At 45.4% G+C, this 72,089-nt stretch overlaps 2 protein-coding genes across 2 annotated transcripts; one reads left to right on the top strand and one right to left on the bottom strand.

The window, feature by feature from the left end:
* The first annotated feature begins 34,397 nt into the window (after positions 1 to 34,397).
* On the top strand, positions 34,398 to 35,652 carry LOC144105612 (uncharacterized). Its single transcript, XM_077638735.1, has 2 exons — positions 34,398 to 34,550; positions 34,756 to 35,652. Exons 1-2 carry the CDS (start codon positions 34,398 to 34,400, stop codon positions 35,650 to 35,652), a joined length of 1,050 nt encoding a protein of 349 aa, XP_077494861.1.
* A 5,094-nt stretch (positions 35,653 to 40,746) lies between these two features.
* Positions 40,747 to 46,606, bottom strand: LOC144103281 (kelch domain-containing protein 3-like). Its single transcript, XM_077636043.1, has 2 exons — positions 45,596 to 46,606; positions 40,747 to 40,821 (listed from the first exon to the last, which is right to left on the bottom strand). The coding sequence occupies exons 1-2, from the start codon at positions 46,604 to 46,606 to the stop codon at positions 40,747 to 40,749; spliced, it is 1,086 nt and encodes a 361-aa protein (XP_077492169.1).
* Between the last annotated feature and the right edge of the window lie 25,483 nt (positions 46,607 to 72,089).

Raw genomic sequence — 72,089 nt, 5'->3', positions numbered from 1 at the left:
GGTGAAGAATTACGTCTTGGAGAAGAAAATCGGCGACATCGGTAGCGCAGCTGGTGGGCAAAGCACGCGTGATGGCGTACCGAGTCGTATAATCAGTTGCGACAGCGATCCACTTGTTACCGGAGAGGGACGTGGGAAAAGGGCCAAGAAGGTCGAGGCCAACACGGTGAAAAGGTTCTGGAGGTACGTCGATGGGTTTCAGGAGACAGGCAAAGTGGAGGGCCTTTTCCGGCGTTGACACAGGTCGCAAGCGGCAACGTAACGCTTGACGGAACGATACAGACCAGGCCAAAAGAAGTGGTGCCGCACTCGAGCGTACGTGCGGGACACGCCAAGGTGGCCGGCTGTCGGCAGATCGTGCAATTCCTGAAGGACAGAAGAACGTAGATGTTGGAGTATGACGAGGAGCAGCGGAGGACCGTCGGAGCGTAGGTTGCGGCGATACAAAATGCCATTCTGGAGCACATAAAGGTGCAGAGACGGAGATCGGTTTGCAGAGCGGAGGCCATCAAAGATAGGTTGTAAAGATGAGTCGTTGCGCTGTTCGTTGGCGATATCGGTGAAAGCAGTGATAGCTAAGAGGCAGGGTAGGGTCTCAGCGTCTTCGAGGTCAGGTGGCTCCACAGGGTATCGGGATAAACAGTCAGCATCCTGGTGGTGACGACGGACTTGTACACGACAGAGTATGAATACTCTTGAAGGCGCAAAGCTCAGCGACCAAGGCGACCGGTGGGATCTTTTAGTGAAGACAGCCAACAGAGAGCGTGGTGATCAGTGACGACAGTGAATGAGCGGCTGAACAGGCACGGGCGGAATTTAGCGACAGGCCAGACAAGGGCGAGACACTCGCGCTCAGTAATGGAGTAATTTTGCTCTGCGGCGGAAAGTAGGCGGCTGGCATAAGCGATGACGCGATCTTGGCCCTGTTGACGTTTGGCTAGCACTGCACCGATCCCATATCCGGAGGCGTCGTTGCGAATCTCTGTGGGAGACGACGGGTCAAAATGGGCTAAGGTGGGCGGAGAGGTTAGCAAATGAACGAGGGAGGAAAATGAGTTTTCTTGAGCAGGGCCCCAGAGAAAGGGAGTGTCGTTCTTAAGAAGGTCGGTGAGGGGGGCGAGCGATGCCGGCGAAATCTTTGATAAAACGTCGAAAATACGAGCACAAGCCGACAAAGCTGCGCACATCTTTCGACGACCTAGGAAGAGGAAACTCCTTCACGGCTTGAATTTTGACTGGATCTGGGCGCACACCAGAAGCATCAACCAGGTGTCCGAGAATAGTGAGTTGGCGGCGACCGAATTTGCATTTCGATGAGTTCAGCTGGAGTCCGGCGTTACGAAACACTGTCAAAATACTGGAGAGGCGTTCGAGGTGCGTGGCAAAAGTAGGCGAGAAAACCACAACATCGTCTAGGTAGCAGAGGCAGGTAGACCACTTAAAGCCGCGAAGAAGGGAGTCCATCATTCGTTCAAAGGTAGCCGGCGCGTTACAGAGTCCGAATGGCATGACTTTAAATTGGTATAAGCCATCAGGCGTCACGAAGGCGGTCTTTTCACGGTCCTTTTCATCTACGGCGATTTGCTAGTACCCCTATAGAAGATCAATTGAAGAGAAATATTTGGCGCCGTGGAGGCAATCTAATGCATCATCGATCCTCGGGGAGGATATACGTCCTTTTTTTGTGATGCGGTTTAGGTGCCGGTAATCAAAGCAGAAGCGCCAGCTGCCGTCCTTCTTTTTTACCAGGACAACTGGAGAAGCCCAAGGGCTTGACGAGGGCTCGATGATGTCTTTTGCGAGCATCTTATCAACCTCTTCATTTGTGACGGTGCGTTCAGCGCTGGACACGTGGTACGGACGTCTGTGGAGAGGAGCGGCATCACCGGTGTTTATCCGATGCGTCACCACAGAGGTACGAGTCAAAACGCGGGCATCAAAGTCGAAGATGTCGCGAAAAGATGATAAGAGGCACCTAAGATCGTGAGTTTGCATCGCTGGTAGGTCAGAACAGATCATGTCGGCGTAGTCATCCGTTGGATTCTCTGGTGATGTTGCCGCAGGCAACAGGCATTGATGAGTGGAAGGTAAGCAGCTGTCCACCACTGATATGACACATTCGGCAGCAGGGCTCAGCGTGGCGAGTGAGATGCCTTGCGGGAGCGGTTGGATAGACGAGCCAAAGTTCAGAACCGGAAGGTACGCACGGTTTGCTGACATTGTAACGACAGTGTGCGCAAGCGCAATACTTCGCGTGAGGGCAACGTCAAGGTCCGGAGTGACTACGTAGGGGCCATCAGGGACAGGGGGAACAGATGAGAAAGAAATGTAAGTTGCGGCTTGAGGCGGTAGACGGACAAAGTCGAGAGCACAAAGACGAGGTACAACTGGGGACGGCGACTCAGCAGAAAGAGGAAGGTCAAGCTGGACAACACTGGTGGCGCAGTTGATGAGGGCTGAATGCTCAGACAGGAAGTCGAGGCGAAGAATGACGTCATGAGGGCACTGGTCCAGAACAGAGAATAGAACGGATGTATGGCGGCAGGATATGGTCACACGGGCTGTGCATAGTCCAACCACAGGAGGCGTTCCGCCGTCGGCAACGCGGAGAACGGCTGTGGGTGCAGGGGTCAGTACCTTTCTGAGGCGGCGTCGTAGGGTGGAACTCATGACGGACACGTGCGCGCCCGTGTCGATCAGGGCTCTCACAGGGACTCCATCGACATGAATAGCGAGCAAATTTTGGTGTGCGCGAAGGGCTAAGCGAGGACTTTGGGACTGGGGATGTACTGCAGCATCACCTCCAGACACTGCAGCGTCTTGTTTTCCGCTTGCGAGCGTCCGTAGGGGCCAGGAGAGGAGCGACGGCGTAGGGGCGAACGAGACTGCCGACGCAGGGTGGACAGGGAGCGACTGGAGCGGGAAATCTGGCCGTCAACGGTAGCACTCTGCTGGGCTGGAGGGGGCGTGAAGTGGCGGGGCTGGTCATCGTTGCGGTGAGAGCTTAGATGACTGTATGTGCTACGACGAGACCAATAATTGCGACAGTGACGGGAGATGTGGCCAATGCGGTGGCAGAGGAAACAAATGGGTCTGTCGTCGGGTGTCCGCCAGTCGTTAGGGTTAGGGCGACGTGGAGCGAAGTAGGAAGGTAGTTCAGGAGCAATCGCAGTGATGTCGAGTGGTGATGAAGGACGCACAGGGCTGACGGGCTGGAGACCAAGGTTTGCAAGCTCTTGACGGACGACGGCTTGTACCATCGAGATGGTGGGCAAGTGGTTGTCACATCACGTAGAGGCAGGGAGGCAGGGGACATAGCTTCGAGTTCGCGTCGAATGATGCGGGTGACATTTTCTGGAGGCGCAGGAGTTTGCCTGTGCAGCAGGTCTTCACTTGAGGAAGTCGCAGCCGTGTTGGGGAGGCGTGTGTACGGCTGACTAATACGTCTGCTTTTAGCTTCCTCGAAGCGGCGACATTCCTTAATAATGCCGTCGACTGTAGTGCAGTTCTTGCAGACGAGCAGGTTGAAGGCGTCGTCGGCGATCCCCTTCAACACGTGACCCACTTTGTCAGATTCGGGCATGTTATTGTCAACTTTGTGGCAGAGGGCCAACACGTCCTGAATGTAGGAAACATAGGATTCCGTAGACGTTTGAGCTCTGGACGCAAGCTCCCTCTTAGCGGCGAGTGTTCGGCCGAGCGGCCATCCAAACAGCTCGCGCAGTTTCTGCTTGCAGACGTCCCAGCTGGTCAAATCATCTTCGTGAGTCTCGTACCAGACGCGGGCGGTGTCTTTTAGATAGAAGATGACATTCGCGAGCATAAGAGTCGGATTCCAGCGGTTGTACGTACTCACGCGTTCATACATGTTGATCCAGTCGTCCACGTCAACGTTGTCGGTGCCAGAAAATGTTCCAGGGTCACGAGGGGAAGAAAGAACGAGCGATGGCATTGCCGATTGTGATGTTTGCTGGGAGGCGTCTTGGGTCATGGTGAGCGAAGTCAGCTGGCGGCCGCTGCGGAGCTCTGTCTTCGGTAGGCGTAGAGGAAAGCCGCACGTTTCGGCTAGCGCCGGAGCCATGTATGGTTTGTGTATTTTTTTACAGAAGTGCCGTATACTCAGCGGAGTCAGATTAAAAACTTTTCTTTGCCGCCACCGCTGGTCTCGTTTTGTTTCCGCGATGTACGGCAGTACGCTGCAAGGTGACTGGGACGTCGTGTGTATGCATGGCGCCACGATCGTGCAACGCAGGCATCCAGGAGGAAGTGGAGAGAGCGGTCCGATGCACTTTGTATCCAGCGTTCTTACCCTGTTCCTTACAGTACTACTTCGTAACGGCATGGACGTAACGGGGCTCGTTGTTATATCTCAAAATTGAAGTTCGATTGGGCTTTGTTCATGATTACAAAGCATATTCGAACCTGATTATTGTGATTAACTAACTAGCACCGTTCCGCCTATATAGTTAGCAGTTCTAGTAGCCCTGTAAAAAAGAGCAAAAATGCAATATTAAAAACGGATCGCTGTCATCACCTCCTCCTAGATGCCGGCGTTGCAAAATCGGCGCCTGCCTAAACACGACACCGCAGCCACCGCTCAGCGTATCGCCGCGGTTGAAACCTCCCATTGCAAACCGGAAGTGCATCGTATTTTTTGGTGTAAAAATTTACACCCAATCTGCTCCCTTCGCCAACCGTAAGTCCTCCGTATTTTTTGGTGCTGAAATCTACCCCAAGTCTAACGGTGTATATCGAACCTCGATTTGAGAGGACGCTAGAGGATAAGCCAAAAACACCCATCTGGGTTGATTTGTGTTTAGTGTATACTGCGTTATAAATAAGGAACTTTGAAGACTTGAAACTTCGAGCCACGTTTTCATTAATCCAGCATAATATACGAGAGCAATTCTTCATTACTCGCTATCACAAAGGAGAATTCTCCTACAATGCCGGGATTTTTTGCCCTCGGCAGAGAGGAATGGTCAACTGTAGCGAGCACGGACTGACATCCTACTTGTCTCGCGAGACAGCTCTGGGTGGGCGTTTGACCGCAGCCACTGCGCCAGAGCAGGGAGAGCGGCATTCCTGCCCTGCCTCGCCGTTTTTCGCTGTGCATTTTCGTACCCTCTGATGGTTTTGAAGGAGAAGAGTGAAGCCAATTATACGAAAATTCACAACTTAAGCAGCTGGAGTCCAGGTTAACAAAAAGGTAGAAAGAAGCGCTGGGGTAGATAGAACGCACAAAACGTAAAACGATGCGCGTTGGAATTTAAACAATAGGAAAAAAAGCCAAACAATTACCTAAGCTGGGCAATAAGACAAAAGTAATTCAATTCCAGACAGTTAAAACGGTGGAGGTATTGGAAGTAATTTTTTTTCACTCTTTGCACCTGTGCTCATTATTGGAGCCAACGAGCAAGAAGCCGTCTGGCGGCTGAGTCCCCGCGCTCAAAGCTAAAAAAATGGCCATAGTCAGCTTTCTTATTCGCCCTGAACAAACTGAGGAGAGCGAAACTACATAAAGGCTCTTGAAACAGAGTGTGCAGGCTGGCACCATCAGGATACCCTCAAGATTTCTCTTCTGTCGCACAAAAAAATATAAAAAAGTACGGATTAATGCATAGAAGGTAGGAGCGTCCCCTTTGAAGCGGGGGGATCGCAGTTGCCACTTTACTCACCTTTTTTCTCCTTTATTTTGGTTTAACTACCGTTGTAAGTTAACAAAATTCGCCATTTTCTTTAAATACGTCTTCCTACACTTTTAACCTTATGTCACCTCTCTGCTTTTGAGCACTCAATCCACCAATCGCTTTTTGTTAATTTCCACCGCAGATTTATTTACATGACTATTGTTATCGCTAAACCCGAGGGCCACAAGAAGAGTGACTGTGCCTGCATCGACATCGGGATGGATACCATCAGATTTTAGCATGAGGTGTTCTATTTCTACAGATTTACCTCACACAGAGCAAGTGTCATCTTCGTTTAATTTTTAGAGCTGCGCGCTCTAAGACATCCTAGCTTCAAAGATTAGTGCACTGCTTCTTGAGCTATCATAAAACGCTTCCTTCCTGATCTGCTGTTTCCAGTATCTGTATAGTTCTACGCTATGTTTCTTTGCCATTGAAATTATTAAATTCTTACCTTCCGCATTTCCGACCTCTCGTTTAATGCTCTTTCTTTTTCCGTCCTCGTGTATGGCATACTTACTGGTCAGCTTCCTAGCTCTTTTCCGCCCCTGTGTGTCAACGCTCTTTCTGTATAGGTATTTAAATACCTTAGTTGCCCACCTGTTACCGTCCAATTTCCTCTGGCGTTCTTCGTATAGTATGTTATTCTGGGCTTCCCATGCTTCGACCGATGCTCAGCCCATATCCCCTTGTACTTCCTCGCTTGTGGTTTTCCCGTGGGCACCTATTGCTAATTTTCCAACAGCTCTCTGATTTACTTCTAATCTCGACTGAACTTCTGCCCTTAAGGACAGAACCGCATTCACAAAGGTAACCTCCTGCACCATTATTCCTTCCATTATTCCAGTATTACGTACAAAAAAGCCACGCCTCACGGCAAGTGCGACAACGAAACCAAAAGGCATCCGTATTTCCATAACGGCAGGAAATTTCGTCTCATCTTCACAAAGCTAGATAAAGAGGGACAGATGACATTTTCAAAAAGCCTGTCATAAAATCACCTTTCTTTCCTAAAATTTAAACGGCAAAGAGAAAAAATAAACACTAATTGAGCCCACCGGCACCAAAATAATTAATCAAATGCGCGGAAGACGTGGTCTCTTTCAAATCCCTATCTTATGGCAAAGCGTACAGCGAACAAAAAAGCTAAGCATAAACAAAAGGTCAGAGGAACTTGGTATCGTTTGTAGAGGGTCACCACTGATGAACATGGCTGTTCACTGGAGTGAATCGACATTGCTCTTCTTTGTTCGAAGAGAAAAATAGATTTGGAAAAAACCAGAAAAAGGCGATGCGCGAAATAATTGAACCCGCTAAGATTTCGAATCTCTGAGGTGAATGCATCTGCACGCGCTCTCTCCCTTTTAGCTAAAAAAGATTGCGTTTCCTACATAAGTTATCTGACTTTACTTTCGATTTTGTCTCCTGTTCACAAGTTCCTTCATTCCTTTTTTTGTATTGTCACGTTCCTAATGTACACCCTTTTATATCAGTAAAGGTGTTTTCTGTTTCCCTCTTGAGGGGACAGCTGGCGGATGACTGGAGGGTGGACCGCGTTTTTCCTATATTCAAAAAAGGGGATCGCTTAAAATTACGAAATTATCGCCCGATTTCTTTGACCTCACAATGCTGCAAACTCCTAAGAACATTGTGGCCAACTGTATCAAGGACTTCCTGGCTGCAAACAATGTGCTCACGGAGCTCCAACATGGCTTCAGGAAGGGTTATTCCACTGTAACACAGCTGGTATCAGTGATTCATTGTTTTGCTTTATCCCTTGACAATAATGGCCAAATGAATGTACTATTTTTAGACTTCACTAAAGCGTTCGATAAGGTTCCTCACGAAAAATAATAAGTAAACTTAAAATTATTGGCATACCTGATATTTCTGTAAACTGGATTATTGCGTACCTGACTAAACGGACTCAATACGTCACAATAGGTGAACATAGCTCGGCCACTCTTCCAGTCACGTCAGGGGTACCGCAAGGTAGAGTTTTGGGTCTCCGACTCTTCCTACTGTACATTAACGACATCGTTAATGTCATATCTCCAGGTGTGAAAATTAGGCTTTTTGCCGATGATTGTTTCCTGTATAAAGAAATAACCTCTCCACATGACCAGACTGTCCTTGAGACAGACTTAAACTGGATATTGAATTGGTGCAACGAATGGGGGATGTTTTTGAACGCTGAAAAATCTGTATGCCTTCGTGTCACTCGTAAAGAAAACCCACTTATTTTTCCTTATACATTAGGTTCTTCTCCACTATGTGATGCTATCAACTACAAATATTTGGGTGTTACCTTGACACCAACATTGTCGTGGAACACACGTATGAATAATATTTGTTCTTCTGCTTTCCGCAAACTGTGCTTTTTGAGGCACAAACTAAAAAACGCCTCTACTAATTTGAAATTACTCTGTTACTTTACATTTGTTCGACCAAAGCTCGAGTATGCATGTATTTCACGGGATCCTCACACTAAGGCAAATATCAGTCACTTGAAAGAATACAAAGGAAAGCTGTTAGGTTTATTTTTAATAAATTCGCACGGCTTCACTCTCCCTCTAAAATTACGGCAGACAATTGTATACCCACTCTTAAATCACGTCGGAACCAGTTAAGACCTGAATTCCTTTCCCTCCTTCTTAACAACAAACTTCAAATGAATAAATCACCTTATTTAACGCCTTCATTAACGCGCCACACAAGACATCATCATCCTGACTCACTCACACCCTGTTATGTTCGAACTGATACGTTTAAATTTTCCTTTTTTCTTCGGACAGTATCGGACTGAAACCATAGTTTGCTGACTGCAGTGTGACTAAAAATTGTATAAATGTGTACTTGTTTGTTCCTGTTTTGTTCATTATTATCTGTATATATACTAATGCCCCTTTGCTTGGACCGAAGGGTCTGCAGTATGTAATAAATAAATAAATAAATAAATAAATAAATAAATAAATAAATAAATAAATTATTTAGGTCCAAGCTAAACATCCTCTTGTTTATTGCAAAAGCACTACATCACGAGGTTTGACCTGCTAACCGATGTTGGGTGAAGCTTAACCTAGATGGTGACCTCGACCCATGCAGAGAAAAAATACATTCCCACGTGTCGGTGTCGAATCCGCGGCACCGCAAGCAGATGAGCTTCGCTAGCCACTGCAACGAGTATGCTTGGCTGCACGAGGATACAGTATGCTCTCACCACAGCCGATCAGGCCGTGTGTTAAACTGCAACATACTTTCGCACTGTGCACTGCATATCTTCGTGTTAATGAACTTCCATCTGAGGCGCGCACAGATCAGAGCTGCTTCACCTCTATCAGAGGTTGATCTGAGTTAAACATCGCCGCCACACGTGCGGACGACCCAGCAGAGCAAAATCATGAGCCTATCAGGATAAACACAAGCCTTCGAACGTCTGCTAGGTTTAACTATGTTGAAACACCTCCACTTTTTTAACTACTTTTATTATGACTTTATTATATGCTTTCAATTTTCTCACGTTTCGATTAACGAGCTCGTCGCCTTCTCGCTTTTCTTCCAGTAAACCGAATTCCACCCACTTAGATTTTCTGCTCCCTGCGGACGTGTTTCATCCGGACGTCAATGGTCTTCTCGATGGTGCAGGCTTCTTGCAAGAATTTCCCGACTGTTTATGGGGGCTTGGGGATGAGCCTGACAAAGAGTTGTTCTTTTAAGCCTCGCATTAAGAAATGAACTTTCTTTTGCTCGGTCATCTCGGGGTCGGTGCGGCGAAAAAGGCGCTTCATTTCTTCGACGTAACCGCGGACGGGCTCGCTCGGAAGCTGGATCCTTGACTCGAGGACGCGTTCGGCTCTTTCCTCACGAGACTGGTGAATACCTTCAAAAGTTCCTCCTTGAATTGCTCACATGTCTTTAGGGACGACTCGTGGTTTTCGTACCACGTACGTGCTGAGCCCTCCGGTGAGAAAAATACGAGTCCAATTTTTGCCGTATCCTCCCACTTGTTTAATGATGTCACGCGTTAAGAGTGGTCTAACCATTCTTCGAGGTCTTCGCCTAGGGATCCAATGAAATTTGATGGCCCCCACGGCTGTTGCAGTATGATCGCGGTGTCGACACCTTTGGCGAGGTTGTGGTGCTCGTAGCACCGTCCTTTCATTGTCGGGTGCGGTCGGGCAGGGTCCCGAACTTAGATTGCTCAAGCTGGAGATGTCGGCTGGTTCGGTGAACTGGGGGCTCGTCCTCCGATGTGAAGCTAAGAGAGCTGGCGTCGACACTTGAAGGGGGCGTCCGGAACATGGAAGGCTACCCAGCATCTTCACCAGATGTAACGAAGTGGTGACTGCTATCAGAGCAGCAGAACGGAAGCTAAAATGCCGTCTAAACAAAAATTCAGGGGGCCACTTCGTTGATCTAAAGTGCGGTGAGGCGAAAGTTTTTAGCGCGGTGTTGCTGCTTTTGTCACTGATGTGTGGTTAAGATGTTGATTAAGTACACAATTGTTTGTGAATCTTAAATGCTGGAGACACTGGAGGACGTTTGGGAGGCATTCGTCTGATTCGATGCCTTTCCGCCAACACTCTTCATCGTCCTAGACAAGGAGAACTACATATGCGTTGGCAGGAAGTAGCGTAGTCAATGGCACGCTCGGCTGCGGAACGGAAGGATGGTGGTCCGAATCCCATCGTGCGCAAAGATTTTTTTCTTATCGAGTTGCTTGAGGCTGCTGAAGAGCGTAACGGACGGACGGAAAGGGTCGTGGCAGCGAGTATGACTAATTAAAGGCTTTCGCTTTACAACCCTTTATTTGCGTCCACAGTGGACTGAAACACTCGGCGGCGGCGTAGCAACAAGCGTGTTCGGCGGTCGTCCAACAGAATGCTCGCCGCTCTCGGCCGTGCTCAATTTCAAGCTGAGAGCGAACTTTCGAGATAAAGCGTGCAAAGTTACTAGAACATTCTGGAACAATGTAAAATCAGCTCTGCCTGGCTGCGATCAAACTAGATAAATCTGGTCGCGTCTTCCATCGCAACCGAGGCGACAAAGCGGCGTGTCAGTCGCTTTGAAAATAATGAACAAACACTGCAAAAGGCCCACGACGATATATATATATATATATATATATATATATATATATATATATATATATATATATATATATATATATATATATATATATATATATATATATATATATATATTATATATATATATTGCAAAGGCGCAAATAAATGAATAAATTATAAATGTGGGCAGTGACATTCTTGGTTAGCACACCGCTTCTCAGTAGTCGAGCGTTCGTGAGCGCCAAATGGAACTTCGTCAGCTTCGTCTTCGACCGGCTTTCTCTGCTTCAGCCGCACTGGCCGCTGGGGCATCGAACCCCGAATGTCTGTCTTACAATACCCCCAGGGTGAAAAGCCGTCATCCTGGCGGCCTAAGGGCACGAGATGATAGCGGGGTCGTAGTACGGTTTCAGGCGGTCGAAGTGGATAATTTCACGTCCACGGCGGTGATGATCAGGCGAAGGCTTGAGGGGCTGGACGAGATAATTAACTGGAGATGTCTGCTGAACTACGCGATAGGGGCCGTGGTATTCGCTCAGCAGTTTTGTATATTGGCCCGGGCTGGAGAACGACAACAAAAGCCAAACTAAGGATTGAGAAAGGTAATCCGGTGGCAGACAGGAACAAGTGGCACGGGCACTTTTCTGATGGTACTGGTCGTGGGAAGTAAAGGAATAGGCTAGTTGACAGCATTCTTCGGCATGCGCAGCGGCTTGAGAGATTTTTGCAAATTGGGAAGAATCATGGCGGTAAGGAAGTATGGGAAGATAGCTCCCGGCCGTAGAGAATAAAATATGGGGAAACACCAGTGGATTGCCTGTGTTGCAGAATTGTATCCATAAGTAACGAATGGTAGAGTGCGTTCCCAGTTTGAGTGATCGGATGAAATATACTTGGCCATCATGTCGGCACCAAGTATAAAGACGCAAATCAAGGAATAAATGTGGTCCGCTACAATCTTTGGCAGCACACCGAAGCTCAGTAGTCAAGCGTTCGTGAGCGCCAAACTTAACTTCGTCAGCATCGTCTTCCGTTTAGTTTCTCTCCTTCGGCGGCACTGGCCGCTGGGGCATCAACCCCAAATTGTCTCTTAGAATATATTTATATATATTCATATACATTTAACTGAGCGCCCGTAGCTCAGATTCTTCTGGTGATTGGATGCATGGATGGATCGATGGATCGATGGATGGATCGATGGATGGATGGATGGATGGATGGATCGATGGATCGATGGATCGATGGATGGATGGACGGACGGAGGGATGGATGGATGGATGGATGGATGTACGGATGGATGGATGGATGGATGTGGATGTGGATGAATTAAGCCCTGAACGCCCTGGCACCATTATTCCTTTCCAAATACCTCTCAGTACTTCATACCTGTTGTACCCTCGCAATGTCCGATTATTCATTATTCCGGCATCTGTACGAGCTTTTCCTTTTAGAGACTGTCCGTGGTTTTCCGTATACACGTGAGCTTCGTTTACCCCATACCCCGAGATATTTATATTCGACCTCTCGGGGTGTTTTATGGCTTTGTATTGCAAGCGCCTGATCAGTTGTAATGTTGAAAACTGTCACACCTGACTTAGTTGCGCTAAAACGGAAACTTAGAGTGTCTCCTTCTTCTCCACAGCAATTAACCAGAGTTTCCACATCTTCCTGGCTATCTGCGAGCAGTAAAATATCGTCCGCAGGCATTAATCCCGGTAGTTGTTGCTCAACAACCTTTCTGCATAAACTGTATGTCAGATTATAACCTAGATTTCTTCCTTGCAGACTTCTTTCCATAATTACCATATAAAGCATGAAAAGCAGCGGTGATAGAGAACAATCTTGCCCTAATCTTTTGGGTAGCTCGACAGTAATCGTGCTCTTAATTCCTTAGCATGTTATTTCAACTTTAGTTTCTCGATAGATTAATTTCTGTGGAAAATCAATTACGTCATCACCGATACCTTCATCTTTTAATATGTTCCGCAGGAGTTCCCTATTCACTTTGTCGTATGTACCACTTATGACCAGGAAGGCTAAATACTGAGGTCTGTTTTCCGCTTTAGCTGTTTCTATGCATTGGGTAAGCAAGAGCAGTCTATCATCTAAGCGCCTGCTTTTTCTGAACCCGTTCTGAAGTTCTCAGAGTATTTATTACTTTCAAGCCATGACAGCATTTTTATTTCACTGCCTGCATTGCCAGCCTGTATATAAGTGATGTTATTGTAATCGATCAGAAGGATCTTGTGTTCATCTTATCTCCTTTCCATTCCTTTGATTGTATTTGCTGTAACCTACTGATTTGCGCGAGCCATATTCTTGTTCACATTTTTGTGTTACTTGTGACTGCTGTTCCTTTGTTATTTTGTCTATTGTACCCCACTCCCCTCTGTAATGCCATCGGGCCCTGAGGGTACTGAAATAAATAAATAAATAAATAAATAAATAAATAAATAAATAAATAAATAAATAAATAAATAAATAAATAAATAAATAAATAAATAAATAAACATAAACCAAATTCTTCATTTTACTCTGTCTCCAGCTATGCCGAAATTGTTTATTTCTTATGACTGTCTCCAATGCTTTTATCATCGTTTCCTTGCCTCTTGGGCCAAGTTCATTAATTAGTTTGATTGGAATTCTTCTATACCTGCTGATGCACATTTTAGAATATTTGCTTCCGCCTTTTTCCAGTTAAGACTGGTCAGTTCTAACCTGTTTCTAATTACGCTGTCTTGTGTTGCTTCCTAATTTGGGGATATTACCCTATATTCGTACTGAAATGACTCAGCTACAACTGATGCACTGTAGTTCACAGCGTCATCTCCCTCTAAATATTTTCCTTCAGCATCGTGAATCGGTTCCAGATTTCTTTGATTGGTTTTACTCAGACAGCTTATATGGTTCCACAATTTTCTTGCCCCCCCCCCCCTATAGTTACAACGCGAACTTAGCCAGCCAGCGATCCGAGGACTGCTTTATTTTAGCCTGGACGAGGGCCTGTACTTGCCGTTTCTTTTCTCTATAACATTGCCATTTTCGGCCTATTTCCTCTTCAGACAACTGCGCCCTCTTTGCTTCTCCTTGTTCCCGTGGTGCCAACCGTCCTTGTTCAATGGCCTCTCTATTTTCCTTATTCCACCAGCTTCATGGCTTCCCGCTTCCTCTCCAGCAGTTTACCCCTTTTACTTGTTTTATTTTTGTACTAATAAGTAGTTCTAACCGATTATCATCCCACTTTTTCATGACGCGTTTCTCTATTGCTTTCTCTATGCCGGCTGCTATTAGCGCTATTTCTTCGTCATTAAATGTTGCGTTTTTTTTTGTATTCAGGGATGCGAGCGCCTCTCGCTGACAGTGTAGGCGTAAAGTGAGGAGGATGGGTAAGAGAACGGATGATCCCCCCGGCACGATTGATGCAGGACAAAAAAATAACTTGGACGATGTTGTTAGAATCATGTAGGTAGCATTTAATGAAACCAAGCCACCTAAATGCCTCGCTTGTGACTGTGTCAATGTGCAGTTGCCATGCTAGCTTGCTTGATATGGAAAGTCCTATGTTTATTTATATATATTCTGACCGTTTCAATAGTTGGGCTGTTTTTCCAATACTATTTGGCTATTGCGTTCGATCTAGTGGCATATCTCGATGATGTGTCTTACCCTCGTTTAGGCCCTGGAGCGAGACGATCCATGACAGATGCAATCCCTTGGGAGGTTAAAATATAATTCACAACGCAGCTCAGGCAGTAGCATGTGAAATCTGGGGGCAGTGAATTTTCGTTTTTAAATACAGAACCGGAATACGAATTGAATTCAGCAGAGATCTCTGATCGAGGCAGGGGCCTACCATTTGTATTAATTGGATGGCGTTAGAGGAATGCTTCTGATTAATAACTTTCGAGCCTTTTAGAGCAAAAGCAATGGTTAACGCTGTCAAATCCATCCAATATTGTAGAGCGCCCCTCTCAGATACCTGCAGAAATATAATAAACATTGCCGCGACTGCGCTCAGTGTCCACGACGGCACGAGAAAATCGGCTTCACTGGCCCCTGCACGACAGCATGATATTGTTATTTTGCACTTCTGCTGCTGTAACGTTTTTGACCGTGAACAGGAAATAAAAAAAAACTTTCTCATCCACCAAAACCGATCAATCCTGATGTTATGCTCCCACGCTGTCAAGCTGTGTATTTATGTATTGCCCGTCGTCGTGTTCATAAACTTCCATCTGTGCGCAAAACTCAAGAAAGGAAACAGGTAACGATAAGTCATGCATGCGGTTGGTTGCCTTTGAGGAGGTTCCGCATGTCTTGCTCGGTTTAACTACCTTAAAACCGTACCAATATTATCCTGCAGTTTATTCTTTTTTTTTATTGGGATTTAATGTTTCAAAATGTGTGTGCGGTGTCTTCCTAGGCCGTTGAGCCTCCTTTGAAGTCTTGGCCGGGAACTCCGAGCTCCCGGTATTGCACACTACGTGCGGCGCGGCCGTTCTCACGGCGGCGCAGCGGAAATGCGAAGTAAGAACGCAACACGAAACAGGAGGCTTTGCCCGAGGCCCCCCCAAACGTTTATTCTGCTCTCCCAAAATCGCTGGCTGCTTGATCTGCGACCCTTGCCGTCTGGCTTGGTCGAGCGGCTGAAAGGGGAAAGATAGCGACAACAAATAGGGATGATGGGAGGTATTTACCTGACCTCTAATCGCTGTCGCGGCTCGCTGAAGTCTCTCGGCCATGGCCGGTCCCCGCCGATCTCGGCGCACTTGCCCGGTGTCAGATTCGGCCAATCAGCGACCGCTCCGGCGGCGCCCGGCGGTGCGCGTTTGCGACTGTTTTGAGGAAGGAGGCGGCGCAGCGCTCTCGAGCTGACCTTCTGGCTACTCGAACTTGGGGAAGGAGGAATGCGTCTGCTTTCCTGAGCCTCCACGGCGCGCCTAGCCGGCCAGGGAAGTGTACGGCACTCCGAAACTCCCACAAAAACGACTCATTCTATGAGAGGCGCCTTAATGGAAAGCTCGGATAACTTCGACCACCTGGGGGTTTAAATCTTTGGCGCTAATCATCACAGCCGGTCAGCTTTTCTTTCGAGCAGAACCGCTCTTTTTGTTATTGCTACGTATAATATGAAAAGCGAACCATAAGTTTGAGTAAAAGCAGTGATTATGATGTTTGGAATGTCCTCGTGCTTCACCTGAGGAAGCTCTGTATTGTTGATAAGCAGTTTTCATCTGTTGTGCTCTTGGAAAATGATTCTAAAAGCTGCCATGAAAATGACGTTCGCTCATTTGAAGTCGACCGTAATTTTCTTCTTTTATTTTCATGATGTGATCACTCAGGCAATGTAGGGCACGAAAAAGAATTTCAGTTTGTTCTGTTGTCAGGCCAATACCTAGAATAGAATCACCACGCGTTGCAGCAGTAGCCTTTTCGCTAAAATCAAACAAATCAATTGTATTTAGGAGTTCTGGGAACTCAAGATTCTTTGCGTTGCGGATCTTTATGCATGCCCGCCAGTCATTTCCAGGACAGTTATTATCACCGGTGAGAATAAAAGGGGAGTTTGGACATTTGTTTCTCGAACAAATTAAATACTTACACAGGTTCTCTGCAAAGTCACCGTCTGAGCCTGCAGACGGTAACAGATACCTACGCAGGAAGCAAAATTTCTAAGCTCCAACACATACAAATAAAAATGTTCTTTTGGTGCACTAAACACAGTACCTCCTCGTGACAGTGACCTGTCTTCCCTAGATATCCAAACGTTTTCTGAATAACAAAGTTCGTTATTTTCCACGGCAAAGGAGAGCCAGATCTGTGCATAGTATTATTAGGTCAGGTGAAAAGGGTTAAGGAAATGCGCAGAGCTGATCTTGATTGTGAAAGTGACTCCGAAAATTAGGTACTATGAACGCCGACTTGTTTTCCGAGCTTTTATAGATAAGTCATAAAGCAGGCGAGTGCACAGTGGACGAAGCCACACTACGGTTAGCGCGTTCCTGGAAGGAAGATAAGATAACAGTTTGAAAGTTTCCCTATAAGGATATTCAATGTGTGAAAGCATCAAAGTGCCTTTATAAAAAAATAACTGTTTGATGACAAGTCTATCAATCTAGGTCCAAGGGCGGACAATATCTTTCGGTTTGAATGGATTTATCAAAATGCTAATTTTAGTATTTGAAATTAAGGAACTTGACAAACGGGCCCATCTTTGTTCATTGGTATACGACCTATCCTAAGAACCCGTTCTATCTTACCCACCTCGATGCCACAATGTTTTTTTTTTTAACACTGTGATACGTATTTTAGTTTCTTGTTTCTCAGCTGGTTGCTCTGGGAAACCGTTACATATCAAGTTATTTCGCCAAATACGGTTATTTAGGTCATCATCGTCAGTCTGACTACGCCCACTGCGAGGAAAAGAACCCTCCCATGTCACTCCAATTAACCCTGTACTTTGCCAGCTGCGCCCACCCTATGCCTCCAAACTTCCTAACCTCATCCGCCCACCTAACCTTCTGCCGCCCCCTGCAACGTTTGCCGTCTCTTGGAAACCTCCCCGTTACCCTTAAGGACCAGCGGCTATCTTGCCTTCGCATTACATGCGCTGCCCAAGCCCATTTCCTTCTCTTGATTTCGAATATGATGTCATTAAAGCATATTTGATCCCTTACTGACTCTGGCCTCCTTACGTCTCTTAACGTTGCACTTATTTTTCTTCAACTAGCTCGCTGTGTTGTCCATAACTTAAGACGAACATTTTTCGTAAGCGTCCTTGTTCTTTCGCTGAAGGTGAGTACCGGTAAAATACAGCTGGTATGCACTTTTCTCTTGAATGATAATGGTAAACTGCCATTCATGATCTGAGAGAAGCTGCAAATGCTCTCCACCCCAATCTTTTTCTACTAGTCATTTCGGTTTCGTGATTCCGATCTGCGGTCACTACCTGGCTTAAGCAGATGTATTCCCTTTCCACTCCCAGCGCCTCGGTACCAATTGTAAACTACAGTTTCCTTCTGAAATTGTGGAACACCATTTCGGTTTTCTGCATATTAATTTTTATACCAACCTTTCTGCGCTAACTAATTTATTATATTTTGAGTTAATCACCTGGGTGACCCGACAAAACAATGTCATCAGCGAATTGCAGATTACCAAAGTATTCCAAATGAGCTCTTATTCCTCTGTTTCCCAATTCAGGCCTCTGAATACCTCCAGTAAAGATGCGGTGACGGCCATTGGCAAGATCACATTTCAGTGCACGACACCGTTACTCATTAGAATTTTATTGCTGAGTTCATCGAGGACTATGGCCTAGGGCAATAAACTATTTCGCACAATACTCTGCTGTTGCCTGTTTTGCCCGACCCTGCCGTGGCTGCGACTCTGCGCCACGGATTGGGAAACGTAGCGCAAGAGCAACGCCTTCTTGTAGCTGGCATGGAACGTCCTCTTCCCGCCGGCTGGTATCAGATTGACCTCGTATCATGTCGCCTGAACTGCGGGCAAACTTAGAAAATTAGCATTTAATTTTGTTGGAGCGAACGACTACCAACGCGCTATTGAAGAGGTGGCATTCGACAGACTTAAATTCCAGTCTTTCTTCAAGGTGTCAGAGCAAGCGGCACAGAGACAGGGCTCCCTACTTGAAGCGTATTTGGGAGGGATCGGGTATTTAAATTTTGGGCGTTCCACGTGGAATAGCTGAGTGACATCGGCTCACGCGTTGGGAGGACTTAGGAGTGGTTCTTAGGACTCCACTTAAGGCTTCTCCCCGCCCCGCGGCGCGGACAGTGAGGCACCGAGGCTTCATCACACGACGCCACCAGCCGCTGCGCCTAAGAGGCGGTTGGTGCGCATTCAGCCGAGGTGCTCTTGCACAACGCAATACAAGTAATGCAGAGCCAAGCGGGTGTTTTGAAAAACAATTTGTAGGCCATGGTCCAGACACCACTTGTTAAAGCAGACATGCCAACCTACACGAAGCACCATGACAGAATGTGGGCAAATGAGTACTTTGACGGTATGCTGCATTAGCAGAAAGTGACAGGAACTGCAGATGGACAAAGACTCGCGCGTGTTGTGCCAGTATTTTTGACTGAACAAGCGGCTCGCTGGTACCGACTACTTTGAAAAATCTTTTGAAGAAAGGCGAGCGCTGGACATGGGGTCACGAGCTAGAGACTGCACCCACGCAACCTACGCAAGCGGCTGGCGGAGACGCCTGAGTTACAGCTACTCGATCTAAACGCGAAGTTTGTGATTCAAACCTATTCAAGCGAGCAGAACTTAGCAGCAGTGTTGTTGGAGGAGCATGAGGGCGTTCTCCGTCCGGTAGCATTCCTGGGCCGTTCGTTGTCACTCGCAGATGGGAACGCAGTGAGCAGTAGAAATAGGCGGTACGACGGTTCGACAGGATAGCCCCAAGCTATCTCAGGAGACGAAAGATCTGATTAAGAAACGCCAAAGCACGAAACCGTCTAACCCTGCAGACAGAATAGAACTAGCAGAGCGATCGAGGTTAATAAATAAGGGCAAAATAGCTGACATGAGGAAGTTTAATACAGAGAGAATAGAGCATGCTCTCAAGAAAAGAGGTAGCCTTGAAGCGGTGAAGAGGAAACCAGGCATAGATAAAAACCAGATTTATGCTCTAAGAGACAACGAGGGCAATTTCATTAGCGATATGGATGAGGTAGTTAAAGTATCCGAAGAGCCCTACAGATGTAATCAGAACGTTAATAAGAGACAGTAGCGCACAGGAATGCATCATCCTGCCATTAACGAAAGAAGAAGTGAAGAAAGCCTTAGGAGATATGCGAAGCGGAAAAGCAGCTGGGGGCGATGAGGCAACAGCAGATGCGTTGAAGTACGGATGGCAGATTGTGCTAGAAAAACTAGCCACCCTGTATACGCAATGCCTTATGACCTCCACCGTACCAGAAGCTTGGAAGAACGCAAACTTATTTAATTCATAAACAAGGAGACGCCAAGGACTTGAAAAATTACAGACCGCTCAGCTCACGGTTCGTTGCCTGCAAGGTATTTACTACAAAATAGTTACAACTTTACAACAAGGTATTTGCAACTTTAGACTGTAATCAATCCAATGATCAGGCAGGCTTTCGTAAAGGATATTCCACAAAGAGTTTTATTCACAATATCAGTCAGGTGATCGAGAAATGCGCACAATATAACCAACCTCTATATATAGCCATCATTGATTTCGAGAAACCATAGCAATCGTGGAAACCTCAGCAGTCATACAGGCATTGTGGAATCAGGGTGTGGAAGACCATTATGCCAAAATACTGGAATATATATATATATATATATATATATATATATATATATATATATATATATATATATATATATATATATATATATAGCAAACACACAGCTACCATAGTCCTCCATAAAGTCAGCACTAAATTTCCAATTTCAAAAAGGAAGGGCTTCACGCAAGGAGACACGGTCTCGCCAATGCTATTCACCACCTGTTTAAACCGGGCATTCCGAGGCCTTAATTCGGTACAGTTGGGGACAAGAGTAAATGGAGAATACCTAAATAATCAGCGATACACTGAGGACATTGCTGAGTCTCTCAGGAGGTGAACTGCAAATCATGTTCAATGAGCTAGACAGGCAGAGCAGAATGGCAGTTTCAGATCAGTTCAAAGCAGTTTCAGTTCTCAGATCATAAATGGCAGTTTACCGATATCCCCCAGGAGAAGAGTATACAACTGCTGCATTTGACCGTTACACATCTACGGGGCAGAAACGCGGAGGCTAATGACAAAGCTTCAGCTTAAATTAAGGACAACGCAGTGAGCCATGGAAAGAAAAATGATCTAGATGTAACGTTAAGAGGCCGTAAGCGGACAGAGTGGGTGAGGGAACGAACGCGTGTTAATGACATCCTAGTCAAAATCAAGGGGAAAAATGGGTTTGGACAGGGCATGTATGCAAAGTCTAGATGAAATGGTAGACAAAACAGCGCTGACGGACGGGACGGAAGAAGGCGAGACAGACACATGCGCTGAACTAACAACCAAATGGTTTATTGCGAAAGAGGGGGCAATATAAAACATAGAAGGGAAGAAGAAATGCGGTGCAAAACATGATATGGCATACATTCGGGATATCATCACTGATTAAGAAAAGCGATCTCCTGTGGGAATGGAGCCACCGATGGTTGGCTTACACATGAGTTGCCTAATGCATGAATGTGAAAGGCCTCCGATATCAGGCGCGAGGTATGATCGTTATATTTGGCGATGATAGTAGTTTGGTTCAAAAACGCCTCACATTCTTCGCAATCTGCGAAATGAATGACCATATTATTTCGACGTGACTAGTTTTCAATGTCTTTCGCGTGTTCGCGTAGCCGATCGTTGACGCACCGTCCGGTCTCTCCGATGTAGAAACGGCCGCATGACAGTGGGACCTTGTACACTACACCACAGCAACAGTTGACAAATTTGTTTCTGTGTTTCTTCTGACAAGACTTCTTTCCACTCTCCTGATTCACTCTCTTGCACAGGCCTCCCAACTTGTTCCTGGCAGAGAAAAGGAGCTTTACGCCGGCTTTGTTCCCAATCTTTTTCAGGTTATGCGAAACTTGGTGAACATACGGAATACATGTTATGTGCTTAGTGTCCAGTTTGCGCGTCTCCTTCTGAATTCTGCATTCTTTTAATATCGACTCTGCTATGCTAGATAAGATCTTCGTCGGGTATCCCGCAGCGGTTAGCCTAGTAACCTGTGCGTCAAAGCTGGCTTGGGTCTTATGTGCACATGATCTAAACAGAGCGGCTTTCATGCATGTTTTCGCTATCCCGCGCTTGACTATCTTAGAGTGGGCCGACCGGAAGGGGAGCAGGCTTTTCTGGGAGCGCGGGGAGTATATCCAACACACATGGTCACACGATAGCACAAGTTCCAGATCCAAAAACCTTAGTTTGTTGTTAGTAGGTAGCTCTGTGGTCAATTGTAGGTTGTTAAGTTCAGTACTGAACACGTCAAAAATCTGAGCAACAGTTTGTTGGGCGTTACCTTTGCGATAAAGTACTAAAAAGTCATCTACATAACGCATAACCTTAACAACGGTGCCGTCCAGCTTGGCTTGAAGTTGTCTATCGCACGAAGCTAAGAACAGATCGCTGAGAACGGTAGCGAGGCTGGGTCCAATACAAGCACCTTGTTTTTGGATGAAAAAACTAGCATCAACTCTAACAAACGTGGACTGTAAATAAAAGCGGAGCATTTCTAGAAACATGCTAACGTTTATACCACGTCAGATTTTTGACGTGGTATAAGCTATCATCGCCAAATATAACGATCATACCTCGCGCCTGATATCGGAGGCCTTTCACATTCATGCATTAGGCAACTCATGTATAAGCCAACCATCGGTGGCTCTATTCCCACAGGAGATCGCTTTTCTTAATCAGTCATGATATCCCGAATGTATGCCATATCATGTTTTGCACCGCATTCCTTCTTCCCTTCTATGCTTTATATTGCCCCCTCTTTCGCAGTAGACCATTTGGTTGTTAGTTCAGCGCATGTGTCTGTCTCGCCTTCTTCCGTCCCGTCCGTCAGCGCTATTTTGCCTACCATTTCAACACGAACCAACCAGCCCGACTCAGCCCTCTCCTTGAAAGTCTAGATAACCGTTGGTCTCTAATTGTAACGGAGTGGGGTAACGGAGCAGGGGGCGGCAGAATGTTAGGTGAGCGGATGAGGTTAAGTAGTTTGCAAGGACAATGTTGGCGCAGATGGCAAAGGATTGGTTTAATTGGAGAGACATCGGAGAGGCCTTCGGTCTCCAGTGGGCGTAGTCCGATTGATGATGAGCCTAGAGGTGACTCCAAAACAATACATACCCAAATTCAGTTCTCGTGAACGCAAGGTTCCCGGAAGTAAGATCGGATCACTGCCATCCCTGCGGCGAGGGAGGGTCCCTCGACCACATTGTCCAGGAATTCTTTTTTCCCTGGAAGGGCACTGAATATCGATGACGAAGAAGCCAGGGAAACCGTGCCTTTGGTAGTAACGGTACAGTATGTTAAATGGCTGGACGAACACGTCACTGCAGCCAAGAGGTCACTGACTTTCTGTAGTGCCATGCATCGTGCTCACGCTGGCTAGCGTGCAGAAGCTGGCGTGGCTGACTACAGGCCGCCACCGCAAGCACGGGCACATACACAGGCACCGCTGGCTTCGTCGTTTGTGCTTTAGAGCTTTCTGGGCTTCCAAAGCCGCATTACTCTTAAGCATGCACTATTTCTTTCGTCACACTGTCATGTCCGAACTGGAGGGAAGAGGGCGCGCGAGCAGCGTGCCTCTCTTCCCTGCCAATTCTGGTTTGGAGAGAGAGTCAGGTCTCGGGAAGCGAGTTGCAAACTCGCCTCGCCTATGTGAATTAACACTTCATTTCGCTCGGTGCCCGTACCAACAAACCTGAGCACCTCGCATCATCGCGACTCGCCACAGTGAACGCGCTTTAACGCACCATTGGTCATCGCTGTCACACGACGGCGCGAGGGCAATTCCAGAATTCTGCACCAAGCCAGAATTACCCTCGCCAGGAATCTGTCTCACGACACATAATATGACAGGAATCTATCGCGCCACACATTCCACGACAGGCTGTTGCGTCGCGCGACAGGCCACACGACAGGCACTTTTGTCGCGGGAAAATAGGCGTGCTAGAAGTGTGTCGCGCGTCTGAGCCCACAACAGGCAACTATTCCAAGACACGCAGTCTCTGTCGAGCGGCACGACTCCCTCAGTCGCACGACAGTACCTTCGACAGAAACCTGTCGAGCGACGAATCCTGCGATAGGGACCTTCTTCGCACGACAAAAAGCAGGAAAGATGTCTTCCGTGCGACAGAACCTACTACAAACACCTATGTTGCGCGAAAGAACCCGCGCACGAACCTCTGTCGCATGACACAAAGCAAAACAAGAAAGCTTGTCTTGCGAAACAAACCTGTGTTGCGCGAGAGATGCGCGACAAAAAATTCTGTCGTGCGTTTTGATGGCGGCAGTAGCGAGAGCATTAGCTGCGCAACGGTTTGAGAAAGTATATCGCGAAGTATACGCTTCGTTGAACGAATATTTTTATTTTACTCGATGGCGTTTCCCCTTTTACAGAGATTGGACACACAACAGGTGAGCGAAAAACAGGTGGAGCGGACAGAAATAAGTAAAGAGAAATTAAAAATGCAAGTAAAAATAAGGAAATAAACATGAAGAGAAAAAGAAGAAAAAAAGGAGTGGGAGCTGCACAAAAAACGGATAGTGTGCAGAATATATAAGCAGTAGAGAAATATAATATAAAGATGCCAACCCTGCTTTATTAAGCACTGCATGCTCACTTATTGATACGATATGTAGCGGATTTATTATTTTAAAATAAAAAATATTGCATAATGGATTCACAAGGACTAGTGAGCGCGAACAAAGAGTATCGTACTTCATTATTAAAATAATACTGTTCAAAGGGGCACAAACAAAAGCAACCGCACCGTCACCTCTCTTCCGATCTCACAGACCAAGTACAATAAACTAAGCACTACTGGCTTCGTCGAGTGACGTCATATTGCTTTTTGCATGCCAGATTTTTGTAGTTATTTAATCCGTGCGATGGGCTCATCTTCTGGTCTCCCTAAAACCGCATACCCCTTTTCTTTCATCTGTTTTTACAATTTACCCTTTCTGGCTACTCTATAAGCTGACGTCTTTTACATTGGCAGCATTCCTTTGGGCACTCTCCCTCCACCTTGTATTTCCTCCTTTTTCCATCATGCAGCTTCAGTGGCTAAACCATCAGCGGGTGCAATATTGCGCTATACATAAAAAATAGTACTTATGTCTTTTTTTCTTCTCCTTTCTCTGCTCAGTCAAAATTCTTTCAGGAATGGTACTCCCTTCGTCAGGGCAGGCTTGCAATGAAAGTGTTTTGTCAATATAAAGACACAGAGCGAGCGAGCAGGTATGATCTCCGTCCTCGAAGCAAACTTGAGAATGAGGGCAAGGTAACGATAATAGACCGCACGACAGCTCTCACAAAGCTCGCGGCTGAAGAAAGCAATTAAAGAAAAACGCGCAGAAAAACGAGGAGGTGGAAACGGTAAAGGAGTGGGAAAAACATGTTTGAAGAGCGATAGAAAAGTTGAAAGTTGACACCGCAAGAAATTTGTCGTCTTCGTCCGTAGAGAGACTGACACAACTCGTTGAAGAGATTCGCCAGAACCGACCGGAAATCAAGAAGATAGGCGTCAGCCATCCTCTTCCATGTGCCCTAAATCGCCGGAGGAGAGGATCAAATCGACTCTCCGTGAGATGGCTCAATAACCAGGCGTCCACATTCAATACCGGAGCTCGCCACCTCTGCAGGCGAAAAAGAATTCGGCGCCGGTGTGGAATACATCGACCACAGATTTACATCATTGCCTCGTGGGCGCTTCGCTGCGGACAGACTGCACACGAGTTTTTGGACGTCGGACTGCTGGTCCAACACTTCAAAGCAGAGCTTAACTGTCCGCTTCATGGTTGGCAGCCGACCCCGTTTGTGCCACGCAGGAGAGGCTCTGGGCGCCGCCCTGGAGACGCGGCCCCGTCAACGCCACCTCCCTGTATACCGTCACCGCCTACGCCAGTGCCAGAGCGAAGTTGCAACTCCCGCCAGACCTACACCTTGGCCGCCCCGCAGGCGACGCCTGGACAGAGCAACTGACTACCTGTTGCAATAGATACGGCCCGCGGATACCAGACGTGGTCTCAGAGGTTCCTGTCACTAGAAAAATTATTGATTAGAGAGTTAGATTGAGGCAATTTTCACTCGCCTATTTTATTCAGAATCCCCATCAATGGGTTACCGGCTAGCATTCCTATTAAAGTGAGGCCTTTTGGTGACGATTGCATACTGTACCATGAAATTAATTCTCTAGATGGCCATGTAACAGTTAAGAATGCATAACAGTTGGTATTTGATTGGTGCGCTAAATGTCAAACGAGTATTAATATAGAAAAATCAGCCATTTTGCGAATTGCCAGGAAACATAGTATCGAACTTTTCATGCCCACTAAAAAATATGCCGCTCCACGCAGTTACAAAGCATAAATACATTGCTTTTATTTTATTATTCGATCTTAAATGGGACTCGCACGTCAACTTCTTTACGTCATCTGCACTGAAACGACTTTTCTTTCTGAAAAGGCACCTCCGCGACGCTCCGTCAGACATTAAATTACTTCCCGACAATATTTTTTGAGACCTCTACTTAAATATGCGAATTTAGCCTGGTTTCCGTTTGCAGATTAACTAATTAAGAAACTAGAGGGAGTTCAAAGGAAAGCTGTAAGATTTATCTACATCAAATACAGACAAACTCATGCACCGACGAGACTGATAAACAATTCTCGAATACTCACGTTAGAAAACCGCTCCAGGCTTGCACGACGAACTACATTATCAACTTAATCACAACATGGTGAACATAGATAGTGCAAGGTATATTTCAAAATCAGCAACAAGAACAACGTGACATAAGCACTCACAAACGCTGGAAGAATATCGATTCAATACAGACTGTTTTAGACGTTCGTTGTTTCCGTTAGCCACTAGAGAATGGAATAACTTACGATCGAGTGTAACCATCTCATCCTTATAAACATTTTTAGAGACATGAAGCGTACCTACTAATTCTACAATGTGCATTATAAAGATCGTTTCGCCAGCTCCAGTGCGCTATTTTAAGTAATGAAAATTGTTCTTTTTAGTGTGTAACGCATCATGCTGTTCTTATTTCTATTTCATTTAATTGTTGCTCCCATGTTACTTCTCACCGATTAAGCATTATTGCTATAAACCAAATAGCCTCTCTTCACATATAGTTACAACGCTGTGTATTATGTACTTGCTTTGTTGAATTCTGTTTTTGCCCTTCCTGCGTTGATCCAGCTTGGGATTGACAGTATTTATAATTAATAAGAATAACAATAATCTCACCCAACGTCCTACTTGTCGGGGGGACTGCTCTAAAAGGTCTTCGTCTGGGTTGTACACGTTTCGTATCCACACTCAGTGAGACAGAAAAAGAGGATTGGGCTAATATAGAATTAGAATCATCGCTAAAGTTCGCAACAGCTGTCGTCAACCATAGCTAACACAAATTTACCGAACTTAGCGATGTTGAGGAAGTGCAGAGATGCCGCCGTGCTTTCTCTCCTGCCGAATTGAACGGACTCAAGAATTACAAGGCAAAAAGAAGGGAGGAAGTATTCAAAGATAAGAAAAAAAAGCTAGAATGCGACAATGTTCCGCTTGCTTCAAACAAATATATGAAAGCCAAATCGTGCATATCCTTTCCATGGAGGCGAAATTTTAGAGGCCCGTGTGCTGTGCGATGTCAGTGCACGTTAGAGAACCTCAGGTGGTCGAAATATCCGGAACCCTTCACTACGGCTTCTCTCATAGCCTGTCACTTTGGGACCTTAAACCACCATAAACCATAGAACAAACAAATCGTGCATATTCAGCGCTAACGGTATTTTGGCAACAGTCGACCACGAGACCGTTGTCCCAGCTTAAGAGAATGACACAACTGCTCATAATTCACAGGATGTCGATGCGGGGTCTGCAGCTGAGAACAGTGAAACAGTGTATGGATACACAGACGCAGCGATTTTTCACAAAAGGTTCTCACACGTGCCTAGCTTACCCTTTTTTTTCCAAAGGTTTAACTTTTTGTCCAGCATCCTATAAGTTAAATGAGTTTCAACTCTTTCAGGATACGGACAATTCATCGTGAAACCTCCGTCTCAGGGAGTATTTCCTCGAGCACGCCAGGAACAGACAACAAACTGTATTTGCTGTGTGAGATAAATTGTGGACACAGAGTGAACATTGCGCTAGACACCTTAATAAGTAAATATCTGCGCTTCAAAAGCATATAATCAAGGCGTACGGACAACAACGTCCGGTTCACAACAGTTTTTCGAACGAAGGACGACAGTCTTTGGAAACGCTCCGTAAAGATGAAAACATCGTACTGAAACGGGCTCACAAGGGTGGAGCTATGTAATTGTGGAAAAAATGGGAATACTTAAAAGGGCACCGCCAACTTAATGACACTCAGTTTTACAGGAAACTGCCGCACAACCCGACACGTCGACTAGTGACAGGAATGGTAGATACTCTTGCTGGGCTCGCAGAGGACGGTACAATAATTGAGGCAATGTTAAACGAATATTGCCGAGGAATCCAGCTCCAGGGAGGATTTATCTCCTCCCTATAATACATAAAGCTAACAATTCTGGCAGTTTAATCGTGTTCGGCAATGGGGAAGTGACGAAAAACATAACTAATTTTGTTAATTCGCTCATCAAAGACATCCCTCCCAGTTCTTCTTACATCAAAGACACAAGCCATTTCCTTCGGGAGATTTCCAACTCGACCATCTGCACAGGAGGCCTTCTAGCGAAAATGGAGGATTGCTCCCTGTATACAAACACCCGAACGCAGACGGCATAGAAGTAACGCTGGCAGCCCTCGAAAGCTCGAACTCTTCAGTAGATTTTGTCACATATATTAGGGAGTCTAAAATAAAATTATGAAAGAAAGAGGCGTGAAGAAGATTGGCCGCAAGGATGGGGTGGATTAACCGAAGACTAAAGAAGATGAAAAAGTAGCATTCGGTGAGGTGGAGCGAGATCATTGGTGGAGAAGAGAAGGAGAAGACGACGACAAAGCTTACGTGGACTAACGCCAAGGCTAAAAAAGGGCGAGGAAGAGCGAGGCAGGGGGGAGGGGGAGAAGAGAGAAGCGGAGGCTCCGGCGGATCAGGGAGGCTTAGGCTGGAAGAGAGCGACGCCGGCTACTGTCCCGGTGAGCTCATGTCCTACGGAGCCAGTTCCAGGGAACTGAGGACGCTACCACCTGCTACGGCCAGGGGGGTTTCCAGCGCTGTTGCCACCCATATGGGTAGTGCTCCCAACGCCTACAACACGGCATCACCTCCACGGGCGCTTGGAATGGGAGCTTGTACGATGCAGTCAGCGACGCCGCTAGCGAAGCCAGCCGCAGAACGTCGAACGCCATCTCGACACTGGCTACTGGACCCATGCAACGCCGCAGCCGCACTGAACCAACCGTGAGCACGAAAGCCGACCGCTAACAGTAGAACGCTAGTAGTAGACGCTCGTAGCAGCGTTCCCGGGTCTTGAGTATATATAGTCTTTGTGTTTTGGGTTAGTTTGTTAGTTTTGTGTGCAAGTGTGTGTCACCCAGGGCGTATTAAATGTGCGTCTGTGTGGGTACACCTGGCGTCTAGTCCATTCTTTCGGTCCGAGTGTTCTCCGGGGAGATCCGTGGCAAAGGTAAGTGGCGAGCCTGTGCCAGGATTCATTTCCTTTTAATTTTTGCTTTGTCGCGGATCTTTCTGATCTCTCGACGGCAGAAAGTATGGATTTGGCAAAAACGTTAGAACTGGCACTCAAGTTAGTCTTAAGCAAGGAAGAGGCGATGCGTCCCTACGAGGAGGCGGCAAAGAGGCAGAGAGAGGAAAGGGCGCCAGCACGCGCAGATGATCGCGAGGCAGAAGAGCGCGACGCTAAAAAGAGCTCGCGAGGGGAGGAGCGAGAAGAGAAAAGAACTCGCGAGGCAGAAGAGCGAGAAGCTAGAAGAGCTCGCGCGGCCGAAGGACTGGAGAAAAGAAGGATAGAACGGGAGAAGGAGTTTCTTTGACAATGATCAGCGTTCCTTAGCAGGCACAGAATCTCCGAGACCCACTAGAGTTTGTCCAAGGAAGCTGATGGCTCCTTCTGATGACAAGAGAGGTTATTTGGATGCATATCTGCAACGATTCGAGCGGATAGCTCTGGGGCAAGGCTGAAAGTGTAGTAAATAGGCCAAGCCATTGAGCATGTGTTTAGTTAGAGAGGCGCTGAATATGTTTGGGAGGATGCCCGCTGCTGATTCCATGGACTACGAAAAAGTCAAGAAGGCGCTCCTCCACAGATTAAGGCTAACGACAGAGGGTTTCCGTGAGAGATTTCGCACCGCGAAATCTGAGGATTCTGGAACCACTAAGCCGTTTTCCAGCAGGCTGACCAATTATTTCGATAGGTGGCTTGATATGTCAAACACAGAAAATAATTTTGAAGGGGTGCGTGAGAGTCTGCTCACAGAGCAATTTTTAGCATCTTGCAGCCCAAAGCTGGCACTATTCCTGAAAGAAAGGTGTGTTCATTGGAAGAGTTCGCCGACACTGCAGACCAATTCCTCGAGGCTCCAGGACTGAAAAATTTGAGTAAGGCAAAGCAGGAAACCAAACGGTCCTATGGACAGATACGGCAAAACCAAGAGCATATGGCGGTGCATCTAAGGCGCAAGTAAGGTGTTTTCTCTGCGTCAAGGTGGGACACCGTGCAGTTGACTGTCGGACTAGTAGCGTTGCCCAAAAGACACAGGTGGTGTGCCGACGCAGAACGCAGGACCGAGCTGCATGCGTTGTCGATTCTCCGGCAGAATTTGTCACACCTCCTGAATGTGCACAGCTAACAGGAGAGCAAACACCGCTGGGAAATGAGGCGGTGAGTGGAACACCCAAGTAGAAAGCAGCAATGCCGGTGGTGGTTTCGGCAAATAGGGGACCGTCCTATATTGGTGCATCGAGGCAGCGGGGCCAACACAGTTTTGGTTCGGAGAAGCCTGGTAAAGGACGAGGATCTCTGAGGGGAAGCGTCGGTAGTCACTCTTGTGGATAGCTCAGTAAGGTACTTTCCTGAAGCCAGGATTCTAATGTCCACGCCATATTATACTGGACAGGTAGTGGCAAAATGCGTAGAGCAACCCATCTACGGGATCAACTTTAGAAACGTTATGGGTGCAAGAAGTGTCGAAGACCCCGATCCCGAGTGGATGATGCTCGACGTTGAACAACACCCAAAGGAGGAAACGCCCACGACAGCTCAGGCGGGTGATTGGGCAGTCAGTTTCTTGTCGGTCGTGGAGACAAGAGCTCAAGCGACAGCCCGAGCAACGCAGCGTCGACTTTCTACTCCCGTTACGATGTGTCTCAGCGTAACACCGGGCGAAATCGCAATTAAGCAAAGAGAAGACCCGAGCGTGAAGGCCTGCTTCGAAAGAGTCGGAGAAAAAGTGAAAAGAAAGAGGTGTCGTACGGCATTCGAATATCAATTGGTAAATGATCTTCTTTACAGGGAATGCATATTTAGCTCAGGAAGGCGGGTCCAGCACCTGGTGTTACCGAAAGATATTTGAGAGACCGTGTTACGCTTAGGACATAACGGCATTATGGCCGGACACCAGGGTGTTAAAAAACGGTGTCTAGGATCACCGAGGAGTTCTTGTCAGGTTTCCAGTGTGACGTTAACCGCTTTGTTCGCTCATGTGACGTGTGTCAGCACACCGTTCCGAAGGGAAGAGTTGGTCCTGTACCTCTGCCAGCCATCGACCTACCTTTTCAGCGAGTGGCTATTGACATTGTGGGGATTATCTCTCAAGTTTCCGCCAGACGCAATAGATATGTTCTTACTGTGCTTGAAGTGGCCACTCGTTATCCTGACGCTATTCCATTGAAGGCTACTGACAGTATCCAAGTGACGGAGGGTCTTGTGGATTTGTTCTCGCGTTATGGGTTCCGAAGGGAAGTTTTGAGTGACCGGGCTCGAACTTCACATGGGAAATAATGAAGGAGTTTAACCGCCTTTTGTCAGTAAGGCAGTTTCTGACAACGCCTTACCATCTCATGTGTAATGGGCTTGCAGACCGGTTCAACGGCACTTTCAAAAATATGATCAAGAAAATGTGCCACGAGAGACATACTGATCGGGATAGATATCTCCCAGCTCTTTTGTTCGCTTACCGCGATGTGCCGCAAACGAGTCTTATTTTCTCGCCCTTAGAGATGTTGTATGAGAGAACCGTTAGAGGTCCACTTACAATACTCAAGGAGCTGTGGGCTAATAAGGAGATTGCATCAGACCTCAAGACAACATACACACATGTTCTTGAGTTGCGGGACAAGTTGGAGGAAACATGGAGGCTGGCACATCAAGACCTAGAAAGGGCGCGCGAACGCTATCAGGATACTATGACAAGAAAGCCACTCAGAGAAATTTGAATCCGGGCGGCAGGTTTCTAATCCTGCTACCCATGGATCATAATACATTACTGATGCAGAGGAGGAGCCCTTACCTTGTGACGCAGAAGAAAAATAATATATCTTGAGTTATTGATAAATAACACCAAGAAGGTTTTTCATGCAAACATGATGAAAAAGGAAGAACGAGTTCCCGTACTGTGCGCCCTCTAAGTAGCATGCTCGGTAATAGCCGAGGAGACAGATGATGTTGCCGAGGTGCCCACGTGCAGTGGGAAGAAAACTGTAGGATGGGATAAGGTGCTAATAAACCCCAGTTTGAATGGAGACCGAAGATCGCAGAAAACGGCCATACTCCAAACCAGAGAGGATGTGTTTTCAGACGTGCCGTGCAAAATGGATGTCATATTTTGCAAACTAGATCTCTCTACAGATAGACCAATCAACGTGAACCAATACAGACTACCTCTAGTAGTTCAAGAATTAATTGAAAATTAGGTGTGGGATATGTTGGAGCTTGGTGCGATTGAGAGGTCGTGCTCAGCATACAATGCGCCTCTGATGGTTGCCAAAACGTCGGATGATAGTAACCGACTGTGTGTAGATTTTCGTTGGCTAAATGACATCATAGTACCCGATGCCGAACACATACCAAGAGCTGACGTGGTGTTCGCTAAGGTGGCTCAGAAAAAAGTTTTTTTTTCTAAATTTGACTTAGCTAAAGGGCATTGGCAAATACCAATGGAAGATTCGTCTGAAGAGAAGATTTCATTTTTGTGTTCGGCGGTTTTATTTCAGTTTAAATTCATGCCTTTTGGTTTGAAGACAGCATCTGCAATATTCACAAAGCTCATGAGGAGGGTTTTGGATGGGCTCCAAAATGTAGAAAACTAAATTGATTACATCCTTGTGGCAACATATACGTTTGAAGAGCAGGTAATTACGCTCGAAAAACTATTTGATAGAATTCAGTGAGTCAGGTTGAATGTGAGGTGGGCGTTGAAGCCATTTATTTTCTCGGACAAAAGCTGGGCATGGACCGCTTCGCGACGAAAGACGACATCTTGGAAAAATACAGCAGGCCCAGACACCGACGACCAAGAAAGAGGTGCAGTCGTTCCTGGGTTTAACGGGATACAACAGGGACTTTATTCCGATTATGCCCACATAGCCGATCCGCTTATCGAACTCACTAAGAAGGGTGAAGCAATAAGCTGAATTGGACTGCTAAACATGAAAATGCATTCGTGATGCTAAAATGGCATATGACAAAACCGCCCGTTCTGCTTGCTCCGAATCTGGATAGAGTTTGTGGTTCGCAATGATGCAACAGACCGAGCTTTAGGAGCCGTTCTCTTGCAAGAAGAAAATCGCATGCTACAACCGATCTTTTTGCAAGAGATTACCGGCTAGTGAACACAACTACACTGTTGAAAAGGAATGCTTGGCGCTGGTGTGGGCAGTAAAGAAATTCCACATTTATCATTATGGGAGACATTTCAGAATTCAAACGGATCATAGTAAAGTAACGAGATGGAGTTTAGCCTTGCAAGAATGCTCATTTCAGGTGCAATATACTAAAGGCACAGATAAAGTTGCAGCGGACTTCATGAGTAGAGCCAACTGAACAGCTCTAGGTATCTCTGGGATGCATTTTGTTGCTGCGGTGCTAATAAATCTCTGAGATTTATCTTGTTGTTGGTGTTCCTGTTGTTGGTGTTAAGTGATTAAACAAGGGAGTGTGTTGTGGACAGCAACATGTTTATTAAGGACACCGTACGGACAACGGCAGTGGTGAGTTAATGTTTCGAAACTGCAGTTTGGTGTGCTCTGTTAGTGGTGTGTTTGGTGAGTGCTGGACATCTGCAGTTTGTCTTGTGCTGGGCCCAGAATCGCCACCGACGATAGTCGGTTGGCTGGATGGCTTGAAGAGGAGGATGACGTGAGCAGTTTTTCATGCAAAAATTCTTGAGAGAGGGAGCCATTGTCACATATAATAGGGAGCCTAAAATAAAGTTATGAAGGAGAGATGGCGAAGAAGACGAAGAGGTTGCGATAAGGATGACGTGGATTAACCGAAGACTAAAGAAGATGAAGAAGCATTCGGTGAGGTGAAAAGAGGTGATTGGTGGAGAAGAGAAGAAAGAGAAGACGACGACAAGGCTTACGTGGACTAAAGCCAAGGCTATAAAAGGGCGAGGGAGAGCGAGGCACGGGGGGGGGCGAAGAACAGAGAAGAGGAGGCTCCGGCGGGTAGGGCATTACACCCTGAACTCCTTTCAGGCCTGCGCCCAAAATTTTGACGTCACATATGGCAGGCTGACACTTGTAGAAGCCGCATCGCCAGCGAAATGATTTTAGTCCCTGCTGTTCTTTCTTTCACGCTTCCTGCGCCGCGCGGGCCGGTTGGTTGTAGCGGCGTGGTCGCGTTTGTCTTCTCTCGTTTTTTTGCCACAATTTTGTTTCCGTACGCGATGTGCAGTGTATACTAATATGCCGAACAAGTTTTGTGTGCCGGGGTGCACCGGCAATTACGATACGGGCAGGAAGATACAAGTGTTTTCTTTCCCAAAAGACGACGACACTTTCAAGAATTGGTTACGCGCCATTCCAAGGAAGGACTTCGTGCCCACTTCGTACACTAAGGCAAGTAATGTTTATGGTACTTTTATGTGCTCCTGGTTCCTTTTACTTAATCAGCACGTTTATTGTGGTACTTCTGAAGCCTAGATAGATTGATTGTGGCCACAGTTTTTTGCTGCAAACCCGCTTATAGACAAAGAGGCTAGCATTAGGCTATTTTAATACGTGGATTCTGAGATGTTTACGAAACGTTTGTACGTTTGTGCAGGTTTGCGCCGATCATTTCGACGCTTCATGCATCGATACGACGACATCGTACACGGATCCAAGAACAGGAAATGTTCTAACAGTTCGATTGTCAGTACCGCGGTTGCGCCGTGGATCGGTGCCTACCGTATTTCCCAATTGCCCTTCGTACCTTTCAGCACCAGACAACAGCAAGAGAGAAGCACCTGATGCTAAGAGGAGCCGACTAGAAGCTTCCGAACTCGCCCGTGCGGTGAAAGGATCACTGGCGTCATATGAAGCGGAGCAGGAGAGAGACCAATTTTCGTCACTCGAAGAACTAAAGGCGCGCCTGCAAGTGGCTTCATTGTCAGTGCAGTGGACTGTGATCCATAAAGAAAAGTGTACGGTGTTGTTGAACATCGCCAACCATGGTGAACCTTGGTTGAAGGCGTCATTGACAGTGTTCGAAAACCTCCAAGTCTCAGCCTGCTACCAAGGATCCGCGATCAAGAATCTTGGTAGCGCTGTTGTACCAGACTCGGTTTGCAAAGTAAGCTCCTTGTTGGAAATTTTGAACAACCTGTGCATGCTGTCTGACGAGTCTGGCAAGCGTTGCAGTTCTCGCCACCTGTCGCTTCCAGTAAATTCTCTGCTAGACAAATTTGAAGCAAGCATTAATGAAAACAAGAAAGGGGCTATGAAATTTTTAAGGGAACAGCTAACACTGCTCTCTGCAGAGCGTATTCAGTACTGCGCACAGGTAATGGTGTTTGCATGCATTTTCCACACAATATCGCCGCACGCCTACAAGTATTTGAGAAAAACCAGTACAGTAGCGTTGCCCCATCCAAGCACTATTAGGAAAGTGTGCTCATCTGTACAAATGTGCCCAGAAATTGATTCTTGTGATGAAACTTTTCTTCAGTACGTTTCTTAGAGATTTACACATCTTCAGCCACCTGAAAAGACAGTGACGTTGATGCTTGACGAAATTCATATCAAACCTTGCTTTGATTATAAGGGGGCAAGCATATGTGGTGCTGCAGTGGATTCCAGCGAGGCGGCCACATCTGTACACGTGTTTATGATACAAATTCTGCTGAGCTCGTTCAACGAGGTAGCACACATTTTTCCGGTAAAAACCATACAGGGCGACCAACATCATGCCATAATGAAGAAGGTGATCATACGCTTAAAAGAGATTGGGTACAGGATCATAGCCATTGTTTGTGACAATAACGCTCCAAACAGGAAGGTAATGAAGATGTTTCTGCCAAAGCCAATGCTTCGTCCTGTTTATACACAGCCGGCAGATCCAGATCGGCCATTATTTTATGTGGTAGATGCTGTACATCTTTTGCAGTGTATCACAAACAATTGGCTGAATCAGAAAAATGCGGGGACTTGCTTTTTCTACCCACGCTTTGAGCTTTCAAACAATGATATTCGTCCTGAATGCAAAATCACTGCCTCATTTAAGAATTTGAGAGATTTACATAAAGAGGAGTCATCTCTACTGATAAAATCTGGGTAAGGCTTGACATCCAAGGCGCTTAATCCGAGCAACTTGGAACGGCAAATTTGAAGGTGGTACTGCAGGTTTTAATCCGCACGTAGCCACAGCCCTGGCAGCTCGCAGTGGTGAAGCTTATTTTCAACATGCGGCAGCAACAGCAGATTTCTTCAAAATCATTCTTCGCTGGTGGAGTATATTCAACGTAAAAAGGCCAAATAAAGGCTTACATCATCGTACTGTTTGCGAAGAGCCCATGTCTTGCTTTCTGAATGGTTTCATTACCTGGCATGATGTCTGGGAATTTTATGGGCATGACATTGGGGTCCTTACCCAGGACACATTGAGTGCCCTAAGGCTATCTGCTCAATCCTTACTGGCATTGGAAAAGTACTGCATAAGTGAACTTCATTTTAATTACGTCCTACTAGGGAAAGTTCAAACGGATCCTCTAGAGAGTCGTTTTGGACAGTAACATGAAATGGCTGGCGGGCAGCACCACATATCTGTTCGACAGCTTTGTAAGACAGAGGGCGCGATTCGCCTTCAAAATGCCCTGCCAAAGATGTGCACTGCTGACTTCCGAAACATCGAAGAGACAATCAGTGTCAGAGATGTACGAACCTTCTTTAGTGTTCAAGTTGTAGACGCTGACCTTGATGCACTCAGAGAACGAATGCCAGTTATTGGTTATGTTGGCGGGTATTGTGCGCAAGCTACAATGAAAGTTTTAAAGAGTGAAAGTTGCCGAGGACACTTGGTTGTTACCGGAAGTGAGACGGAAATGGAAGAAGACGCCCATTCCTTAATCGCACAACTGGACCGAGGTGGACTCAAGTTTCCCTCTGCCCTTGTGATTACAATAGCCATGTACACGGAGGTTGTAGTTACAAAGCTTGTGACACAAAGTGCCTGCACATAATTTCTCCATGGGCCCAACCAAAGGAATGTCGTTCGGCATTTGGCTCTCAACTCTCTACCAAGGCTTGAGGACATAGATGCATGTGAAAATGGGCGTGCCTACGAGCTCCTTGTCACACTTGTTGCAAACTGTGAAGCAAACATAATGCTTAACAACTAATGCAAACAAAGGAATGTTCAGCTTCATACTATAAAGGAACAGAAGGCAAAAAACAGAAAAGCCCAAATCTTTCTTGAAAAGTAATTTCCATAACTTGTACACCGCACATTTAATTACTCTAAATTGCACTGCAGGTATTTTATTGCAGTTTCTTCATTTGATTTCTTTGGCGAACTTCTGCCTGTTGTAGTGTAATGAGCCTTCTTTTGTTTGCGTCATGCATGCTTCTTAGCCCAGAGTTTAAATGAGTTCTTTTTTTTTAATCTGAAATTTTAAAGCATTTTGGCAATTACGTGCAATGTTGTTGTTTTTTTAGTCAGCTGAACCTTAGACAGTGCCTGCTGTGGTAGGTGAATGACTTATTTGTCACACCTTTTGTCTGTATGTGCGCTTCTTGTGCAGTGTCTGTTATTGTACTATTGTTGCAGGGTCTATTATGTATTATTGTATTAGTGTCTATATTATTATGCAATGCAGTTTGTGCAGTGGATTCCGTGTGCATTCCTGTACCTGCAGCAGTGAAATAAGTGGTTATTTGTATCGTTTATTTATTATAACCTAGTCCACAGTTTAGTCACAAGTGTGGTTATTGTACTGTAGTTTCTTTGCATGTCTTCGACCCTACAAAGTAATATGTTGTGTTTTATGCCATTGAAGGGCGGCCAGCTACTCTGAAAAACGGATGAAATAATATTTTCTTCTAACCAACAGTTAAGATGCGAGTATGGTTTTCGTTTTCTACCTCTTGGCATTGAAATGTGCTATGTTTTCCTTCCTTCCTTTCATTCATCTGAAACTCGTACTGTGCAACAGGGCCTACTTTAATATGCAGATTGGTATTGTAACTGTGTGTAAGTGTGTGTAAACTGCTTACGAAGGAGCAGCAAAAACAACGATGCCGCCGATGGGTTCCAAACCCACGACCTCCGAATATCGCGTCCGGTGCTCTACGTACGGAGCTACGGCGACGTCTGTCCAGTCTGCCACTTTCGCAGGTATTTGTTTATTGCGTGTAAGCGAACGTTGAGAGTGTTCACCAGCGCCCCCTTCTTTCGGCTCAAACACGATATAAGACTGCGATTGTACCGGTCTGCGCCTCATAGCGTTTGTTCGAGAGCGGTGCGTAGGAGGCATCGACTAGCATCCATGCCAGTGTAATCCAGTGAGAGGGAGAAACGCCTGCTATGAAGAATGCAGAATGAACATGTGCCGCAGCACGGTACGCCTCCCACCGGACCCTTGTGTGCTAATTCTGTACTCCCAAGAACCCCGCGCTCATTCCTGCAAAAGGTCCGGCTTGTCTTCGGAGCGCAGTCATCATAATACTACTAGACAAAAGGAGCGACAGCACCGAAAAGTAGCGTGTGTTTCGTTGCTACAGTGTCAGAAAGAGAGATATAGATTTGTTTATTGAGGAGGAGCCGAATTCATAACGAGTTCATTTAGCAAGTTGTTCTGCCCCTTCGTGCCTGCCGATAATCAACTCGTGCAGCTCGTGTTTGGACTGGTATCGTTGTTGTTTGCGGGTGATTCAGTTGCCCGTTGTATGTGCAATGCTCACATACATATATTCCTGTATGCGGTCTCTCCTCACACCTTCCTTTATGTGGCGCTTATGAGCGATATCATCACATGAACGCATCACTGGGGAAATTTCTAATGGCTGTATATAGAAGTAGTTGTTGAGGAAACAAAATGGCCAAGTACCTGTCTCACATCTCGGATTTTATAATTTTGAGGTACACGACCTTTAGGTACGTCCTGAAAATGCTTATTATTTGAACTGCGAAGGCTGTAGTATGTTTCTTCCGTTAGCTAACCTTTTTATTTATCGTCACCTGGCTTGTGTAGTGTAATTTTTGTATAATAGTAGCAATCTTTTGAAGAGAAACTTCACAAAAACGACAAGTGGGCCAGAAGCATCATAGACAGGCATTCACAATAAACGTGCGATGGCTCGTGTAGATACCGAAATATGTTCCCGACGCAATAGCTGAGTGGCTGCGCTTTAGGTTCGTTTTAGGCCGATAGACTTTATAGGCTCAACGTTGTAGACAAGAATTTTGCGTCCTCATAAAGTGTCCGCTCCGCCTGCTAATCAAATAACATGAAACAAAAAAGTTCGACGAGGATAGGCATCCAACCCACGCGGGCAGAGCCCAGCGAATTAGCAGACCATCCTCTTAACCACTCGGCCACCTAGACCGACGGATCTAGGGTGTTTTAGAAGTCATACGTTGTAACTTGAAACCGTATGTAGCCGACACATTGGATATGACGAAGGTGCATGTGTCGTAACTTAAAACCGAAACTAATTCGAGAAGTGTGAGGCGATCGTGTTGAGCTAGAGTGCTCAACAGATCGACACGAAGGCTTTCGCCTTGAAGCACGTAAGGTGACATAAGTACTTCCGTGAATTTTATGAGGTTTTCGCCCCAGAGTTATTCATCGTGGTTCATCGCCCCGGGGCGATGAAATTTTACCGCACGAGGTTATTTAATGTGCACTGGGATCGCACAATACACTAAACTCTAGCATTTCGTCTCCGTCAAAATGCGACAGCCACGCCCGGGATCGAACCCACGTCTTTCCGGTCAGCAGCCGAGCACCATACCCACTCCGCAACCGCAGCGACCTTGTGTCGTTGAGGGGTATGGCTACCTTGCTATAGAACTCAGGTTCAAGCCAAGCCCTGGCGGCAGAATTTTTATAGAGCTGACTTGCTAGACCTCTCTGTATCGTGCGATGTCAGTGCACATTAAGTAACCTCAGATTGGCGAAATTTACCCGTAGCTTTCTACTGCGGCAGATCTCTCCGTCGTGCTACTTTCACTATGTTCTTCTATTGCCTCATGGCGCCGTTGAGGCCTCCACAGTTAGTACAGAGTGTTACTCCTGTTTTCATCGTTGCTAATGGCCAGCTCTTGTATGGTAGCATACATTTGGGAATCCCACAGTCTTTCTCGGGAGACTGATGCTTGAAAAGCCTGCACCTGAGAATTCTGAGTTTTTCTGCGGGCGGCATCGGACTCCCGAGCATGATTTGAGGCGCTTCTCGGTTATTCTGGAACAATCGTTGACTAAGGTTACCTGAAGCGTCAGCAGAGAGTGCATTATTACCAAATACTCAGCGACTACGGCGCCTAGCAGCGGAACAACAATGCGTGACGACGTCAAACGGAGCAGTAACTATATACGAGCAAGCAAATTAGGGCGGTCGAATGAAGGCGCTGTTCGTAATATGAGAAAACGTAATCTGAAAATTGCAGGCATTTTTGCTTTCGCAGCTGCCAAATGAAAACCTTAGGAGAGAAGTAGGTTCCTAACTCATTATGGCACCAATTTTGCATGACATAGAGGCTTCGCTGTTGTAACGGCTACTTGTTTTATCTTATTCATTCCCGCGATCACTACAAGTCTTGCACGCCATGGTGTCATTAAAGCAGTGTGGGCTGCATTGGGTGCAGTACTAGGGATGGTGCAACCACGTTGCAGGGATCGGGGGCGGAGGTCTGTTAGAAGGGCAAGAGTCAAGAGGTTGCATTTTTCAATAGGGAATTCGTTTTAATTTGTGCCCTCGTAGGGATGGAAATATGCTTTCAATTCATATTCGGGCAATTCTCAGGCTATGCCTGCCTGCCAGCTGACCATTGTGGACAGTCTATCTGGAGTCAATTGCATCATCGTAATCACCCCGTTTCCAATAATAGAATAGACTACTGACAGCTATGGAAAACAAGGCGAATTATCTGCGCGGATACACTTCGCCAGTTCTACTGGATCACACTGGAAATTTGATGGCATTCCGCCATCCTCAGCGTCATGCGCCTTTGAAGCCAGCAGCGCGGCAGCACCAGCCATCCGGCAGGGTGGCGGCTCTACGAGCACTCTGATCAGGAACCCTTTCGTTTTTTTTTTCTACTCCAGGTGCGCAAGCGTTTCAGTCAATGTTACCGCAGTGATAACTTGTCGAAATTGACGCTACGCATTCCCACGCCAAATGAGTCCTGTGCTAAACAATTTTTTTCTGTGTTTTAAACGTCTCTTGATGCTTAGCGGGGGTGTGAAAACCAATGCTGACCTTGACACGCAAGATGCGTCGGCTGGAATGCTAATGTATGCCCAAGATGTCACCTCCTTGGGAATGACACGAAAGGTACCAATGAATCGCAGGCTGCTACCCAGGTGAAGCTTGATATACTCAAAGAAGTTGCCAAAAGGGCGTCTAACATTGAGGGAAAAAGGCACTGCTTCAACAGCTGTGTGAGCATGTACGCCATGTCGACGACTTTCAGAATTCAAGTAGGCGATGGAAGCTAAATACTCATTGCCTGAAAAAGAAAGGGGGTGACACGGTTAAAAGCCTAGAAAAGAATGCTATGTGCAATGTAATTAATGTGACAATTGATATCATCACAGGTGTACAAAGAATACATTTCATACACTTCGCGAAAAGAAATAATGCTTTGTCTGTAATCTTCAAGTTACTCAACTTTAGAGCGATGAAAGCAAACTGTGGCCAAAGCTAAAAAGTGTCTTGCTTTCGGTCAGAAAAGGCTTTTCGTTTAAGGTGAGGACCACAGAGAAAATGTTACTCGACAACTACTAGCCAAATCGAGAGAATAAAGAAATTGTTTCGAGTTGTATTACAGGATAGAAGTGAGCGAAAAAACTTCTGTATATGACACTAAAATGAAAAATTAGCCATAACAAAAAGATAGCACAACATAGGGCGATGCAGCTTCCGTGGTTGAATGCATTGGTGTTAGGAGCAGGAATGCACGCAGAGATGTCATGAAAGCAGAAGGGCATTTTCTTGAGCTTATCGGTGCCTGTTCATCACGTAAAGTACAGCTCGACTGGGACAGGACGAAAAAGGTGGACAGAAGCAGCGCTCATTCATGACTGAAGATAAAACGAACACAGTCCAACACGCGGCAATGCATTAAACATTGACGCCGTAGGAAAAAAACATTCGATAATAAAAAGAAAGAAAAATCTGCCAAAAATATAGGAAAAACCAGAACTGTGTCGTATTAGTTGCTGAGGTGGTCTAATTGGTTTTCATGTGAACAGAAGCTTTTCTGACTCATTGTCTGGCTCCAAAAAACAATAAACGCTTCAACAACTTCCCGCGGGCGCTGATCCTTATGCTAGTACACCCTCTTTTGTCAGGAAGAAGGGGTGCAGTTTTCTCACGACAACGAAGGCATGATCAGATTGGTTTTGGGAGGTGGCTTCAAGCAACGCTCGTGTTCCCTCAGGCGGCCGTTCAGACATCTTCCTGTTTTGCGGACAGAGCTTAGCCCACAGGATACCTCGTTTCTGTACAAAACATCTTTCGGCAGTGTACATAATAGAATTTGTGGCTCTTTTCGCATTGTGCAGGTGGCGGTCCTTCTCATCTGACGCTCTTGCAGAGACGCACCAATTTGTTTGGAGTAGCGGATACCACTCGCACTCCCGCTCCAGCTGCTATTCATTTCATGCTGTGAGACTCCTCAATTACGCTTGGTATTACCGAGAAAATAAGACTGTGCACATCACGTCGGCAATTACCCGCTCTTTTTGGCTGGGAATTGCCACGCATATTCTTCACGAATGCTTGCATGATGCGATTTGGAAACCTGGTATTTTCCAGTCTCATGATATGTTTTTGAAGATAGCATCCATTTCATAGCGGCAAGATCTAGTTACGGCATTTTAAAAGGCGGCTGTCACGATGCTTTGTTTCACTTGTTTTGAGTGCGTTGATGATGGCAACTTTCGTCCTGTCCTAGTCGTGTTGTGCGTTTACATCAAGAAAGCAGTTAACTTGGAAGTATTCGTTGTCGAACACAATCCAGATGCTATTACAATCTCGAGAACTTCTCTGCTTTCACGTGTTTCCAATGATTTTGCCACGGCAGACCGAGATGCCCGCATTGGAAGGCTCATCTGAAATTTTCAAGAGCAGAAGATGTTTTTCCTTATTGTTTCATCGTAATGTGCTCTGGAAGCAAGGCACCTTTTTGCGAGCTTTCACGTCAGTGAGCAAATTTCACAAAGTGTAACAAGGAATATTTACTCTCCGAGATTCCAAATCAACTTCACAGTGATGATCCATTTGCTATTAAATAAGGGGACCATTTTCTATACTAACTTGAAAACAGGCGCAAAAGGTGTGGCGCACCATAGACAGGCTAAAGCCATGTAAACTGGAAGAATATGGCTGAATTTACTCGCACAAAGTACAAATACATAGGCGCGTAAACAAAAGACGTAACGTTGATTGTAAAGTGCACAGCCGAATTTTATCGGGCTCTTGAGATGGTTCGTCGTGCATGTAACAGATATATGCAGTGCCTCACTGCGACTGCCATATCCTTATATACAAGGCGTCCAGATCTGAAATGAAATTTCTTGTTGTGCTTAGTATGCTGTCGCCTAACTTAAGTAAGGTTTGGCACACAAGCTATCAAGAGTGCTGCCCGGCAAATTTAAGATATAGATAGCTGTCAGTTTATCAAGGAATGTTATTCAGAAACTGTAGATAAAAGCCGACAGTCTATACTCTTGCTTGAACGCAGGGAGGGTTGACAACGACGATACGAGACAACGATTGGACGTGATGCAACTAAGTACTGAAATTTTGTTTGCCAAAATGGGCATACCAAGCAAAATGAGAGCCATCACTAAGTATGCATAGCACTTTTTTGTTTTAACAATTGTGTCAGCTGTTTGCCAAACAAAGCCATTTCACTTGGTAATGGCCAAATGAAAGGGCGCTGACACAACGTACGCGTCTCTTGGCGATGAAAAAAGCCTCTTTGATCTCCCTGCCCAGCCTATTTCGCACGTGGCCAGTACACGAGTTTTTGCTGAATCGGGTTGTATTATCTGGCAAGATTCGCAACTTGTGCAGTCATCTGCAAGCGTAGGAGACGCGCTGATGTTTGCGAGGTATACTAGATGGCCCTGGAATCTAATACTCAGGCAGCGGCCAGTTTGAGCGTAACAACTGGCGCCGCAAGGCGAAGGAATGCCGTGTATAACTTACGTTTGACAACGCTCAATTGGTCTTTATGCTGTCGTCCACAAGAACAGCGACGGCCTTGCGTTTCGATTCGATTTACTTTCACACGCATGCAATTCAATTTTCTTGGAGCAGAGAAGGCCAGCTCAACGGAGTGCCCCTCAGCAGTTTTTGAAAAGCTGTGTGAAACCTTAAGAACATATAGCATGACAACTGGCCTTTCTAGTTCCTGAGCGCTGCTTCACGCCGGCGGATCTTTCCGTTTAAAACTTTCAGGCAGTCATCCGCTACTGCTCTGATGATGCGTGCCGGAAAGCCCTCTTCCGTAAGCTTTCTCGCTTCTTCCTTGTCCCCACTTGGTGCATTCAAGCAACAGAGCAATGGAATACCAACTAGCCTTTTTTGTCGCTTTGCAAGACAATATACTATCGACAAGAAAGTTAGCGCTTAATAAAAACCTGATAAACCCGCGGCAGCCATGAGGAAACAGGTTACAACTCTGCGGCTTCCTGCTGCACTGCAGATGTAGAAGAATTCGTGTGCCCCCCCCCCCCCCTAAACACATGCCTACATTCAACTCGAGAAAGTCGCTCTGCAGTCTCCCGTGAAAAGGGTTCTAGTAGGTGATCTGTTAAGCACGAGGCTGAAACCAAAGCAAGGTTATGCTGAATCGCCAGCAGAAACCATCATTATGGAGTGGAATTGAGATGGGTGCATAAATGTTACTTCGGCAAACTAGTATTCGTTGTTGTCATATAAAGTAGTAAGTGCAACATGAATCAAAATAAACTTCAACTATGTCTTTTGGTTTCGCTAACGCGTTCAAGGTCAAAAATTGACTCACGCTGTGAAAGACGTCGTCGTGGATTACTCCGGAAAATTTCATCTACCTGGGGTTCCTTAACATGCACTCACATCGCACAGTACTCGGGCCTGTGGTGTTTCGCCGTCATCGAAATATAACCACCGCTGCCGGGATCAAACCCGCTTCTTTCGGGACAGCAACCGAGCACCAAAACAAACAGACATCGTGGCGGCTTTGGCTATGTTGTGTGTGCAAAAATTCAGGGTGAGCAGACACGTTCCGCAATAAAATAAAACGTTTTCTCTCAAGTTAAGGAACAATGCCGGACACGTAATTATAGGCGCACCAGCCATCTAGCTTAGCTGAAGGCGCTCCTTTTGCTTGATGTTCAGAATCTGCCAACTGACCACTATTAGGGGCACAAAATAGCATTTATCGCATTCATAAAGTGGGGTACGCTGCTTACATCCAGTCTTGCATCAATGACCGCAAGCAGGCACAAGTTCTCTAGTGTCGGTGCTAAGTGCAACACGTGGAAATCGGTCAAAGCCACTTCCTCCTGAATGGCTTCTTCCATTAGGGCCGCTACCGGGCCAACGCCGCCGAAGACAAACACTCTTTCACCAGTAATAGTGCAGCTGTGGGACCACCTGGCTGATGGGCCTGAGCCACTTGGCTTCAATTCAGTCCAGCATGAAATCTCGGGGTCGTACTTGTGAATGTCTGCATAGAAAGTATCCAGCAGTGGGCTGTACCCTCCAAAAATGTACAGATCTCCATTGTACACAAAGGATGAATGCCCTTCCCGACCCGCGGGGGGAACGCCTCGCATCTGTGGGCACACCCATGTCGAGGTGGTTGTTTCCAGGTAGAATATAGATTTCATGTATTGAAAGTGATCGGCGTGAAAAGGCTCTGCTAAGCTGCCTCCCCAAACATACATGCGGGTCCCGATGGCAGAGGCGGTGTGGAAGAATCTCCGAGCCGGGCCTTCTCCACTCGTGGGGATGCGATGCCACTCCAAGGTGTTCAGGTCAAGCACCCGGACATCTTGCGAATAGTGCAGGTCATCAAAGATGTACATCCGGTCACCCACCACACAAGCCGATGTGCCGTCACGAGGTGTTGGCCCCTCGCCGGACACTGCAGGCTGGCTCCATGCCATGGTGTAGGTGTCGAAACGATAAAGGACGCTTTGCGACAGGCAGCCGTGCGGGACGCCCCAAAGGTACGCACAATGGCCGTAGACTGCGACGGCGCGAAGAAAAATGTTATTCGGTCGACCATCGGGCAGCGACTGCGTATGCTCAGTAGTCCACCGGGACGTTGCGGGGTCGAAGATCAATACATAGACGAGGTTCCTTAAGGTGCGAGTCCCGTCCGCGTCGTGACAGTCGAACGAGTAGACCTTGCCGTTGATCGATACAGCACTACGGTTGACGCGATCTGGAACGTCGCTCAGCCGCGCCGTCCACATCTTGGGGAGGCAGCGAGCAGTCCCGCAAATGATGCTTGATCGTAGCAGCGATGCTAGTGGTGTCACGTGTCATTTTTCTGAAGGAGTGATATGATAATCATTTTCCAGGGCACGTTTTGACGCCGTGATTTGGTCTTACGGAAGTGCATGAATTTCCGAACAAGAAAGGGTACTGTTTTAGTTTCGAGAAGAAAAGAGCGCAAAAATAACGTCACAAAATACGTAAGAGCAGTCGGAAAGGCACGACAGCTATTTTGTCGAGTGTTTCTTAGCGATGTAGTACTTTCTTGACGTCGCAAGCCGCGTCAATAAAGCTTACCAGTTAAGCATTTTGTTGATGTGTTCGTCCTTAGCGACTCCCACAGAATGGGACTAAAGAGAAAAAACTACTATGCGTTCCAAAGGTATGCGGACGACATACAAGCGCTATTCTGCGGCTGATGTTTTCAGAAAAGAACTATTTTAGTGCGAAAGCGCTTATAGGATCACCAACACTGACCAAGGCTGACCTCATCCGTTCACCGTACGTACGATCTTGTGCCGTCACCTAGCAAATCGAGTTACTACCCGAGCTTCGTCGGGTATTAACTACCTGAGTTTACTCAGGTAATCTCTGGTAAGTTAGGAGCGACCCGGCAGCTTCGTGATAGGTTGCTGGAAAAGAGCGACGGCACAATCCCTAACGGTGGCTGTGATAAAAACAGCCACCTGCCAGTGCATTGGCGCATCTCTTAATTGCTGCGCCACTCTGTTGGTAGGGGAATGAGGAGTAGCCAACATCTATGAAAGCTAAGTAGGGAATAACGAAAAGTTCATATACAGGCATTCACCCACTAGGGATATCATGTCACACACTTCGGGCGGAGCTTAAGGGCCCCCTTCCGTTTATGTGTGAATGTCTGCTTTAGCACGTACGCTCACTTTAACTGCGTTATTACATATAAAACTGTGCGAAGACGGGACGGGAGGAGACACAAAGACGGATACACGAAACGCAGAACTTCCAAATGGCGTCAGTTTTATATTTGTTGATCCTGTGAATCAACTGTCCCAACATCATGCCTTTCGTATTGCGCGCAGTGCGACTTGCAACGCGCCACCGCAAGGCCCTGGCGCCTTAACTCACAACGATACAGCGAGGCTAAAGGCTAGGGTTTTTCCACTCCCGAGATGCGCGTCACCCCTGAGCTCTCTGCAATCCTCCTCCTCACTCGCCAAGTGGAGTGTTCATTGAAGCGATACCAGGCGCGCCGATATGCGCTCTTACAATGCCACAGCTCAGGCGCGACACGCATCTCTGGAATCGCCAAAAGCTCGCCTTTTTTTCTTCGCGAACGTCACATGCTTCGCTGTATGATCACCTCCTAGCGCTCTGTGGCACGGTCCGGAGCGTTGCAAGTCATACTGCGGGCGATACCATGTTATACCCCACCCAATTTTTCTTTTAATTTTTCATGTGCTTCAGTGCAACACTCTTAAGGATCACTTTTTGTTGCCTTCACATCGTGAGGAAGATACAATCTGTTCGCTCCACCGTGACAGCAAAAAAAATTAGGGGAATGCCGGGAAACTCACATTTTAATTACCGTTTGCCACATACACAACACCAACATTTGAGGTATAGCCGTAAATGTTCTTAGGGTGGTACTTTTTGCAGGTGGATCTAAACAGGGCTATCGAACAGGTGGACATTTCTGACGACTTTATGAGGCAGCTAACGATGCACACGTGTAAAGGATTTGGCTATAATTTAGAAGGGTTAGATTTTGTGCTAGTTGTTCTGACAAATTCTGGCTATAAGCACTCAATCCATTGGTGTCGCCTCAGCACCTGGATTTTTTCAACTCATTATGGATAACATACTGAAAGGGCTGTCGGGAATGATATGATAACTAGACAACACTCTTTTGGCAGGAACTGCGGCAGGGAAGAATTAACGAGTCTCAAAACGAGTATTCCAAATACTGGCGCCAAATGGTGCTCTAGATAAGAGGCCAAAATGGTAGTTACGGTCTGCGTACGCTTTTGACGCCGTGTTGTGGCATGTTGTGAAGGATGACACGGTAAAACTAATTCCTTACTCATCAATTACACTATCCGCTCTGTAAACGGCCGACTGTAGTGCGTGACACCGTGACCATTCAGGAATTAGCAATCACAGTTGCGTTGTTGCAAATGTACGTAATTTTCCTTATTTAGTTTCAAAACGTCGCCCTCCAAGGGTTTTTTCAATAAGGGCGACTATGCATCAATGAATAACGAACATAAAGCTTTTTTCACCCAAATTTATTAATCTTAGCCACAGTTTAGACTGCAGTCCCTTTTGGGAGCTATTCAAGAATAAGCTGGTCAGCCTAATTGATCAATACATCCCATCTAAACTTCTCTCGGTGAATCGGCGCTGCGACAAACTGTGGGTCACAGGAGAAACCAGACAGCTTATCAATAAAAATCATCGTCTCCTGCAATCGTACAAAAAAAAAAACGCTGCTCCGCTGTATTGCAGTCCATTTGTGCTCTTCTCGGTACACTAAAACTGAAATTAAAGTTCTCATCGATAGATTCGTTTCGGGAACCCAAACTGTGCATTAACCCCAAGGAATTAAAGATGTTTTTTGAAACACAACGGACGTGAACCTGTCAGAAGTCCAGATATAGACGTCGACGGGAACCTTGTTGCTAATTATTGTGTTAAGTCGTGGTGTTTTTATGCACATTATCAGTCTGCTTTCGCGCCAACATGCCTTGGAGAAATTCCACAAACTCTTGAATCCGTTACGGAAACCATGTCTGAGTGGTTTTTACTCACCAACGTGCCTTAAAACTACTTTGCGATATCAAGAACTCTTCTGCTTGTAGTCCTGATGGCATACCTACTTTTGTTTTAATACCATGCGCGAATGAAATTGTTCATTACTTTGTCACCCTGTTTCAATCATCTCTGAGCTCGGAATGTTTACCCAATGAGTGGAAACATGCAAATGTAATAAAAGCAGTTCAAAATTTTCTATTCTTATTTATCGACCGATTTCTCTGACCAGTGTGTGTTGTAAAATGTTGAACATATAATATATAGCACAGTCATAAAACACCTTGACTCTCATTTATATGTTACAGCAGTCCAGGATGGCTTTAGGTTAGCTTATTTTTGTACATCTCAGTTGGTCGAATTCACTAAAAATTTGTTTTCTTTTGACCATGGCTGCCAAACACAGATTTTAAGAAAGCCTTTGATTCTGTCCCTCATGTCTTATAATTACATAAGCTATATTGTCTTGGTCTTCACCCCACCGTCAACTGGCTTCATTCGTATCTTCTGGCCTGCAAGCATCGTGTAGTTGATAATGGTTGCCATTCTGATTATGTAAATGTCTGCTCATGTGTACCGCAGGGGCCTGTTCTTGGACTTCTTCTTTTCTATATATATAATAATGATATTGATTTGGACCTTACTTGCAAAGTATGGCTATATGCGGACGATTGTGTTGTATACGATGTTGTGGAAAGTCCCACTGATATGTTCCAACTTCAGAGTGACTTAGATACTATCCGGTGCTGGTGCTCAAAATGGCACTTGTGTTTGAACACTAAAAAATGCTAACTTATCTCGGTCAGTAGAAAAGCGTTCCCCAATACAGAACGATTACTCAATAAATAAAAATTCCATGCAAAAAGGTTTCGAATTCGAGTATGTCGGCGTTTTTTTTCGGTTTTAACCTTATGTGGACGAGTCAAGTTGAGTATGTAAAATCCATAGCCAACAGAATGCTAACTTTTTTAAAGGATAAATTTTATTAAGCACGGTCTAATGTCAAACAACTGGCGTACTTTACTTGCATAAGAACAATTGAATACGCATGCCCTCTATGCGGACCCTAGTTTGCTTACTCACCTGCTATGCTCGAACGTGTCCGCAATAATGCCGCGAGATTTGTATCTAATAGCTATATTTTTCAACTAGCTCTGCGTCTCTTAAAGATCATCTCGGATGGAAATCATTAGCTAACCGAAGAAAAAGGTTTCAGGAGCACGGACTGTTGGGCGAGTTGGCAAGCGCTAGTGGCGTCTCAGTCTCTTTCCTTTTGTGTTTGTGTTTTTGTGCACTTGTACGTTTTTGAGAAAGACTTAGATTGCAAGTCATGTTTGGCATTTATTTTAGAAAGCTTCGCATTGAGAAAGACCAGTACCTGCTTGAATCACACCTGTTTTCTAGACGACTAGATCACCAGTGGAAGATCCGTGTGATTAAATGTCATAAAGCGTACATAAAGCATCATTATTTTCACTGACGATCAATGAGCGGAAGAGGCTGCCAGCCGGCGTAAGCGATTGCCACACGCTAGATCGCTTCCGAGCTTTCATATTAGATGCGTGACGTGGCGCGCAGTTGTATTGCGCGTGTCTTTCATTGAATTGGTGTTTTTCTGCTTGGGGAGCAGTTGTTATGATTAAGTGCATGTACTTCATTCTGCGCTTTTAGTTGTCATTCCATTTCTCTTCGTGTATATTTCACTTACTTTGGCCTTACTAGGAAATGTTATCTGTCATTTCTGCCCCCCCCCCCCCCCCTTCTGCCATAATGCCTTCGGGTGCCGCAGGGTTCTGTTTTAAATAAAGACAGTAAATATTTAAGACGAATCGAAAAAGAGGCACCAGCACAAATGTTTAATATCAAGATATTTCATTGCTTTCTATATGGCCTTCAACTCTCGTTAATCACTGGCCATAAGCCGCCAGAATATTCTTGCGCCAAAGAGCGGCTACCCGGTTATTGCTCCTGCAAGACGGCAAGGGTCGGTTGTACTGCTGTCTCCTTAAAAGTTAGGCATTGCTACCGCAATCTAGCTGACAATGGGAACGCGGACCTTTTTCCGCGATTGCTGTTAGGAACTACTAAAGGAGAGGACAGTACGAGCGAGACATTTTATACCCTTTGTTTAGACTCCCTGCCGGTCAGAAGAAAAGAAATCATGAGCCAGACAAGCTCGTGATCCTGTTCTCACACACTAAACACAAATCAACCCAGATGGGTGTTTTTGGCTTGTCCTCTAGCGTCCTCCCAAATCGAGGTTCGATATACACCGTTAGACTTGGGGTAGATTTCAACACCAAAAATACGGAGGTCTTACGGTTGGCGAAAGGAGCAGATTGGGTGTAGATTTTTGCACTAAAAAATACGAAGCACTTGCGGTTGGCAATGGGAGTATATTTGGTGTAGATGTTTACACCAAAAAATACGATACACTTCCGGTTAGCAATGGGAGGTTTCAACCGCGGCGATACGCTGAGCGGCGGCTGCGGTGTCGTGTTTATGCATGCGCCAAGATTTCGCAACGCCGGCATCTAGGAGGAGGAGGTGATGACAGCGCTCCGTTTTTGCTCTTTCTTACAAGGCTACTAGAACTGCTAACTGTATAGGCGGAACGGTGCTAGTTCGTTAATCACAATAATCAGGTTCGAATGCGCTTTGTAATCACGAACAAAGCCCAATCGAACTTCAATGATGAGATATAACAACCAGCCCCATTCCGTTCATGCCGTTACGAAGTAGTACTGTAAGGAACAGGGCAAGAACGCTGGATACAAAGTGCATCGGACCGCTGTCTTCACCTCCTCCTGGATGCCTGCGTTGCACGATCGTGGCGCCATGCATACACACGACGTCGCAGTCACGTCGCAGCGTACTGCCGTACATCGCGGAAACAAAACGAGACCAGCGGTGGCGGCAAGGAAAAGTCTTTAATCTGACTCCGCTGAGTATACGGCACTTCTGTAAAAAAATACACAAACCATGGCTCTGGCGCTAGCCGAAAGTATCTTGACGGAGTGGTTCGCAATGGGCAAGAAAAGCAGAGTTGGGGAGACGACAGGCAATGAAACTGTAAACAAGACCGTGGTAACGGATATATGTGCCAAATTCCTGCAACACATTTTTCTTCTCGTAAAAGTATGCCATCTCTTCACTGTGGTCCAAAAACCGAATCCCTGAAGTTAGAGAGCCTGAATGGTGCACAAGCCACATGTGGGCAGCTCCACATTGGACAAATAATGTTTGCCATCTCTCTGTCTTTAGAAGTTTTTAAAAAGAATGCACTTGTATACTCTATCCTTAAAATCCGTTCATTACTGTCAATTATTTTTGCAGTCCATAATGGACCTTTTTAAAGAAAATTTTGAATTCCGTGCTCCACTCGCGCATTGCAAAAAATTTTCGAGCACTACTTTCATCCAGTCTCTAAGTCCTCAAATTCGATAAAAGCAGAAGGATTCGCCGTAAGGCTTACACAAAAATATTACATATAGCTTGTGCTCTGTGGTTTTATTTTCGAACAAAAATATAGTTCTTGGATTTTACCTTCATAGTGCAAGGTAGCTGTGTGTGTAAGTTTGTTAGACATTTTTTTTCCGAGACTGCAGTTTTAAGCACTTTACAGAACAATGTTACTAGCACGTCCTCAAAACACTGTTCGATATTTAACTTGTGCGTGAGACTTATTAATTCCATTGGATATTCGAAAGTACTGAATTACGCAGACCACCACAACAAATAGGACTGGATTATAACAAATGTCAGTTACTAACCTACACACATATCTGAAATGTTAACACCAGCAGCATTAAAAGACTGTTGTTGTTGTGTTGGGTTTAATGGCACATAAGCAGCTAAGGCTATCATGCGCCAGGCTCAAGGTACATGAACACTTTTCTGTAGGTGGGAGGAAACATGGTTGTGTAGAGGACTTAAATTGCTTTTTCGTTCTGGTAGTAATAAGAGAAAGAAGAAATTTTATAAATGGCTAAAAATAAACGTTTTCAAGAAGGTCAGATAACCTCAGTAGCCATCCTTGGCTGGGCAAGGATCCTGAGGCTCCCAACCATTCAAACAACCACCTAAGCCCTCTTCCCATGGAATGAGTAAATGGCTGAAATGCATCATATTATAAAGCAATGCTGTGGATCAAAATTTACAGTTTCTGATGAACACCTGCTTCTTTTAAAAAGCTAAAAACGGAAGATATGTTAACAATGGCATTTTCGCCTAAAAGCAGCGCTGTGTGTAAAGGAATGTATTCATTATAAAACTTCGTAAAGTGCTTATTTCTTAGTTTTTCGAGTTTTGCACAAGAGAATAATATATGATTTATTGTTAGTTCTTCTCCACATCTTTCACAACGAGGTTTGTCTTGTTTCGTTAGTAAGAAATTATGTGTAATGTGCGTATGTCCAATGCGGAGACGACATAAAATTACTTCAATAAATCGTTCCTGGTGCCTACAAGTCTTCCATTCCAGGACAGGTTTTACAAAGTGCAGCTTGTTGTTAACCTCGTTGTCCCAAGAAGCCTGCCATTTTTCTCTCAATTTATTCTGGACTGACTTGATGCAGTCCTTATGCGGTATGTTTACTGGTTTTATTTTTGCGTTAAGGGCAAGTGCGGCGCTTGCATCAGCCCTCTCATTTCCGCTGATGCCCACGTGACTGGGAACCCAGCAAAACTTTATTGTATGTTCTTGCGAATCAGCTCGTATTACATTATGTATTATGTTTCCTATTAAGGGTTCGGTTGCATTTCTGGGGTTTATTGCTGTAATTACGCTGAGGGAGTCACTGTAGATAACACTGTTCTGCATGTTTTTCTTCAATATTTGTTCTACAGCTAGAGCAATGGCATAGCATTCTGCTGTAAAGATTGAAGCGCACTAAGGCAGCCTGGCTACTTTTTCCCATTTCCCTTGCACTATCGCGCTCCCTACATAGTGTGCTGTCTTAGATCCATCTGTGTAGAAAACTGTGCAATTCTTGTATTTTTCACTTACTCCAAGAAACTCTTGCTGTATATATTCCAGTGGGGTGTCTTTTTTGAATGTGTGTCAGTGTGAAATTGCATACACCAGGAAACAAGTACCAAGGTGGCAACCTATCGGGTCTCTGGGCAACATCAGGAAGTGCATCTAGTATGTTTATTTCTTGGCATATTTCTTCAAAGCGGAGGAGCAATGGTTTTGCAGCTTGAGGTTTGTTGGTGAACACTGTTCTGGATGGGCATTTTGTAACTATGGCGTAACAAAGATGTTTCGGTATCGACCTTATTTTCAGTACGTATGCACAGGTAAGCATTGTTGTCCTGTTGGTGAGGGTCGGTTCATTTGCTTCTACGTGAAGGCTATTTATGGGTGATGTTCTGTAAGCACCAGTCGAAAGGCGCAACCCGAGGTTTTGTACTGGATCTAGCTTTTTAAGGTATGTTGGCCTCGCAGACCCATACACTATGGATCCATAGTCTAACGAAGAGCGTACTAGAGAGCGATAGATGTGCAATAGGCACCTCCTATCGGATCCCCAACGCTTCCGTGAGAGTACTTTGAGTATATTCAGGGATTGGGTGGCTTTCTTTTTTAGGGTGTTTATATGTGGTAGAAACGTTAGCTTTTTGTCAAAAGTTAAGCCTAAAAATTTGTGTTCTTGTTTTAATGGAAGTGTGGTGTCATTCAAGTGGAGGGAGGGATCAATGTGCAGTCCCCTCTGCAGCGAGAAAAGAACCGCAACAGTTTTCTGTGGAGAAAACCTAAATCCATTTCTGTCTGCCCAAAGTGCTAATTTGTTTATAGTGAGTTGTAGTTGTCTCTCACAAGTTTCCAGGCTAGAAGATGTGCATGCAATTTGAAGGTCATCAACGTAGACCGAGTACATAATGGACTGTGGAATTATACTGGTTAAAGAATTCATTTTTACTATGAACAATGTAGTACTTAAAATGCATCCCTGAGGAACGCCGTTTTCCTGAGTAAAATTATTTGAGAGGGTTGCGCCGAGACGAACTTGGAAAGAGCGGTTGGATAAAAAGTCACTCAAATATTTCAGCATCCCCCCGCGGATACCAAGCTCTGCCAAGTCGCGAAGAATCCCGAGCCTCCAGGTCGTGTCATATGCCTTCTCCATATCGAAAAAAACTGAAAGGCAGTATTGCCTGTGTATAAAGGCCTCTCGGATTGTGTTTTCCAGGCGGACTAAATGGTCGACTGTGGGACATGTTTTTTTAAAACCACATTGGTGGACATCAAGAAGCTCTCGGGATTCTAGAATAAACATTAATCTAATATTTATAACACTCTCAAAAGATTTGGCAAGACAGCTTGTAAGGGTTATAGGCCTGTAACTGTTAGGGGAGGTTGGTGGCTTTCCTGGTTTTAGAAATGGAACAAAACGGCTTTTTTCCAAGCAGCTGGTATTTTCCCTACTACCCATATTTTATTAAAAATTTTAACAGAACTTCTACAGATTGCTCAGATAGATGGGACAGCATTTCATAATGAATTTCGTCGGGGCCTGGTGCAGTTTGTTTACCTATAGACAGTACTCTCTGTATTTCTTGAAGTGTAATCAAATTATTGTAAGGCTCGTTTGTGCTGCCTGCCGTAGGAAGCCTTTGTTTTTCGGTTGTGTTTTTGTATTTTAAGAATGACTGTGTATAGTGGGAAGAACTAGAAACTATAATAAAATGTTGCCCCAAAATGTCTGCTTGTTCTTTAATACTTGTCTGAATACCAGGATCTGTCAGCAGAGGAAGGGTGAATGGGAATTAGCTGCCATTTACTTTTCTGACCTGCTCCCACAGTTTTTTTGATGTTACCGAGCTGTTTAATGAAGACACATAATTTTGCCAAGACATTTTTTCCGCGTTCTGCCGTATATATCGGGCTTTAGCTTTTGCCTTTTTGAAAACTATTAGATTTTTGTGAGTAGGATACCTACGAAATACACCCCAGGCCTTATTTTGTTGTTTTTTGGCTTCCCAACATTCTCGCGTCCACCATACCTTGTGGTTCTGGCGCACCACGCCTGTGGACAGGGGAATAGCTAGCCGTGCAGCATCGATGACACACTTTGTGAGAATTTCATTGAGTTCATCTATGCTAAGTGTTTCTGAGTATATGTCTTCTAATCTGGCCTTTTCTCTAAACAACGCCCAATCAGCTAAATGTAGCTTCCATCGCCGTGGTTTGGTTGGGATGACTGCAGGTGAGGATGATAGGCTTATAAAAACTGGTAGGTGATGACTCCCATACGGGTTGTCTAAAACGTCCCAATTAAAATCGCTAAAAACAGAAGGTGAACAAAAAGACAGGTCTAAACTGCTCATTTTCCCAGACGTTGGGGAACAGTATGTGGCCTTTTTCGTATTTAAAAGACATACATTATTCGTCAGGATAAAATCTTCGATTATTTGACCTCTAGCGTCACAGCGTTCGCTTCCCCACAGAGAGGAGTGACCATTAAAATCCCCAAGTAACAGATATGGCTCCGGAAGTTCTCTGATCAGTTGCTGTAGATCATGGAGTGTTAACGTAAAATGTGGAGGAATGTATACGGAACAGATTGTTACTGTTTTGTAGCTTACGATGCTGACTGCAACCGCCTCAAGTTTTGTTTTGAGTTTAATTTCTTGAGCAGGGAAGCCGCATTGAACGACTATCGCGACGCCTCCCGATAGCCGATTTGCCTGCTCTCGATCGTGTCTAAAAATTTTATAATGTTTCAGGATATGTACATGTTGTGGACCAAGATTGGTCTCCTGAAGACATAAAGCTGTGGGTAGCATTGACCCTAAAATATGTGTTATGTCGCTGCAATTCCGCATAAGTCCTCTACAATTCCGATGGATTAATAAAACCATGTTTATGTTTTTGAGAGGAAATGAAAGGGGATTTACTTCGTTAGTGGGCCCGTTATTATTCCGAGTTTAACATCATTCAAGTGCCTAATCTTTATGCCTTCAAATTAATTCTTATGTACAAGAAAGCTATTAGAACAAACAACGCAGATATGTTGATACTATTCAACCTTCAAAGCCATGTGCCCATGTACAATGTACGCCGTTGCACCGCCTGGTCTACACCGTTTTGTCGGACTGTGTACAGATTTCAATCAAGCGCCTATAATCTTCCCTGTTACCTTAACACACTTGAACGTAATAACATCTCACTGGAAGAAATATCCAAAAATAAGTTAGTGTTTTGCCGCTCCTGCATTAATGTATGGTGTCAATTTTGTGAATTTAGTCAATTGTCAATTTTGTCTGTTGTCAATTTTGTGCGTATATTTTCTTACTTATCCCTACTGTATTTTTGTCCTTGTACGTTCACAAAATTCGCGATGTATTCCGATGTTTCCAGTATTTCTCTGCATTTGTCATGACTAAGCTGTTTCCTCGTCATACTGTCATGCGGGACGTAATGGGGCTCTTTCAAGCCGCTGCATGCGGCTTTTACCCTTACGTCCGCTCTCATTCTGTATTCTGTGGAAAGAGAGAAATAAAGATTATTATTATTATATTATTAGGGACCTGTCTTTTTTTCGTTAAAGAGAGCTGTTCCGCCGCTGCAAAGCAGGCTGAGTGGCAGTTGTATCCATCGCCTCACGAGAGGCGCTGGAGGACCGCGGGGAAGCCGCGGGTTTGTGGGTTTCAGTCCTCCCCCGGTAGGGGGAAGTCCTGCGGGATACATCTTGAGAACACAGCGCTTGCAGACAAAGGACCAGAACAAGAAGGACAAACACCCCCCACCCCCCACCTCGGCATCCTGCGGGATGCCGACGCATGGAACGGCGCTCCCTGCTTTGACACTGGCAGGGCAGCTTTCGCCGACCCTGCCTGGGGCGTGAATGGCCCTGCCATTGGCTCGATGGAAGTGGCCTCGGCAGGCACCGGGGTGCTGTGTGGTGCACCGCCCCTGCGCACCACATCAGCACAGCTGGATTTTGCTGTGAAGGAGGACTGGTTGGTAACGGCAAATCGCCTTCTTGCTTCTCTAAATGAAATGTTTTCCTTGGTTTTTATCGTGATAATCTCTTTTTCCTTCTTCCAGGACGGACAGGCCCTGGAGTATGCAGCATGTTCTCCTTCGCAGTTAGCGCAGCGCAGGGCTGCGTCACATTCCTCAGAAACGTGATCCTTGGAAGCACATTTTGCGCACGTTTTGCGGCCGCGGCATCTCTGTGAGCCGTGGCCAAACATTTGACAGTTGAAGCATCTTCGTGGGTTTGGAATGTAGTGCCTGACATTTACTTTTAAGTATCCTACATCGATGGTTTCTGGTAATGTACTTGTATTGAAAGTTAGAACCAAGTGTTTTGTCTCTATTTCTTTGTTGTCTTTCCTGATTTTGATTCTGTACACATCTGTGACATTTTGCTCAGAGAGGCCTTCCAGCAATTCTTTTTCGGTTAGGTGTATGAAGTCATTTTCAGAGATGACACCACGGACTGAGTTTAGGGATCGGTGCACTGTTATGGAAACTGGGATTTCTCCGATGGATGCAATGTTTGCGATTTTCTAGTTCTGGATGTTGTCAAGAGTTCTAACAATAAGTCTCCGCTGGCCATTTTAGACACCTTGTAGCCAGGGCCCAGGGTATCTGTTAGGCATTTAGACACAAGGAACGGAGAAATTATTCCTGCTTGTTTTTCATTACTTTCGCTGTGGATAACATAGAACTTGGTAAATGTCAATGTCGTTTTCTTTTTTTGAAAAAAAGTCTGCTGCTTCGTTCCGCCCTCTCTTGAGAGAGCGATCGGGTTTTGAAAGGGTGGGAGCTATAAAAAATGAAGTTTTTCAGTCATGGTGCCAGCCACCCACCATGCAGTCCAACAAGGGGACGGGACAGGAACTTGAACGCAAGTCCTGCCCACGCTAGCTGTACATCTCAACTATAACCAAATCCGACACAACTCAGGGTGGTTGGCCACACAAGGTTAACCCTCGCCGCCTATGAAAAGTGAAAAAAACTAAGAAGTGAGTAGGAGATAGGAGAGTTGTGAGAAAGAGATAGGAAAGTGAAAGACAGAGGGGAGGATAGGAAAAGGCGACTGCCGATTTCCCCTGGTCGGGTCAGGCCGGAGGTGCCGTCTACGTGAAGCTGGGGCCAAAGTGGTGTGTTGCTTCCGCCGAGGGGCCTTAAAGGTCCAAACGCTCGGCATCGGCTCAACCACCAGGATCCCCTTTTCCCCGGACACGGCGATGCCACGCACGGCGAAGCGTGGGTGCTCGGGTCCGTGGTGATGCACTGTTCACCATCATCCCCTTGCGGGGATGTCCCTGCGGATGCTCGGGAACCCGCGGTGTCGCCACTCACCGTCGCGACGCCTGCAAGCTGCAGGCGCCCCCCTGCGGGGAGCATTAAAAGGCTGCTTAACATGTCAAGCTTATTCAATTTAAAAGGAAATTGAAGAGCCTGCATAAAGTAAAGAAAAAGTCACAAAGACCTGAATATTACAATTTTATTTTTTTAAATGGAGGACAATAAACAACATTTGAAACCACAATTCTTGGACAGGTATTAGAGATAGGGACTTACTTGAAATCAGCACCTAAAAGTAATCAAAACGATACAATAGTAAATCTTGAAAAACAATGCAGAGTTGACTTTAAAACTTCTTCGCTACACTTCAAGCTAACTAGTGCTGTCAGATAAGATTAGCTAAAAAAATATTATGCACCAGACAATTCCCAGTGGCTAATTCCAAGTGGCTAACTTCAAGATACAGATTACGAACTACAGTAAAAGAAATACTAAACAGACATCCTAAAGCAGCCCACTAAATCTACAGTGAAATATCACAGGTATCCAACCTCTAATATTTGTGTTTGTTCTTGAGAAACACATAGGATGAACATAACCATACAAAACGTTTACAATACATTCAGCTTAACACACAATCACATAAAAAGAACACAAAACAAAACTTTACACTCAATATATGGAGGCCTATGCTCTAGAGAAAGTTTATGTGCCCCGAAAGATATGTTAGCCGCCCATTTGAAGGAGCCTGTTGCAAATAAAATGCAGCACTAATAAGTTATATGGGAAAAAATTAGAATACAGAAACACATGCACACATGCTTTTCAATCTAGCTAAGAAGTAATGACTAATGCTGAAACACAAGGAATTAGTCAACCAGGTATTAGGCGACTGTGCACACTACAAGCAAAGCAAAAACACATGGGCTAAGGTCAAAGCGCTCAGGACACATGCATTCTGTTTGATCGGGGAAAGGCATTCTTCACCTTCACTTTAGGATGAAGTGAAGAAAAATTCCAGAAATGTTTCCATGGCAACTGATCAGACTAAGGACAAGAACCTTTGTAATTAAATAAGCAATTGAATTTCTGAAGACCTGTGTCTAAGCACATATTTGCTTGAAAACCAAATTGTTCACCATATCTATTATCACCATTATTTTTTTCTAATTAAAGGATATGTATAAATGCTAGCAAATGTGTCAAGTGGCAGAACGGGAAGTCTATTAAAAAACAAAAAAATTACAAAATGCTCACAGTGCTCCCAGGAAGCTGTCCGAGCTATACGCAAAAAGATAAAAACCATGATTAGCCCATGCAGGGACAAGAAACCTGTGGGGTGATGATTCTTAGGGTCAACGAAATGTTGCTGTTCCTGTTTGTCATGTCTTTCCATGCTGTCACAAAATGCGAGTGCAGCATTTGTCGAAGTTCAGAGCCCAAGGAATTCGCTTCTGAGCCTTGATGTGCATCGCTAGCATTCCAGATCTCTTGAAAGGGCAGAAAATCTTGCCCTGACCACCGTGAATGTTGGACATCCATGGATGCTCAGAGGCCTTATTACACGACTTAGAAGCCAAACCCGTTGGCTCTGTACTTTTTGACAAAGGCTATACATCCGTTATCTCACAGATTCATGCTGATATTGTTTTCTTTTTTCTTCGCTCTGGCCAACTGTATCATGTTAACATTGATAGGTTATAGCAGCAAAGTTTGTGTTCAACTACCAGTATTCCAAACCGTACTAAAAAACTAGACATGTAAAACATGTACAGGCAGATACAAGAGGCAGTTGTGATGGAAAGGCAAAGTGGTTTTTAAAAACTGATGAGCTCAAAACGATCGAAGCGTGGTTTATTTTAAGCCAAGTATCTAAAATCACTCTCAAGTAAGGTCAGCAGCCTTCTTTATATTTTTCAAACGGAACACCTAGAAGGCTGCAAACAGCGGAATCCCCGCACAAACGATGAGGTTTTCACTACAGGGTGATGGCCAATGAACAGGAAAACTGCGCCTTGATAGGTGAGGAGGCATGCTGTGAGTGCTTGGTCCTGCAAAATTAAAAACGAAATATCACTGACATTTCTAACACTTGTAGAAGTGCAAAAAAATACTGTCGCATTTCAGTATAATGCACATTATGACAACACTATCCTTGGGATGAATTCATGAGGGGGTGATCTCCCCTCCTCAAAGTGAGAAAATTTACGTAGAAAAACCATGCTCAACCTAATTTTTTCAAGAATAAAGTCAAAGAAATGCGAGGTTCAAACATGTCACTGAACGACTTTTAAAGATAATGGTAACCAGGCTAATGTACTTGGAGCTATCAACACTGTCTAGCTTCAACTTCATTGCCCACCACTATTTGCAGGAGAACTTGGAGACATGTTTTGTATCAAAACTTTTTCATTCATGATTCGTTAGTATGGATGAATCACTTTGCGAGAATTTTGCTCGGAAACCAAAGTGTCCACATTACAGAGGTGCGACTGTACATATGATTCGTCCATTATAGCCATGATCACAATTAGTGGGCAACCACAACTACGCAAAATTTAAACAAAATGCTGCAATGGCCTCCCTGCTAAAGATTTGAAAACCATATTCTAGCTATAAGACAACTGAATTGCTCAATCTCATTTAATTGCAACCAGTGCAGCAAAGACCTAATTGTAATCGAACTAGAGGCTAAATAAAGCAACAATGGTGAGCCACTGCTCACAAGGGAGCGTGATACTAAGTGCGTATTCGAAAGGTACAGCTGCACACGAAAGCTACCACTCTTGCTTTATCCGTGACATTTGATACATGTGGCAACTACAGGAATTTTTGCTGAGCATCGAGGGAATCACATTTTGAGCACCTATAACAGCCCGGGAAGCAACAATCAGTACTCCACATGAATCATATTTGCGTGTGTATAATGAAGACCTAAAAATACAAAACTGGTATGGTGTTGTTCCAAGTGTATATCGCCATTATACACAGCTTGTGAAGTAGCACTCCACAATGATTGGATGTCATCGAAGACTACAACACAAAACACTCTTTTCCAACTGAAAATAAAAAATAGCTGCACCGTATCCAGACCTCATTACCATTTGTCAATAAAATGAAAAAAAAACCACAGTCGCAAAAGCAAATAATGGTGATCGCCTCTCCATAGTTTGGTGCAAGTCTAAAGAAACCTCAACCGTCTCAACATTGGATTATTGGTTATTTGAAAAGAGTGGTAGTGAGCACGCGTGAAAATGAGACAGTAGCAATGCAAATTCCAAAATAGCAGCGTGTCAGTACGCTGTATCTGGTTTAGTCATGAAAGTACTCTATTTTCAGAACTGAGCATAGTTGCAGCAGTTACACTGGCTCCTTATTCCTACCATTGTCTTTTTTTTAATTGCACAAGTAACTATGCCTGAATTTTAACAAAAATCCCTTGGGGGTCAGCAGCTCCTTACTGTCACTGTTTGCATCCTGCCTCTTTGCAAGATAACGAAACACCAGGGCTTTGTGCCAACCCCATTCTAAAATAAATAATCACAAAAACCCAAGCTTTGCTAAGGCTCGTGACATCAATGCCTAATTTGAGTAAATTCTGTGCCTAAAAGGTAGTCATCAGATGCTCAGATAAATACTGAGCTGCTACTTTTGTACAAAAATTTAAGTTACTGCCTATTTCCACCAATAATTTGCACAAAAAAACCTACAAATGTTGCAGGGGGCATCTTTCTTCACGACTTATTTCTGAACTGTTTGCTACTGCTTGTAGATTAAACTGATGCAACCTTGGAGTTCTTCATACATTAGAACCTGTATAGAACAATGTCCAGTCAGGTTTGATGCCAAACAAATCATTATGAATAAAATGTATGTCATTCGAAATACTGACTCCAATAATAATAGGTGAGCAAGGAAATGAAGTATGTGACGCTTTGAAATTAAAGCAGCTGTTACATTTTCAAAAATTGTGACAGCACGTTTATACTGCACCCGTCGAAGTTATGCCGCAACGAACCGCAGAACATAAGGCAAGAACTGACAGCCGTTTCTTTCTGGCATTCACTCGTGTTCCAGTGACAAAGAGATTGCGCCATTGACTGAAAGCAACAAATAATCAGATTGGAATTCTAAATGTGACGGCTGAATCTATGACGGCAGAATACAAGTATGCACTTGAGAAGCTTTGAGCACATTCATTTGCTGCGACGCGCACGATAAGCAAAATTGTTTTTTGTGGGGAACCATGGCATTTTAGAAAAAGCAACCTGATTTTTTTATGTTATTAGCGATGCCGGAGACCTCGTTCTGCGAACATGCATGAAATTAAGAGTGGCCAAAAATGCTTCACATATCCAAACTAAAATGACACAAATGCTTCGGAGGGCACTCAAATAAAAATGCCGAAAACCTACAGCCGCTTGGAAGGTGTACTTCAGTGCAGAAGCAAGCAGACTTGTACAGAGCGCTCGTGCGGTGCTTTGCGGATTGAAGGCGAACTTATAACGCAGGCAGTGGGATTGACTGTCAATGCAGGGGCTCAAGCGCTGGCGCATACTCATATAAAACAACCCATACACTGGCAGCGCGTCGTTAAGAAAACTGCTCTAATGTTTTGCTCCATTTCGCAGCACAGCGCTTCAGCGCTCCACACAAGCCTGCTCACGTCTTTATCGTACAACGATATTTAAGACGCAAAATCACTTACCATGACGACGAGAGGGATGTGAGACGGCAGGGATTCAAAAATATCCTTCCGGGCAGCAGTGTCGAGGTAGAAATTTCTCTCCCGCTGGTCAAGGGCGCGGCAAAGCCAGCGCTTGTCTCAATTCGCTCACAACGGCGCCATAGCGCCATTCGCAAACCAGAGCGAGCGAGGGGCAAGCTCAGCCATTGTTTACGATATCCACTTCAGTGAACTTGGTTAAGCATCCATCTTTCCTTTCCCCGTCGCGCATCGAAAAGCATCAGTGTCAAGCGCGAAGTCGCCCCTCACGATATCCGTTCCAAGAGAGGCTGCAGACAACCCGCCGTGCTCAATTCTGCGACGCAATCCGAGACGGCCCCACTGGCGCAGCTAGGCCTAGCGCCTACGTCGCTCACAGTCTCAGCGTCGGCACTCACGAGTCACGACTCTATCGCCGTCTTCTGATCCTTTGCGCCGCCTGCTGTCGATTGCATCTCGACCGAATCCAAAACTTGCTGCTTCGTTCCGGAACTAAGCAAAGCAGATAAATGTACGCCGTTCCACTGGCGCGTTCTTTTGAACAGCAGCAAGAATTCGACCTCGCTCCGTCTCAGTTGCCGTACGGTGTTTTTTTTTCTACACCGTTCGGAAGGTTCCGAATGGCGACCACCACTCAGAGACGGCTGATGAACGATTGCGGACCTCGTTAGCACACCGTCAGTTCTAGCTGGTGTTGCTTCGGAGTTTATGATATCATGTGCACCGTTTTACCGCTGGTATCGTCTGGCGATGCGGTGTTTTAAAGCGGACGAACACCGATAAACCTCCCATCTCGTGTTATTCGTGTTTAGTGTGCAGCATTGTGTTGAACTTCATCAAGAGGTCATGTGGACGACAACGCGTTAAGGAACTACAGTGGCAGACGCAGTAAACTGACGGTGCACGAAGGGTGCCTGATGCACGGAATGCGAGTGTCGATGCCCCCAAAGCTGCAACTTCTAGTCCGTGGAAGAGCTGTACCGGGGACACCCAGGTATCGTACAGAGCAAGGAACGTGCCCGAAGCTACTTATGGCGGCCATCCGCGGAAGAATACCTCGACAATCAAATGAAACACTCAATGTCCAGCCTACAGCAGCTGCAAAAGGCAAAATGCTGCACAAGGCAACATTGAACCCTTGATCGTGGCCTACGTGACAATGGCCATTTGTACGTATTGACTTTGCGGACCCATTCCGTACTCGTACGCTGCTAGTTCCTGTGAACCCGAATTCAAAATGACCACGGGTATACCTCATGAGATGGATGTCCGTACAAGCAAGCATAGCATGAATGAGTGAATTCTTCGCTCCACACTGCGCACCGGAGAAGGTTGTAAGTGATAACGGCGCACATTTCACAACATGCGAGCTCAAGGTTTATGAAAGAGCACGCCCTTCGGAAAGTCTTCACTCCTTATCACGGGAGAAGCTGCGATCTTGTGCGGACGATAAAGAACGCCATACGGAAAGGCCCTGCAACAAAGAGTATTATAGAAACATTGTAAAAATTCTAGATGGCGTAACGAAACACACCGCAGGCAAGGACAGATGAAACACCGTCTTATTTTTTCTTGGTCGCCAACTGCTCATCAATTTGGACGCACTGAAGACCGCTCTTTTGGGTGCTCTCTGCGGGTCCATTCTAGCTAACCGGGTATCGAAGTGCGATGACAGTTTCAAGTGAACGAAAAAGTTTTGGTGCGTTCTTTTACGAGTATACCATGATGGCGTAACGGAACAATCTTGCAGCGGACCGGCGGCGTCGTACGAGGACGAGGTGTAGACACTCAACATATCCTGTACACGGAGGCGAGACAAGGACCATTTCCTACAAGTCTGTGCGGTAGAAGCCTCACCATTCGCGGTAGGGGAGGACACCTATGTTTTCTATCCAGCCTTGGAAAATATCTACCAGAACAACCCATAATCTCCGAAACAAGAACTCCTATAGTCAGCTGCAGCATTTATACGAGGCGATACCCTGCAAGAGAAAGGAAGCAGGCTGACGATAGGAGCTATCTTGACTCCCCATATTGCGCTGGAGGGAGTGACACCTGCCGCCGAAGTTTTGTTACCATGGTGGTAAGTGATGCGCTGTGTTAGTTCTGCAGGCGCACTGCAAAAAGAGAGAACAAGCATGAACGCTGACGGAAAACACCTTTGCTACCACCCAATAAAGTCCTACGCAGCCTACTTGTCGCTTCTGACATGTTACGACCCACGAACACCACCGTAAGCCACACTCTGAGGTCTGCGCCTAGACCGCGCATGGAACAAACTCCAACCGAACACTGGCCACGACTTCACACTCCTTAAAAGTGTATACAACTCCTAAACTGACACTTTATTTTGTACACCAATACCCAAGCAGCACAGATCATCGGCCCAATATTGCAACAGGATGGTCCCATCCTGGTCCTTTATCGGACCAACTTTGCCAATACAGTTCCAATATTGGGCCAATTACTTGTGCTGCTTGGGATATTCATAAATTTACGAGCTAAGTATATTTGCTTAATTTTCTGCTGGAATACAAGCTGGAGTTCCTAAGGCGAATGAAACCGCATCATTTTTTTTAGCCAGCGGAAAGCCCTTTTCCTCCTCATTTTTTTCTTGATCTGGTGCACCTGGCGGCGGCGCTCTGAACTACTGCCTCTTGGAAGCTGTGACGTCACGCGTCTCCCTGCATCAATGCCCGGCCGCTTCTGTGCCACGGCGCGCGCCAGCTGCAGTTACGTGGACGCTACGCGCAACGTAGGTAACGCACTGCGAGTACCGCCACTTGTCCAGAGTCCTATAAAGTCGAATTTGATCCCCACGGCTGCCAGACCAGCAAGAGGGGGGGGGGGGAGGTCCCATAGTATTATTTCACTTAAGGGGCGGGAGAAGAGACATGCGATGTCACACCGTCCCAAAGGATGCTAAGCTATGAAGAATGGATCAGTGAGGCGACGCTCGCCTTCGCGGCAAACCTCCTAGGCCCGAATGTTTACCGCGCAAATTTAATTGACAACTATGCTATTATGTATTTATTTATTAACAAATACCGCAGGCCTTAAGTGGGCCCTAGAAGGAGGGGCGAAAATAAATACAGCATTGTGAATATCAGTTCATCGCGCGAAACATAAGTAAAATACACTGAGACATGTCAAACTCTTACAATAAAACGTGCATAAATACAAAACACGACTATGAGGTAGACGACAACAATTTCTCAATAGAATCGATGGACATGATGACATCACAAGGCAGCTTGTATCATTCCCCGATAGTGCGTGGATAAAAAGAATATTTAAAGGCATTATTTTAGTTTGATCCGGCGTTAAGGAATGTGCAAAATGATGTCTTGTGGGACGAGTTGCAAGGGGTGCAAGGTTAACGTCGGAACTCATTGCGAGTTTGTTGTTTTTCAGCAGAAATCGAAATTTTAGTCTTTGGATTTTTCTACGTATTTGCATTAGCAGGATGGCATTTTCTTTCATTAAAATGGAAGCAGAGTCAGATGTGCGATATTCAGAAAAGATGAATCGCACGGCTATCCGCTGTACAGCCTCCAATGCCTCATTATTCTCTTTGGAACAAGGGTCCCAGACTGTGCAAGCATACTCTAGTTTGGGTCTTATGAGGCTGTAGTATGCTAACTGCTTTATAAGGTAAGGAACATTTTTAAATTGCTGGCGAAGAAGTCCAAGTTTTCTGTAGGAGGATCAGCATGTATTGGCAATATGACTCTTACCACTTAAATTACTAGTTATCGTAACATCGAGGTATTTATATTTCTTAACTTCTATTAGAGGATGCGATGGGAGGGGTTAAGGAAATGAGTGTACAATTTTTCTTGTTGGTGATTTCCATAAAAACTGTTTTCGCGGAATTAGGATGCATATCCCAATTGCTGCACCATGTGTCAATTTTCTGGAGGCTAAAGTTAAGGAGGATTTGGTCTTTAGTGCTGTTAATTTTGTTGAACAAAATGAAATCATCCGCAAAGAGCCGAATATGGACCGGTTCAGATATAACAACGGCTCTAGCACACTACCTTGTGGAACACCTGAAGTAACTGGTAAAGAATTTGAATGATAACCGTCAATGCTAACAAACTACACAGTTGGTGAGATATGACGAAACCCACGTGATTACAAATTTAGGAAGACCAACTAGTTCAAGTTTATATATTAGTTTAGCATGTGACACAACATCAAAAGCTTTTCGAAAATCTAAAAAAATGTCATCGACCTGCCCCGAGTGGTTAAGGACTGTTGCAAAGCTGTGAATAACCCATGTTAATTGGGTCACAGTGGACGAGCCTTTCCTGAAACCATGTTGAACAGAAGAAAGTACACCTTTGTCATCTAGAAATTTGGTTGTGTAGTTAGCTAAAATTTGTTCTGCCAATTTACAACCAGCGGAAGTGAGTGAAAAGGGACGATAATTAGCAACAAGTGCCATGTCACACTTTTTAGGCACAGGCACAACACAAGCTGTCCTCCAGTAGGAAGGCAGTCTTCCTGTTGCAAACGACTTTCGAAATAGTATAGAAAGAAATTTAGAAATATCTTCTGCATAATGACGCAAAAATATTTCGGGGATTTTATCCGGACCAGAAGTGGACTTAGTTTTAAGATTCAATAACAGTGAAGTTAATCCTGGCAGTGATACAAAGTCTGGATCAGGAAAACGAAATGCATCACTACGAAACCTACATGTGATTTGAATATGAGAATACACTTTGGAGATGGGGCCTACTGAAGTGCTCGACAATGGCAGTTTTGTCAACAAAGATTGCACCGTCATGCATAATACAGTTAATGGGCTTTTTCTTTTCTGCTAAATAGTTCCAAAACTTCTAGGGGGAGTCATGAATAAAGTCCGGTAGTGTGTGCTCAAAGCAGTACCGTTTTGTTTTCTGAATTCCTTCAGTAAGATTCGATTTGAGAGTTTGAATTCAGGATCGAGTGGATCCTCTTCGTTTAAACTGCTTAATTTTCCTCACGTTATGCACGTACAGAGCCTAAGCCTAAAAAAAGTTGCTGCCAAGCAGAGAGTGAGTGTTGTGTTTTCTGCCCCTTGCAAGCTTTCAGGTCTGTGCTCGCGCATTTTTCGCGGCAGGGAAAGGAACCACGTTTGCACAACGGAGCACGAGAACCGTTTCACGGTGTGTGTCGCACAGGTCGTGTACAAGTTCCCCCTCACATGCGAGAGAGTATACATAGGCCAAAAAGTTCGGTGTATTAATGACCGGCTGCGTGACAACCACTCCTCTCTGGGGTCTGATGATCGTGCCAACTTGCCTCGCCATTGCAATGAATGTGAGTGTTATCCACTGTTCAGCAATGTATATAATGATTCTTGGTAGAGGCAAGGGAAAGCAAGAGAGGCAAATCTTTGAAGCATACCATATCAGTTTGTAAGGCCAGGATTGCATTAGCACAACTGCGGTGCGCTTACTGGAGAAAGAATTCGCTGTTTTAGGCCGGTCACTGTAGATGTGTATCTTGTGTGCCCTATGCGCTGTGAGTAGTGATGCGGCTGTTGCGCATGCTGTGCTGGCCTTGCTGGGACTATGTTTTGTCTAATAAATCTCAGTTGATTGCCCCGTCGTTGTGGCGTGAGCACTCCTTCTCTTGTCTCTTGTCTTTTGTGACTGTTTTTTTCAAGTTACTATGAACCAACTGGCCCGCATTTCAACCCTTCTGCAAAGTAAACTTCATTTTTTCACGCTGTGCATGTCTGCTTGATATTGTTGCGACAGCGCAACAGGCCATTCTGGCAATTCAGGGTGAGCGCTGAGAGGGATAAAATTACCATCTACCGCTTTTCATCAGCCCCGAACCAAGTGGGGAGCTCGAAAGTACAAAAACGCTCTTGAATCTAAGTGGCAGGCTTACACAATCAGGATACCCCCAACGATTATTTTCTTTCACAGAAGATATCAGAAAGCACCAAGCGATAAAAATGCGCTGCCTCAGCAACGAAAAACCAGTCGTTTTTCCATAAGCGCTGAAAGGTTCGTCGATTCTGAACAAAGCTAGAAATAGAGGAATGTACTTGACATTTTCAGCCTGTCATATCGTGTTTTTCCTCTTTCGAAGTGTAAACGACCATAAGGAGGAATCAGGCACTAATTTCCTCACGCAGCAATAAAATCCATTTGTCAATTGCGCTGAAGCCGTCGTGTATTCTAAATCACTACTTGATGCCAATTCGTACATCGACCAAGTAAGCTATGTATAAACGACAGCTCAGAGGAACATGAAAACAATTGAACGGTACCGCCACGAAGGAACTTGCCTGATTATCGCAAAAAGTTTGGTATTGATCATCTTTACTGCCTTAATTTCGAAGAGAACAGTTTTGAAAATGATGTCAGAATAAGCTGGCGCGAAATAATGTAAGCTGCTAAGATTACGAATCTCGGAAGTAAATGCGTCCGCTCGCCCTCTCGTTCCCTTTCAGGTAGAGCGATTGCATTCCCTTCAGGTTTCTTCTGACTGTACTTGAGGTTTTATTTCCTGCTTACAGGCCCATGCATTCCTGTTTCATATTGTCACCTTCCTGTATGGCTGTATCATTATTTATGTATATACCAATTTTGCTCTGATTTTTATGAACCTTTGTTTATTATCCCGCCTTCTCTATCAGTGGCTTTTACTTCTGTCAATTTTAGCTTTTTCAGCGCATCGCTCTGTCGTTGTTGTTCGATGAAACCTAATTCCACGAACTCGGGAGTTCGTGTTCAACGCCATTTGAATGTTCTTCCAACCATCTTTATTAGATACATTGGTCAACTTGCAGCTGTGTTGAGCGCTGCATTTCTAAAACTTGCCTGCGTGTGCTCGTGAAAAAGAATAAGTTTGTTCATGCCTGTTGTGTTATCTGTTAACTTTTTCCAGGACACCGCTTCACCGGTGTTCTTGATAGCGTTTACGCTCCGGCTTAGCAGCTTTTACCCCCTGGTTACATGATGATAAGTGGGATTCGTTTGTTGCCTGTGCTGGTGTCGTTTTTTTGGCACAATTTTTTCGGCTTTTTTCGCTTCTTGTTGGGTCATCCGCATGCTCGTGCGTCAACATCCGTTGTACCCCTGATGAAAACTCTTCGCGTGTATTTCCGCAGTGATTCGGTAGTTTTCAGATATAAAGTTGAGATACAACACTCGAGTGGACTCCTGCATCGTTGTCCTATTCCTGCCACGACTCAAATTTCGGGAAAAACCAGAAAGGCCGAAATCTTATTCCTATAAAAATGGCCACAATGGGTAACGACGGCGCATAATTAGATGCAAAGAAAGAATTGCGCAAAAGAGACTCTATTGGCGTAGAGTAAAGACGCATACAAACGCAGACTAACAAGTTGATTACTCAAAGGAGCAAAAGGCGTATATAAAGCGATTTCCTCATCTTATCAAAAAGGCCGGGATGTGAACACGGGCCCAGGAAAGAAATAATTGCTCCCATAACATGTCCATCATCATTTATGATTGCTGTCCAGAGGTAGCCAACATTATGAGGTCGACCTCAACCTCAAAATGACCTAAACCTCACGTTGTGAGATGAGGTTGAGGTGAGGTCGGCGACGGCTCGAAACTTTGTGAGTGAGGTCAGCATATCAGACCTAAACTTCACGCGTGAGTTTGAGGTTCAGTAAGGCCACCTTTCAGTGAGGTCAAAAGTTTGAGGT

This window comes from Amblyomma americanum, chromosome 9, assembly GCF_052857255.1.
Source record: "Amblyomma americanum isolate KBUSLIRL-KWMA chromosome 9, ASM5285725v1, whole genome shotgun sequence".
NCBI lineage: Eukaryota > Metazoa > Arthropoda > Arachnida > Ixodida > Ixodidae > Amblyomma > Amblyomma americanum.
This window is presented reverse-complemented; position numbering and strand designations above follow the sequence as displayed.

What these genes read in the sequence shown, in the direction of transcription:
- LOC144105612 (XM_077638735.1), top strand. Translation starts at nt 34,398, where the DNA reads ATGCCGAACAAGTTTTGTGTGCCGGGGTGCACCGGCAATTACGATACG. An exon ending in TGCCCACTTCGTACACTAAG is followed by an intron (nt 34,551 to 34,755) that starts GCAAGTAATGTT and finishes ACGTTTGTGCAG; the next exon opens with GTTTGCGCCGATCATTTCGA.
- LOC144103281 (XM_077636043.1), bottom strand. Translation starts at nt 46,606, where the DNA reads ATGTGGACGGCGCGGCTGAGCGACGTTCCAGATCGCGTCAACCGTAGT. An exon ending in TCATTGATGCAAGACTGGAT is followed by an intron (nt 40,822 to 45,595) that starts GTAAGCAGCGTA and finishes CCCTTCTAACAG; the next exon opens with ACCTCCGCCCCCGATCCCTG.